A 72089-nucleotide genomic window follows, 5' to 3' on the forward strand; every position below is an offset into this window, starting at 1 on the left:
TAGATATATCTTTAAATTTGTAAAATTTAATTTAAACCATGAAATAGATTTATGTCAAATAGAGAAAATCTTAATACTAAGCGGTGCAATGAGATGAGCTATGCAATTATGGTAAGGTTAGTCTTTGTTCTTCTTAAAGATATTAAGGCACAATTCTAGTTAAGTCACTAAGGCTCCGCTTGGGAGTTCATAAGGGAATGGAATGGAATGAAATGGTAATAAGGGAATGGAAAGGAATGGAATGGAATGAAATGTATTTAAGTAAGGGAAAAGAATGGAAAAGAATGGAATGAAATGGAATTTAGTAACCTTGATTGGATGTTTTAAAATAAAGGAATGGAAAGGAATGAAAATGAATGGAATGTAAGTAATCATGTTTGGGAGCAACATAGAGAGAATGGAATGGAATCATTTTATGACAATATTACTATTAGACCCCTATTTTAAAATAAATGGTTGAATATATAGGGGTATTTTGGGAGTTTTAGTAAAAAAATCATTAAAGCTAATTCCATTCCCTCCCATTCCTCCCAATTTCAGGGGGAATGAAAATTTGAGGTTTTAAGGAAATAGAGAGGAATGAGTGTTCCCTCATACCCATTCCATTCCCTCTCACTTAAACTCCCAAACAAGGGAATGGACTTTCCATTCCCTCCATTAAAACTCCCAAACAAGAGAAGGGAAGAATATTCTAAAATTATTCTTTTTATTCCTTTCCATTCCATTCCATTCCCTCCTCCCAAGCGGAGCCTCCTAATCCTACTTAAATTCCAAGTCTTATAACTCTAGTTAGTCTAAGATTTAGTCTAATATAAAAAGCCTATTATGAATCATTGTAAAATATAGTAAGGATATCCATCAAGTGTTTTTGGCTTTTGATATAGATCGTCAGGCTGAATACATTAATTCTTTCGCTCTTTTATTTTCTATTCTACCTAATATTAGAGTTATATTTCTTTTTTCTCTCTTCCATTTTGTTTCTCTCTCTCTCTATATATATATGATTTTTTTTTTCTTTCTATTTTCTCATGATGTTTGAAATATGTTTTATCATTTCTAACAATTCCTTCTCATGTTAAATCCAAATCTGAACAAGTTTGTTTGTGTGATGTGGAGCTCTCGTTACCATATTTATAGCAAGACACAAGTAATATGAAGCCAATTGTTGTTGCTTGGTTGGTGTTCGATTATAGCATATGATGGCACCCCTTATGTGGGTTTGTATCCCCTTTTTAGGTCCACCACTTTGACAAAAGGCAATTAGCTTCATTCTTTTATCCTTAATTCGTTGTTAGTATAACTAGTAACTCATAACAGTTTACTCTCTCTCCCTACTTTTTATAACTCCAAACGTTAAAACTCACTCAAATAAGAAAAATGTGGGGGGGGCGTGGAATATGATGATGATCCCCTCCATTTCAGTTGACATCGAAATAATTTATTTATTTTAATTAAAATTTTATTTTTTGGATCTAATTGTGTAAAGACTACAATGTCATTTCAAGTGGAGAAGATCATTTTCCAATAAACAATTGAATATTAGGGAAAGGAGTATAGACAGCCACACCTCTCCTTCGCTCTAGATTAGTAGATTAATAATAAACAAATTTGTGATTAATAATAGAGAGCGAGACTTCCTTTCCAACCAATCAAATAGTAAGAGATCCTCTTCTGGCTAAGAGAGACTAAAATAAAAGACTTCCTCTTTCCTTGCATTTATGACCGAAGAGGTTGAATAACTACGCACAACTGGGAAGAACATGGTCAGCAGTTTATGATAGCCTATTAATGAAGATGACTTAAATCACTGCAAGTGTAAAACCATTTCAGACCATGAAGCAAGTGATTGTTAAAAGTGGTTCAACATGTTCAATACCTTATCTTCAGCAGCTCCTCCGAACATCTCCAAAAAGTTGGACTAGTAACTAAGTAATGGTACAAACAACATTTTTTACAATATTTTTCTTATCAATAGAGTTAGCAAGTTTTAACTGGTTCTCATTTGAGCCCAACACTAATATCATATTTTTATTTACAATAACAATTTTACACCTCAGCAGTTGTGAAATTCCATGTCTCTAGACATATTGTTAGTAACTAGTCCAAAATTGAGATATAAACCATTTCTTGGGAGGAGAAGAAGGATTATCATGGCCTATTACCAAGATAATTTATTTGGAGTAACAGTACTTTCCGACATCACCTTCTCCCCTAGCTGCTATTATTCCTAAAAGTCAATTCTATAAGCTTGCAGAGAAGAATTCCAAAAAAAAAAAAAAAAACTTGAATTAGGAAGAAGAAGAAAACATTTTCCATCGATGAAAGATGATCAGAGATTACAAAAACTAAATTTCCATGTCAGTTGTCAGACATGTTGCCTCAACTGTTAGCTTTATTTGTCCCAACCCGTCTCAACTTTAATAATAAAAAATGCATGAAATTTCCAGAGATGACAATAGCAGCACAAGGTAATGTCAATCTTGTAATCAACTCTGGTTTAGATGCATGGCACCCCTTCACCAGTTCCATTTATCAGAGACAGACAAAACCTCAAGCATTCTTTGAAAAGCTCCTGTGGTAAAACAAAACACAACAGAATGGACAGGCGATAACAAAATCTTAAGAAGCAATTACTGTGAGCCACCTTTTTCAAGCTTCTCGATTTCTTCACGGTGCTTCCTTTCTGCCTCCTGAAGTTCTCTTTCAGCATCCTCCTCTTCTTCAATTTGATCAAGATCATCAAACTCCTTGGTTGCTGCCATTGCTTTCACTACAGGATCTCTTAGCTCAGATATTAGCCCGCCCCCAACCTTGTACTCTTCCTCATCTCCAATCAGGAATAATCGCTGGTCAGGTCCTGATGCCATGGGAATGTCAACTGCCAATAGCTTCATATCATACTGAAAGAAAGATGACACCAAATACTTAAATAAGCATAACCAGACCAATTAAACAAAATAAAATTGACCACTCCAAGTTCTAGGTTCTATATCAGAAGAAAAGACTAAAGATCCTAGTGATTCTAAGTTCCGTATTAAAGGGATTCTGTAGAAAATGAGTAATTAAGTTTACATTTGTTTTTTTTTTTTTAAAGATATGATAGTGTATCAAACCTATAGCATCCATTTTATAATGATTTTTCTTTATCATCAAGCCAAGAAATCAATTGATTTTGGTGTAGGCTGGAGATTGAAACACAAATCTCTTATTTGACAACAAGAGACTTTATTAATTGAGCTAACTAAATCCCACGTTAAGATCAATTTTCTATATATATAGTAAAGTGGAATTTAGTGAACCCTCATCTCTCTCTCTCTCTCTCTCTGTGATTGATGGACTATATGTGTGAGCATGTGTTCATGTATGTGTGTGTGTGTGTGTGCGCCTGTGGATGCATGCATTAACCTGGTTATCAACTGTATGAGCTGTCAGATAACTTCTAATTAACTAAAGTAGCAGTAATATGCAAATTAGGGGTTGTGAGAAGGCATTCAGTCTCACCACTTGACAAGAGCTAAAGATAAAATTATGGAGCAATTGATGGTGCTGGTTAATTCAAATAGTAATTCTCTGGCCATCATGCCAAATGCTCGGAATAGAATATCACATTCCTGAGGACAGGGGTTTAAAGGGAGAGCGCTATCTCCCATTCTATAGCCCATAAGCTTAATGAACCTCCAACTGACCCAAAAAACCTAACTCTAGCAACATAACATGAAATCATTCTTGCAGTCTACATATCTCGACAACATGGAGCAGGAAGAATGTGCACATAAATATTGAACTTCAAGAGACAGTCCCATTCAATGTTACAAAGGACGCTGAGGCAGAGCAATAAAGAGACTTATACAACCACATACAGAAAGTTTCATTGCCTCATCTGATGGGAGGAATACAGGGAAAGTGGCTGGAATAGAAACAAACCTGGCCTTTTTTATTCTTGACTTCAACACTGACAAGACCCTTTCGCTCAGAACCTCGTATTGGGAAGATGAGAAAACACCTTTTGGTCCTAAGACTAGGCTTGAAGTTCTTCAGTGTAAGCCCTCCTCCTGACATAACATAGGCTCTCAATTCTGTTCCAGAAAGAGGGGCACCCATAACCTCAAGGATCCCAGCAGACGTATTAAGCCTCCTCATGGCCATTCTATAAACTTTATCAGGATTGATTGTTAATCTTGAGCGGATATAAAGGCCCTTCATGTACGAAAAAAACAAAATACAAAACCTGTGATCTATAAATTATCATAGCATTTCTCAATGCAAATAATACTAGCTAAGATTGTATTAAACAAAATTATTCACAACTTGCAAATTAGCAGTTTTTGATCAATTAAATTGCAAGTAGACTTTTTTTGATAGCTCAATAGTGACAATGGGGAAGGGGGGTTTTGACCCTGGAAGGCTGGATGTCTCCATTGGAAACGCTAGGAGGTGGCAGTTGAGCTACAAGGGTCTTGGCTAAATTGAAAGTAGACTCTCTTCAACAGGAAATCAGAAACAATTTAACGAGACAATTTAGATCGATTTTCACTATCTCAAATAGAAAAATAGTCCACAAATATCTCCTAATATGTAGTATGTGAAGTGAGATTATAGAAAGCCTTACATAACAAAATGAATCAAAGCAGAGAGAGATAATGAAAAAACAAAAGACAGACAGGAAAGAAGAAGTTGGTTTGAAGCATAAACATAATGCAAGGGGATCCCAGGCAGGTCGGCAATCTATGAATATTGATTTGATATCTCTAGAGTCTAGTGTAGAGGTAGAGATTTAAAAGAAAAAGAAAAAGGAACTTACAGCAAAAGCGACGATAGCAGAAGAGAGGGCGAGAAAGCCATACTTGGCCATGCCTTCGGAGAGGCCAACGAAGGTATTAGCTATGCCGAACATAATCCTCCAGAGCAAAGCACAGAGTAAAACGGCAGTGGCCCCAAAGAGAAAGAGAGAGTTTCTCTTAAAGAAAGCCTCAAATTGCAAACCAATGGCCTGGCGGTAGCGAGAGAAAGCGGAAGAGAGAGCTGTGGCGGGCTTGTCGAAGACCTTTCTGGCGAAGTTAGCATTGTTGACAGAAGAGAAGAACCTAAACCCAGTTGATGTGAAAGAGAGATTGGGGTTATGAGGTGGTTTGAAAGTGAAAGTGAAAGTGTTGTTTGAGAAAGAGGGTTTTGGTTTAGAATGTTGAAATTGAGATTGGGAGATCAAGGAGGTTCTGGTTTCGGAAGACGAGAAATTACGAATAGCAGAGTAAGAAGGGACATTCGGAATAGTAGATGTACAACTAGAAAAGGAGCGATTTGGCTGAGCGATTTGGAGCCTCCTCAGAAGAAGACCTCGGATCAGTCTGGCGGAGGTGGAAGAAGAAGAAGAGGATTTTGACATTTTTTTTTTTTTTTTTTTTAATAATTTTATGTACCCAAATCCAATACTGCTTCTACTTCTTCTTTTTCTTCTTCTATTATTATACTGTAAAGAAAAAATATGGAATTGGATTCACCTACACTACACACAAACCAAACTCCCCGCCTGTAAGAAAAAGAAGAAATCGGCTTCCTTCTTTCTTTCTTTCTTTCTTTTTACACAGTCTAGAATATTAATCGGGGTCGGGGGGTCATCTCCAACTCCAATACATTTACATCTATTTCGTTTCCTTCTCTTCTTTCCGTCAACTATACTTGAAATGGGTCCTATTTCCTTGTTTTTCACTTTTCATTTATTTCCCCCCCTTTATAAATTCACTATAGTTTCTTAATTTACACTATAATTGTTTGGAATTAATCGCCAATTTTAAATTTCTTCATCTCTCACTTTCTTCAAGTCTTCAAGAGGGAAACATACAGGCATTATGTTAGAGTAAAATTTTTATAATATAAAAAAAAATAATAATAATAATAATAATAATAAGCCTATTTACTCATAGATCTCTTTAAATCAATTAGCAAATAAACTTCTTTTCTTTTTTTAAATAATACTCATCAAACAACAATACCTATTAAATGGTGCATCTCATAAATGTTTTCAATTCAAATTTTAATTAAAAAAAAAATATGTTTAAACAACCTTATAATTAAATTTTAACACACCCCCCCCCCCCTTTTTTCCTTTTCTTCAACTATATCTTTGATTATTTATAGTTTTGTGCTTTTAGAAATTACATTTTAAACACTATATTTCAGGGAAATTTTCATAACTAAACTTACACTTTTTAAATAACCTTGAACTTGAAGTTTAAGATGATTACACTTTACAAATAAAGTCAACAGTTTTATTAGTTTCAAATCAAATACTTATGTAAATCCTTAATCAAATCTCCTCGTCATACTATACTTTATAAGTTAGGGTTTTATTTATGTGATTTAAAATATCTAGAGTTTAATTTATAACCACCTTAAAACTTCATGGCTATAGTCCATGGACAATTTCCATCGTTTGGAGAAAAATTTATTCCACAACCCTTCTGTGATGTGTATTTTTGGTAACTGGAACCATAATAATGAATTAAAAGAGATTATGAGAACGAGAGAGTATTCGTGTCAATCATACTCTGATCAAATAGAGCAACGCATTCTAATTGAGCAATTCAAACGATTGCTAAAATTAACCAATCCAACTACCAAGGCTAGTTTTAGCCTAATTTGATCAAGCTTATAACAAGTTTCACAAAATAGGCATGTTTTAAGGGGATGGCTGTCCCTCCCATTAAAGAACTACAAAACCACAGACACGTCATATATTAAACTGCAAAATAAATAACTAGGTTACCATGGTGTTTTTGGGGGAGAGAGAGAGAGAGATAATGTTTGTGAACTTCCACAGACGGAGAACACAAGATAATAGAGTCGCTTGACAAAAGTTTGATAAACACAATAAATTGTTCAGCATAAAATTCAAAAATAGAAGTTGTCTTCTCAGGCGACAAATTGTCTTAAGCAGTTTCAGGCAGAAAAGCTCTTCCTGGTTTACGCAATGCCAAAGATCCATGACATCCAAGAAGCTGCAGAATTCATAACAAAAACATGTTAAATTAACATTTAAATCACCATGCCTGCCCCAATCTAGGATACAGTATTAGGAGACGAGTCAACTTCAAATCCACTATATGTTAAATGTGGAGGAATGACTAATGAGGGGAAAAAAGAAATCAAGTTTGATAATGAGGGGCAGACCGCTACAACCCACAGTTCTACTCCACCTTGCTGCTAGCACTTATCTTTAATCAATCAAATATTCCTATCTAACTTGGGATGGAATTGAGAGATTGTAAACAATGTAATTATGAAGCAATTTAGAGTAGGAACAGTTTCTCATATTAAGGTGGATTTTAACTCACAATATATAGTGCCTGTGTACATGCATGTGCAGTGCATATATCTGCAGTTTTAGTACTACCTTAGCATTGACACCATCTGGGGAAATCTTGTTCTCTGCCTTGTACTTCAGATAATCAGCACGGCTGAATTTGGTAAATCCCCTGAAAGGTAATCATTACAAACATAAGAAACATTCCAATGCTAAATTCTAGAAAATCAGATACATTTATATGTCACACAAATTTCAAAATAGAGGTTAAACCCTCGAAGACATCAAAAAATATACAATCATGTCAACAGGAAGGCGATGGAGACAAAAGCAACAGAACTATATATGTCAACCTGATATAAGTTCTGTACACGTTTTTGAACTACAGTAACTCTAAGACTCACCCATGGGTGACCCCTCCAACCCAACACACACAAGAAAGTTTTGAAGGTCTCCTGCAAACAGGATCTCTAACCTAGGTGCTGTGGTCAACAGTTTCATATGCACATTATATTTAACATTCATAAATCACAAGGTGCATTAATTAAATGTCAAGGAAAAATAAGAAAAACCATACCACTTCCTGCTAACAATAATCTTTTGACGACCAGGAAACTTGAATTTCGCTCGGCGGAGGGCTTCCTGGGCATGCTGGCTGTTGCTGTCCTTACAGCGCACAGAAAGGAGGACCTGACCAATGCTTACTCTTGCACATACCCCTTGTGGCTTGCCAAAAGCACCCCTCATCCCAGTCTGGAGCCTATCAGCCCCAGCACATGAGAGCATCTTGTTGATCCGCAAAACATGGAATGGGTGCACCCTCACTCTCAAATGGAATGCATCCTTACCAGCAAATTTGGCCATGTACTTGTTGCAGGCAATTCTAGCTGCTTCCAATGCCTCACTTGTAACATTTTCCTTTTCCCAGCTCACAAGATGGACACAAAACGGAAACTCATCAACACCTTTCTTCTTCATTCCAACATCATATATTCTGATCTTGGGATCGGGGACACCACGACAATATCGTGATTTTGGGTAGGGTTTGTTTTTGATTTGACGATAACACCTTGCAGGTCCTACAAAAGTGTAGGCATGCATTCATCAAAAATAAGAACAGCAGCATGCAACAAATTACAAACAAGCCACCACATCAAAAATGTGAAATTCAAAAATAGCACAAATAAAATATGCACATTATCCCACAATCAACATAAAAGGCAAGATAAGAGTTTTATATAAACTAAATGCTAAAAAACTTGTACATTCGTTTCTAGAGCTATTTATCAATTTTCTTTTATCATATCATATATAAAATAGTATTTGACAGTTGCTCATCATTGTCAAGCCAAGACACCAATTGATTTTTGGTTTAAGTGGGGATTGAACCCTAGATCTCCTATTCGAGGATAAGTAGTTATAACAGGAACTCACTTTGCTATCCATCATTTGATGTCTTTTTTTTTTTTTTCCAACAAACAATCCATCTTTCTAATATTTCTTGGATTATTATCTTTGATTATAATTTTTTGTTCTTACTTAATGTCACAGTAGATTTTCCTCAGTTTTAATGCCTGAAGTATTTAAAGACAATTGTTGTTGCCAATTTGTAATGTTATTTAATAAAGATCTAAACATTTGCAGTACTATAAATTTTTGTTTCAAAAGATAAACCAAATACTTAGATGGGTATTAGCAAATACAAACGTTGTATGGTTTAATAAGTTGTAAAATAATTATAGCACAAAAAATAATTGTAAAAAGTAGATCCGAGAATGTACAAAACAAAGGCTCAAACACCAACAACCAAAATCTTTCAATAGCCAAAAACAGTATCATAAGTTAAAAAATAAAATGTTCGACATCTACATCTACATCTACATCTACATCAACATATACAATTCAGGAATATAACAAATCAAACGAATTATATCTTCAAAGACGTTCATATGCAATATGTAAATAGGTTTTAAAAAAAAAAAAAATTAAAGCAAGAAGAGGACAGGAAGACAGAGAATAGGAAATTTCGAATCGAAACAGAAGAACAAAAAGAAATGAATTTGTGTACTCACTCCTCCCCATGGCGGCGAATGGCGATCTTGAGCGTCGTGTTATTTCCTGTGCTGAGAAGAGACGAGACGAGGCACACACAAACCCTAAACCGATACTTTCATATATATAGTCATAGTCTTAGATATTGAAACTGCGGTTCGCGGATCCCTACAAGGTTCCGGCCCATTCCAATGTAAAATGACTCGCGCATCATCATCCACAAACTTCGTCCTGGCCCAATCTCTTTTTCTTTAAATAATATACGACCCTAACTTTTTGAAGCCCATTATTTTTTCTTCTTTTTTGATTAGTGAAGCCCATTTTTTGTTCACGCCTTTGTTAGGAAAAAGTACATTGTGTATCATATGCGGTAGAATCTCTATGTTGGCCTACACGATGAGAGAGATATTATATGCATCTAACAAAAGATCATTTGTTAAATCAGAGGTGATGAGTTCATAATATTTTTACAACAAATTACAAGTGGTTAGTTGTTATTGGTTCTAATTTGAATCTATCACTAAAATTACTTTCTTGTCCCACCAATATCAACTCATAACAACCTATTATATAAGGTTTGTTGTGGATATTACATTTCTCTTTTTTAAGTTACTACAAGATTTAAAATCATCAAGCCAAAACATTATTGATTTTTAACGTAAATAAGATATAAATTCAAATATATTATTCAATAATAAAAAACTTTATTATTTGAGATAATTGAAATCCCTCTATGTTCATATTCATTGTCCATTAAAAGATTTTCTCATTCACTTTAATCTCATTTCTCAAATTATGGGACGGTTTTGGGGTCTTAATGCTTGTTTGTTTTCTTGAGAACAGTGGAACCACAACAAGGATTTCTGATAAGGCCAAGCACATACGACTCAAACCGTTGAATTGACATTTTGTTGAGATAGAAGGCATTTACTATAACAAGGGTGGTTTAGGCCCATACAGACCCCGGGCCCTGGTACAGTGCGGTGATCCCAGGCCCATACAATGCTTCGTACGCCATTGTTTTAACAAACAGGTGTGTATTAAGAACAAAGTGGAACCACAACAGACGGTGCTGCCGAGCATTATCGGTCCAGATGGAATCAAGTTCCAAGATCATAAATGCAGCACCGCCCTCTCACCTAAACATCCACTTAAATCAAATGATATTGGACCTTCAATGGCACAAACGGTGGCTGTAATCATGATCTTCCCACTAACCTTGGCATTTTGTGAAAGAGTGAACATCAAACTGGGCGTTGCTTTGAGTCTCTGCCGAGAACGACCCATAGTAGGAAATCTTCAAGCCCACTACAAATAGATTGTGAGCCCATAATAATCCAAGGCCCATAGGCCTCGTACTTGGTTCTCACAGAACCCATGGAAACTGACTTCGGATAGTCTGTTGGTTAAATTAGAACAGGAGATTAAGGGTAATAATGATGGAGTAATAATATTTGAAAATTGCATTTCTCTTTCAGTGGGGGTCATAGGGTACTTATAATGTGATTGTTCTATAAAGAGAGACTTGGATTTTGTTGGAATTATCCCCTAAATCCATTTTTTTGTCTTATAATGTGATTGTTCTCTTTCATTAGTTGAGAGGACATATGCCAAGAAATCACCCCCAAATTTGTCAGCTAGTGTGGACTTCAAGGTATCAGGTATGCAACCGAATTTAACTTATAAAAGGCCTTCCTATTCTTCCATTTTTTTCATTTCTACTTTTTTTGCCTGTGCAATACCTACTCCTTGTATTAGTTTTTTTTGCTTTTGCTTCAAACACCCTCAAAGTTATATAAGATTTATTTATAAATTAATAGGTAAGATGATGTTTTTTAAGTTTATGAATATGCAGTTTTGGGTTAGCTAAGGATGATCCTAATTTGATTTTGAATGTTGAGTAACTAAATTGGAGAAATCTAATAAGGTATTTATTTTTTATTTTCATAAATCAGTGCTTAAAAAATAATAAGGGAGAAATAATTTGAACCTTGAGAGTGGAGAATTCCATTGAGTAATGAGGTTTCCCTTAGCTAATTTATGAGACTTTTGCTGAGACAACTAATAATTGAAAGATCAAATTAAACTCTGTTTAATAATTAGAGAATTAAATTAATAATTTAAATATATTCATTGTTAAATATAAGCCTACATTTTTAGTGTGCGTTTGGGATGAACTGAATTTTTCAGCTTATCTTCACTTTCAATTTTTTTTTGCTACTATTCATAGTTCCCATTGCACTTTTTGATACTATTCATAGGTTTCATTGTATTATTTAGCTTTTTTAAAAACATTTTTTTTACACTTTTAACAAAAAGTTTTTAGTTTCAGCTAAATAAACTGTTTCAAACGGACACTTAATGTAACAAGGTAGTGTCTTATGTAGTAACGAAGCTAGGATTTCAGTCGAGGGGTTTCAAGATTAAAATAGTATTAAAAGGACATTAAGTATTTTTTTTTTCTAATAATTATGTGTTACTTATAGGGACCACTAATTGAATTGTCATAAAAAAAAATGGGATAAGCAAGATTTTCACAATACTTTCACAAATAAATCATAAATGATAAGTTGTTACTAGTTCACATTTCAACTCACCATTAAAATTACTTTTTTGCTCACCAATAACAACCAATTACAATTTGTTACTTAAGATTTGTTGTGAAAGTGTTGTTAAAATGTTGTGGATATAGAATTTCTCAAAACTAAAATGACTATAAATTATACTATAAAAAGCTCACAAACTAATGTGACAAGAATGTATGACACTTAAACAATATAATAAATAAATGTTTGAATGAATTTTTTTTATGATTGATAACACATCAATTTGTAAAATTTGTAGTATTCATAGCATTGCTCCACTAAAAATAATGATCGATTAAAAAAAAGGAATAATTAAATGGGTGATGACGTATGTGGTGAGATAAAACTAATAAGAATAGTAAATTTCATGAAAAAGTGATATGATTTGGTATTTTTTTTTAGAGAGTTTCAACCTACGGTGTCTGCTCCTGATGATACCTCTTTATTATTAGATCAAGACACCAATCAATTTTTTGTGTAGACGGAGATTAAACCTTAGATCTCTTATACAACTATCAGAGACTTTATCAGTTGAGATAACTAGAGAAGATTTGTTTTCCTACTTTCTTGGTGTTAAGGGTTTGTACATGTATTAAAGTGAGAGTCTTTTTTTTTTTTTTTTTTTTTTTTTTGTTAGGGTAAAGTACCAAAGAATAGTTCATAATATATCTACTTCAAGGATTTTTTTCAAAGAGTCAGGGGCGCAACTCCCCCCTATTGGGGATATTACACAAAGTAATAATGGAAGAACAAGATTAACATAAAAGACAAACAGAAAATAGATAACTTGGAGGTACTATATCATTTTCCTTAGATGATATTTGCCCCCCACACTTTTGTTGCTAAAGGGTTATCGCAAATTTGTCTCCAAGATACAACCAAAATGTTGGGTTCTACAGATAGAAATTCTGGAGAATGACCACAGGATTTTTTATGTTTCTCTCAAACTTACTCTTTTGTGGAGTTAGATTTTTAAAAGAACATAAGCCTCTATTTATACTCATAGAGTTATGTTTTATGAAAATGCACATATGGAGAGTTAGTTATTTTTCAAGTGAATATAAGCCTGTTTCATGAAAAGGCACATATGAAGAGTTAGTTATTTTTTAAGTGAACATAATCCTGTTTCATGAAAAGGCATGTATGGAGAGTTAGTTATTTTTTCATAAAATGGTTAACAAAGATTGAAACATCTTCAACCTTTTTGAATAGTCACCAGAAAATTCTAGAAAACTCCTGAAAATTCAGACTTTTTGAATTTTCACTTAGAAAATTTCAGAACTTGAATTTTTACTTTATGAAACCATATTCTCCAAACTCAAACATCATTATTACAATTTATCCTTGTATATACCTGTACGGGGATGGGCCATAGGCCTCATAGGTCTCGGGCCCAAGCCTCACGACACATTATATGACCCTGTCCCCATTCTTGGACCTTTAGCCTTGACTCGGACATCTCAGGGCCCAATTTAGGCCCAAGAGTTGAAATAAGACTGCGCTAGCTTGAATACCTCTAGCAAACCCCCCCCCCCCAGATCATTTCTAACCTGATCGGGAGCGTTATTGCTCGGAGACACCCTGTACTCGGCTGCCCTGTAGTGCCTTTGAGAACATCATTGCTGAGCGGGCTTCTGAAGGTGGGAATTAATTCTAATGCCACTTCCACCTTTCTCGACGGAGCATTCACTTTGAGATGATGGAATTGGACCCCCATTCACACTAGTAAAGGGGAGTAATCATAACACCTCCACTTATCCTAACCTATAAATAGAAGAAGAGAATGAGGAATGGGGGGATAGTAATTTTGGAGAGAACACTGAGAGAAGAGAGCAACCACTCTAAGAGAGAAAAGTAGCAACACTATGAGATAAAGAGAAGGGTTAGAGGAAACAGGAGTGTACTCGGGTATCTGAGAATAGGACTACCCATAATAAGAAACCCAAAACCCATAATACAAATAAATTGTGAGCCCAAGTAGAGGCTGAGTTCAATAGCCATATTTTGGGTACGCACAATACCTATATATACAACACCCCCTCGGGGCTCCGCTCCTGGTCTTATGTAACTGAAGGAGTATATAATTTTGCTTATTTATAAATAATTCAATGGGTACACTTACAATAATGACAATGTGTATCTAGTCTCGTAAGTAGTGTGTCACCATACGCGACATCCGCGGATATCTTCTTGACACACAACCAGTCAACCACACTACAGGCCACACCCTTCTTTTGTTGGAGTGGTCTGGTCTGCAGGCCATATTATTTGTGATCCATGTAGCTATGTATTAGAATTGGATTGGGTCGGAGAAGGAGGTATATCGGTTGGGCCGGGCTTGGTTGGTACTTTTGTCACTTTGATCCGTTGGCTGCCACGTCTTTTTTTTCTTGTCTGTGACTGCGTTTGGAGAGTAGAAAGCAGAAGAAGCAGAAGAAAAGATCGTAGCGGTTGTTGGAGGAGCAGAGAGAGAGAGATGAAAGTATACCACGTTCCTTGCTTGGAGGACAACTACTCCTACCTGTAAGTTAATCCTCTTTCCTTTGAATTTCGATGAGAAATTTGGTTATTATTAATTAGGGCGATTGATTTGTTGCAAATTGCGCAGCATAATCGATGAGAGGTCAAAAGAAGCGGCAGTAGTGGATCCAGTAGAGGCTGAGAAGGTAGTACAATTTGCCAAACAACACGGCGTCCTTCTCAAGTTCGTTCTCACCACACACCATCACTGGTATGTATGTATGGTATTCCAATTATTTATTTTTTTTTTTTTAGTACTTTCTTCTGGTTCTGGTGATATTAATAGTAAATAATAAATTAGGGATCACGCTGGTGGAAATGAGAAAATAAAGGAGCTGGTACCGGGGATTAAGGTTTATGGTGGTTCGTTAGATAATGTGAAGGGTTGCACTGATAAACTGGAAAACGGTGATAACATCACTCTTGGTGCTCATCTCAATATACTCTCTCTTCACACTCCTTCGTATGCTCCTTCTTCTTCTTCTTCTTAATCACTTTCCCCCTTCTTTCTTGTTTTTACTATAGATATATATATATATATATATATATATGTCTGCTGCTACAGGCTCCAGCATAATTAGCTCAATAAGCATGATTTGATTTTTATTTATTTTTTTACTTCCAACATTAATGCATCTCATATTTAATCTTCTGAGCTATTTCCTTCTATTTTTATGTCAACTCAGGACTTAACCCCCTGTTTTTGGGGGTGGGGGTGGTATATTTTTCTGTACTTTGTTCACAAAACACCACCTTGTCTCTCTATTTAATTTCTATGATCATGCTGGAAAATCTAAACCTGCCAGTAGAAAGAACCTAACCCTGCACTCCACCATACTATGTCTATGAATATGATGCTCTCACCAGGTTCTTACATACCCACCAATGGCTCTTGACCTCACCTTCCATCCCATTATTATGAAAAAAGAACCAAGTGCCATTTGAGCTAAAGCTTATTGCCAATTTATTTATCTGAGACATATTGGTTTTAGCGTTTTGCACAGGTATGCCTTACATCTTTATTTTTTTTTAACTTTATCTGTGTGTCTTTGACTTGCTCTAATCAGCCACACCAATGGTCACATTAGTTATTATGTGACTAGCAAAGAGGAAGAAGACCCAGCTGTTTTCACTGGAGACACATTGGTAAGTTGATGGGGGGCCTCTTTTATTATATATGCGTGCATGGGTGTGTGCGTGCGCGCGTGGGCGTGTGTGATCAGTTTTCTTTAAAAAATGCCACATGATTAGATGGCAGAAGCCTTTTTCCCTGGTCTGCCATTTTTCTTTTGTTGGGGGAAGGTGGATGATAGAAGAAAAAAAAAATGAGGGAAACAATGTGACCAATTTAGCTTGGCAATAAGAATGCACTCACAACAAATCTTTTTTTCCCCCCTTCTTTAATTAGAATGGTGGCCAATTTCATCACCTTCATTTGCTGAGAAGGGAGGAAAAAAAGAGTTAAATCCTAAGGGGGAATGCCCTGAATTAGTGGGGTCAGGAAATCTATTTGTGAAGACTCCATGTTTATTGTCTTGTATTATGAAGTGAATATTGTATCTGTGAATATGAAACAACATAAGATTGTTTGAAGAAGTTATTCCCTAAATTATGTCCTTTTCTTGGCAAGCTCTTGGCTAGTGACAATTTGTCTTCATTTTTTGACTAAATTTGTAGCTTTCTTTTTTAATTTTATGGTATTAGGTAACTAATAGCGGTCACTCTCTCTCTTTTTTTATTTTTTTTATTTTTATTTTTATTTTTTTAATGTATTAATTAATTTTTTATTGTTTGTGTGTGTAGTTTATTGCTGGTTGTGGGAAATTTTTTGAGGGAACAGCAGAGCAGATGTATCAATCGCTATGTGTAACATTGGGTTCATTGCCAAAGCCAACTCGAGTATACTGTGGCCATGAGGTAATGGTATTTTGTTACTATCCTTTCTTTGGGTTGATTTTGAGTTCATAAGGATAAATTAATTTTGTACAAGGAGTTGGGGTTGCTTTTATTGTGTCCATGTGTGTAGATTTTTCTACTGTTGATGTATACTTATTGCATAATATTCCATCTGGCGTAATTACTATCAATAATCACTGGTTTGTATCTATAACCACCTCAAAATCTCTTTACTTATATTACATAAAAGGCCCCAGGTATATACCTTGTTTCATATTTCTTATTCTGGCCGGTAATGGATTAGAGAAAAATATAAAACCATATAACATTTTGTGATTTACCTAGGTAACTAGTTTCAATTCTCTGGCAATCACTTTCTCTCTCTATTGTCTTTGTTTAATGGTTACCAAATTAATTTATGAACAAGGCCTAAATGAAGCATAGAATTTAATCAATGATTTCCTGCTTTTCTCTCCTCCATTACTACCTAGAATAACAATAGCAAATTACAAAGATGGACATAGGCTTCAAATTGAAAGTATTTTTTAAATTTAGGACTTCAATTGGCAAAGTAAAAAACTTGTGACCTAATCTGTATAAAGGTATAGACTTCTAGGTCTTTTTATGTAATTTCCACAAATAAGAAACCACCTCAAAATCTCAAGCATTTTTTGAACAATAATGTTTCTGATAAAAATATTAGAAATCAAGTAGTTAGTATTTGTGATATTTTCTGGAGCCTAAATGGAAATGGTTGCTAAATGGTTATAGCTGTATCACATGCATGTGTAAAAGAATAATGGGAATACATGAATTGTGTGGGCCTGATTTATTATTGTATCTTTTGTTGAGTGTCGGATTGTGTTTCTATGGTCATTTCAATAGCAGTATAGTTAGAGAGATATGGTTTAGATCAAGATACCTTCATTGGGTAATGGTTTATCAACATAGGTTCACAATGAGTTCTCCACTTTTCATCTTCCATCATGTTAGTGAGTGATACTGTGATAGTATGGTAGTCATGGACTTGTAAACATGAGTTGGTTATCAAAATTTGCTGATTCCAAAATTTCTAACAAATAGTGTTCATGTGATTAGAAGTATGATACAACCTCCACTGTCATAATGCTGTGCCTTTTCTCCCACATGGGGACTATGGTGACAAAAGAGAGAATACTGGGGACGCAAGTAAATGTTAAAGAGGAGATTATTTGGTTATGCTTTGAGGGGGTAATCAGGGATCTCCTAAAAAGAGTTCCATTTTTTCTAAAATGTGACCATATGAGAGTGAGGACATATATAACATGTGCAAGTGAGCATTAGTGTATCGTAAGATGAAAAATTTAGAAGGTTTCTACCTTGAAAGGAGAAAGGGAATATGTCCTTAATTGCATTTATTGAAGTTAATTGTGTTACAATCTCTATTGACAGCTTAACTCTTTGTTACACTTGTGCCCCCTGTCAGATTTTCCTTTGTTTGAAATTTCAAAGTTCTGGTTATATTTTTCTACAGTACACGGTGAAAAACTTGCAGTTTGCTCTGACAGTTGAACCAGATAATGTTAAGATGCAACAAAAGTTAACATGGGCCCAGCATCAGCGGCAGGCAGGCCTTGCCACTATTCCCTCAACCATTGAGGAAGAATTAGAAACAAATCCATTCATGCGGGTTGATCTACCTGAAATCCAGGTTACTTTTCTCCTCTAAGAATTACCTTTTTCTTCATGTTGGACAAAATTAACTAGTGATATATCGTAAAGGGACTAGAATGTGTATGGTTACTGTATGTAGAGTCTAGATGTATCGCTACTTACTGTGTTCTTTTCATTTTGTCTTCATCAACCATGGCGTATCTGCTAGAGAGAGCTTTCTAATATATCTACTTGTGCCATACAATTTATGTAGACGTTGCTTATATTTTACAGGCGAGGGTTGGTTGTGGTTCGCCTGTTGAAGCTATCCAGGAGATAAGAAAGCGGAAGGACAACTGGAGGGGCTAATAGATGATCTGCATAATGCTTTTTCCCTTTTTACCATGTGTGTGTGTTAATAAAGTCACGAGTTTGTGAAATATTACACCCCTTCCAGAGAGATCTCTGTGTGCTTCGGTTGGCAGGGTCTTAGATTACTATTTTCTTGGCATGTGTGGCAGAATTACCGAGTCTTTGTGGTGATGAATGTCTCTTTAACTATATTACTAGTTTTATGTCTGGGAGAATATATATATATATATATATATTGATTGTGGTAATTTAATAGTCTTATTGAAATTGAATAAATATAATAGATAAAAAATAAAAGAATAAAATTTGATAAAAGTTAGTTTAAAACGAGTCTTTATCTATACTATGAAAAAGTTTTTATTCAAACTAAAAATTGTAAAAGATTATTGAACTCTCCTGTCAAGAAGAACACAGAGAGAAGAGTAAATAAGACAGACTAGCTCACTGATGGTAGAACGTGATGGTAGAGAGAGAAAGACCACGAAGCTCTGAAGAAGAAGACACGTTAGAAAGAAGCATCAAGAAGTTCAAGGACGTCCACCACGAGATAGAAACTCCCTCTGAGTTCCTGGGTAATGGAGATAAGATCAAAAGCTATAAAGACAAGCTAGTTGGATCGATACCAGGCACATATGAGCAAGCTTTTGGATTTGACTCTGGCATGGAGGAGGAGGTGAACTCTGATGACGAGGATGATGAACTTTGCGAAGGTATGGTTTCCCTTAAATTTTCGAAAGATGAAAAAACAAGGATTCATGCTTCTTGGGGAAAGGCTATCATTGTTAAGATTTTTGGTCATAGTCTTGGGTATTCATTCTTGGTGGAGAGACTGAGGTCCATGTGGAAACCTGTTGGTAAGGTGGACTGTGTCAATGTGGGTCACGATTTTTTCCTTATCAAATTTGAACTTCAGTCTGACTTGGATGAGGTGATCAAGGGGGGGCCCTGGTTTGTTGGTCAGCAATTCATATCTATCCGCCAATGGGAACTTGAGTTCAAGGCATCACTTGCTTTGTGTTTGACTATTACAGTGTGGGTTAGATTGGCTGAACTTCCTATAGAGTTCTATGAACCACCCATGCTCAAGAAAATTGGAAAGACCATTGGTCCAGTCCTTAGAATTGATTCTTATACTTTGAACGGGGAGAAAGGACGTTTCGTGAGGATTTGCGTTCAGATAGATGTCAATAAACCCCTTGTTAGATCTATAAAGATTAGACGGATGATACAGCCAGTACAATATGAGGGTCTTAATTCTTTATGCTTTGCCTATGGGCGTTTGGGTCATAGGAAGGATCACTGCCCAACTGTGATTAAGAAGCTAGAATCACCTATGGAAAACTCAGGGAGTCAGACCTCAGATTCTCCTACACGTAGAGAAGAGCAGGTGGATGGGGGCAATAATGAGCATAGCGTGTATAGGGAGTGGATGATGGTAAAGAGGAAGAAGAAGAAGCCAACTGTCAAAGCCTAAGTCCCACGTAGAGATGACACCATTTCGGGGGCCATGCGCAAGGAAAATGCGTTAGTGGGATGGAGTGTTCACCATACACCTCGAGACTCAAACACTGACATTGGGGAAGATATGAAAAGAAAGGTGAGACCCTCGAGAGGATCTGATGGGACCAATTCGGTTAGTCCCCAACTAAACTTGGGTTTGGGAGACCAAATTAGCCCTTTTGTAAGTAAAAACAAGAATGTTCTAGTTAGAAACCATGGTAGGGCCCCTAAATCCCCACAAAACCATGGTTTGAATTCTAATTCCTTGGGCTGGGAAAGTAGACCATGGCCTTCAAAACCCAGTGTGTATGCCCAAACTCAAAGCCTCCCTCTCCCTGCCTCTGGTTTTCATTTTGGTGCGAGCTCAAGTGTAGATGGAGTAGGTAGTTGTGAAGTGGGCAATCTTTCTTAGAGGAAAGGTAATTCCAATTGGAGACAAAACGATAGAAGGCATCCAGAGAGATCCAACAGATATAATGGGGTGGTACGATGTGGAAGCAATGGAAGCTTGGAAGAACCTCTTTCCACTCACAGAGGTGAGTGCTCATCTGGGCTTTCTTCCAATGGAGGACGAAACTTGGATTTTGACCCCAAATCCATTCTGGCACTTCCTCATGGATAAGCCAAAGTTCCCGCCTCTGATTGTAACTCCCTCGCATTTACAAGAATGTCCCTCATGGAAGCCCCTTTGTGAAAAATCTCTAAGTGTCCTGGAGGGGATTCATCTGAAACCGGTCATATCTCAGAGGAAGGTTTTGCTGGACAGACCCATAGAACTAGCGCTAATGGGGAATTTATTCATGGTGAAACTATTGCAGTTCTCGATGACTCCCATAGCATGCACACTGAACATACGCAGCAACTAGGCATAGTTTGGGATTTTGAAGCACGTAGTGAACCTGTTTCTAGAGATTATTCGGGAGAAGAACTTGCTGAGGCAAGCATGGACATTGAGGGAGATAGGGGAGAAGCCATCTCCTACGTGGTTTGACTTACGCACTACCCCTACTCCAATTATGAATATACTCATCTGGAATTATAGAGGGGCTATGAAGCCCACCTTTAAGAAGACTGTCTTGGATTTGGTTGAATGGCATCAACCCATTATTTTCGTGATTATTGAAGCCTACTTAACCGAGACTATTGGCTATGTTGGCGGGATTTGGCTTCTGTGGCGCTCGGACTTTATTTCTATGGACATCCTTTCTGCCACTGAGCAGGAGATCCATGGTATTGTTCAGGTTAGATCCCTTTCCCAACCTTGGCTTTTAAGTGCAATTTATGGTAGTCCTCGCTTTAGAGAAAGGTGTATTCTCTAGAACAACCTTAGAGTTTTATTTGTGAGGCACAATCTCCCTTAGGTTGTTATGGGGGATTTTAACGATGCCATTAAGGGAGAGGAGAAAAAAAAGGGGGAAATGGGATTTGCAGGAGGCAGGTGTATGAATACACTGATTTTATGGATTTTTGTAACTTACTGGACCTTGTATTCTCTAGGTCAATTTTTACTTGAACCAATAAAAGGGACATTTCAGGGTTAATTCAGCAGAGATTAGATAGGGTTTGGGCTAATTCGGATTGGAAAGCTTGCTTCCCTGAGGCAATGGTTAAGCATTTAGTGCGGATTAATTCTGATCATTGCCCTCTCCTTCTCTCCTTTATCCCTAACCTGTGCCGTTGTGGGGATAGACCCTTCCGCTTCTAGCCCATTTGGCTTAGCCACGAGGGTTTCCCCTCCATTGTTAAGGATGCTTGGGAAGGAAACCATCCGAACATTAATAATGCTATTCTTTCGTTTATCTAGAAAGAAAAAGCTTGGAACATGGATGTATTTGGGAATATTTTCTGGAAGAAAAAGAATCTGATTGCGAAAATTCTTGGTGCGGAAAAGGCCTTAGGCCGTTTTTCCTCTTAAAGATTGATTAATCTTCATATGTCCTTGTCTGAGGATTTGGGGCATTTCTTGGGTCTGGAAGAACTTTGGGGTATTAAAGCCAGAACTAATTGGCTTATACAAGGTGAACGAAATACGAAATTATTTCATATGTCCACCCTTATCCGTAGAAGTGGCAATCGTATTCATCGCATCCAGGATTCTGTTGGGAATTGGGAAGAAGATCCTAAGAGAGTTCAAAGGATTTTTCTAAATGGTTTTGCTAATCTTTACCAAACTGAACAAGTTTAATGCCCCCTGGAGCCTACCACTATTCCTATTTGGGGCAATCGACTATTTGATTCAGAAGCTCTTAATTTGGTTACCCCCCTTCTGATGTTGAGATTCTATTTACACTTAACTCCATGAAACCCTTTAAAGCTCTTAGACCTGATGGCCTCCATGCTGGGTTCTTTCAAAAGTTCTGGATGGTTGTGGGGAATTCTGTGAAGTTTGGCGTCAAGCATATGTTTAGAACCAAAAAAATTCCTCAGCACCTTAACAAAACTCTCATTGTCCTCATATCGAAGCAGTTTGGGCCTGAAACAATCAACCACTTTCAGCCCATCAGTTTGTGTAACACCATCTACAAGATTGTCACAAAAATCCTAGTTCAAAGAATGAAGCATCTCATGCCCATTCTCGTTTCGCCCTCCCAAACAGCCTTCATCTCGAGTAGGAGAGGTACAGACAATGTTATTATGGCACAGGAGCTTATGTACACCCTCGAGAAAAAGAAAGGGCATCAAGGCTACATGATTATAAAGATTGACTTGGAAAAGGCATTTGACCGCATGGAATGGAGTTTTGTGAGAAGCATATTTTTTAGTATGGGGTTTCACCAAGACACTATAGACCTGATCCTTAGTTGTATATCGTCCACTGATGTGTCTCTACTCTTTAATGGCTCTTAGTTGGAGGAATTTCAGCCTTCTCGGGGACTGAGACAAGGGGACCCTGTTTCCCCTTATATTTTCATTTTATGCATGGAATTCCTAAGTACCTTAATTCAAAGGAAATGTAAGGAAGGTGACTGGACTAGAGTCAAAGCTTTTCAGAGTGGACTTGGTTTTTCCCACATGTTTTTTGTGGATGACCTCTTATTATTTGCTAGTACAAGCCAAAGAAACACTGAGGCTGTTAGTGAAGTTTTGGATGAGTGTTGCAGTCTCACGGGGCAGAAGATTAGCCTAGCTAAGTCCAAAATATTCTTTTCTGCCAATACCTCAAAGGAGGATAAGGAAAGGGTTGTCCAACATCTTGGCATTGTTGAAACCTCCAATCTTGGAATATACCTTGGATTCCCCATACTTCATAATGGAAGGAGAAGAAATGATTTTCAATTTGTGGTGGAAAGGGTCCAATCAAAGCTTGCGGGTTGGCAATCAAAGTGCCTCTCTCCTGCAGGCAGACTTGTTCTCTTAAAAGCGGCGGTATCTCCCATACCAGAGTATTTTATGCAATGCTGTAAACTTCTTGCTAGAGTCTGTGATGATGTGGACAGACTTGTAAGGGACTTCCTATGGGGGTCAACTTTAAATAAAAAGAAAATTCACCTGGTGGGATGGAGTAAAATAACTAACCCGAAGGAGTTGGGGGGTCTGGGGATCTTCCAAGCAAAGGCTCGGAATTCTACTCTGTTAGCTAAACTTTGTTGGAGAATTGCCTTTAGTTCTGATAAGCCTTGGGCCCAAATGCTAATCAGCAAGTATCTTACCCCTGCTAGACTCGGTGAAGGTGGAAGAAAGCTTCCTGCTTCTGGCATCTGGGCTGCTTGCAAGGCTGGTGGGGTTATTTTCTTTTGGGAATGAGGATAATGTGGGTGTAATTAATTTTGTGCAACATGTACCTCGAAGATAAAACTGACAATACTGCTTCAATGACATCATCACCAACAATATTCCAATACTTTCGAAAAAAGAAAGGAGACATACCATCTGGACCCGGTGATTTTGATGGATGCATTTAGAAGAGTGCTTGTTGGACCTCTTCTAGGCGGTATGGTTGTAGGAGTGAGTGGTTCATATCTAGTGTGACAACCCGATCCACTTTATCAAGTACTAAATCCATTTGGGTGGGGTTTGTAGTACTAAATCCATTTGGGTGGCCTTTGGAAATACCTTTTGACTACTCCCTCTATTTCAGCATCTGATGTACACCATCTCCCCCCCATCATCCAAAAGGCCATCAATATTATTTTTTCGACGGCATTGACTAGCCCTTTGATGAAAGAACTTGGTGTTCTTGTCGCCAGCAGGTAGCCAAATGGATCTAGAACGTTGTCTCCAAGCCAATTCTTCTTGATACAAGAGCTTATTGATATCATCCCTTACTTTTTGTATCAACTCCAAATTTGCTGGATCATTTTGTGCTCTAAGGGTTTGGAGTTGTTGTTTTTTCTCCTCAATCCGTGTTCCAGTGCTTCCCATATTCCGACTCCAAGCTACAAAGGCCATACGACAATCCCTTATTTTTGAGAATAATCGAAATATAGGGTTGCCCCTTGGTGGTTCCTTACTCCATACCTCTTGGATAATGGCTTCGCATTCGGGATGTGTCGCCCATTTTTCCTCAAACCTTTTCGGGATTTTCTTTCTTTTTGTATTGCCTACACTACCATTGATGATTATAAAAATTGGGTCATGGTCCGAATATGATACCTGTAAATGGTTCACCACTGCATGAGGAAACCTTTCTCTCCAATCCAGTGTAGCACATGCCTTATCCAGACACTCTTGAACAAAAGCATCTCCAGGCCTTCCATTTTGCCATGTAAAAATATTACCCCGGTACCCCAGATCTATCAGTCCACAGTGCAATAATGCATTACGAAAAGCCTGCATAAGTCGGTGGGGTTTGGGGAGCCTGCCTTGCTTCTCTGCTGAGTTCAGAATTTCGTTGAAATCTCCCAAGCATACCCACGACAGTGAGTCTCTAGTGTGTAGATGTCTCAGATAACTCCATGATTCATGTCGGCGATGTTCTTCCGGTCTCCCATAAAAACCGGTAAGTCTCCAAGGATTGGCTGGGTCAATCATGATATAGGCATTGATGTGATATTGAGAGTAGATCTGAATGTGTAAAGTGATCTCCTCCTTCCAGAGCATAGCTAGGCCACTTGCCCTATGGATGCAAGGAATAGCGAGCATATTATCGTACCTCAATTCTGCTTGTATTGTTTTCATCTCATCCACCGTCCGTTTCGTCTCCATTAGAAATAGGACCTTGGGAACTTTCTCCCTCACCAAATGAGAAAGGACTGCGCCTGCTAGGGGGTTCCCAAGCCCCTTGCAGTTCCAGCTTAACACGTTCATTGCGCTCGGCGGGGCTGGCTGTCGGCCTTCGCCGCTGTGTATGGTGAGTAAGTTTTCTGTGTCTTGCTTCGCTTCCTTCCCCCCGTGCTACCTTCATCCTTGCTAGATATTCTCTGTAGTTTCAGCCCAACTTCTTGTTGTCCGTCAATCTCAGTCTGTATTAGTTTTGGTCTTGTTTCGGTATCGTCTCGGCGCTTTTGCTTTTTCCACCTATGTGTTTCAGATGGAGGCTTCTTTTTGGCGTCACATGGAGAGGCACGTGCCTTATTATTAATCATGTCAGCTAGGGTTTCCTCACATGGGTCGGTGGTATTAACTCTCTCATCCGTTTCCACATACGTGACTGGCAGCGTTTTTAGGTTCTTCCTTAGAATATCGGGTTGCATGATTTTAGGGATATTAGTTTGCATTGCGCATTGATGTTGGGGTTGCTCATTGCTCACTGCTCACCGAATTACTCTCCTCCAATAATTCCGTAGTTAATGTCTGCCGTTTCTCTCTGTCAGTAAAGGTTGGCCAGGTTTGCCGTCGCTGAGCTCGTGCTGTGCTGTCGTGGTGTTTGCAATGGCCAATGGGTCCTTAGCTTGATCACCGGTACCATCGCTGCCACCTGACTGTGCTCTGGAATTCCTGCCACCCGATTTAGTTTGACGTCAGACCCCCACCTTGAGCCACTCCCCATACAGCCTTTCACCCATTGTAGCAGAGACTTTACTCAGGCATTCCTTTGCTTCATGTCCGAGCTTACCACAACTAAAATACAGCCCCACCAATCTTTCATATTGGAAAGCTATTTGCACCCTCACACCTTTCGGGCTAAGCACTAGAGCGCCCCTCTGGATTGGTTTATCCAATGGCAATTCAACTCTAATCTGAAGGAAGCAAGCTTGGTCAGCAGCAATTGCCTTGCAGTCCATTTCCAAGACTCTCCCAATGCCACCACCAATATCTTTTCTTGCTTTTTCATTAATGAGATCAAAAGGTAGCCCCCAAACCTGAACCCATATTGGTACAATGTTGAATTCCACAATAAACGTCGTCATTCCCTCCTCCCATCGTTTCAATAACAATAAGTGATTATCAAAGCTCCACGGTCCATTATTCAAGACCCACTTCAGTTGGCTCTCCATGGAGAATTTGAATTGCATTAGCCCCTCACCAATATCTGTAATCTTCAGATCATGGCCAAGTTTCCACACCGACCTCCGTAGATTTTTGGCAGCCCAAAAATTGATTGGTTTTGTCGTATGAAAACGACCCATTAGACTTAATGAAAACTCCTCCAATATCTTTGCACGATTCTCTGATCGAACCTTTCTAACTTCACCCTCCTCCTCCGTCAAGTGAATACTCTGAAGTCTTTCAATAAAATTTGTATCCATTTGGACTGAAGAAGTATACTCCCTTTGATTGGTAACTTCGTACTATGGCTCTGATTCACTAGTTGTAAGAAAACAAGTATCTCAGTGGAAGCAAAATCTTCCCCACACCACTTAAGTTAAGATGGGGGAAAACCAGCCCCTACCCGAAAGTAGAAGAAAAAAGCTCACCCTAGATGAGAGGAAAGACTCCTACAGAGAGGAGAAAAAAAAAAAAGAAGTCAGACTTTTTGGGGTTATTTTCAATAAAGGGTTAAAGTGGTCAATTGCAAATGGGGAAATGGTTAATGCTTGGGAGGACTTCTGGCTGCCTTCTGGACCTCTCAGACACCAAATTAAAGGGCCATTGACTGAAAGGGAGGATAACATCTCTGTCAAATTGTTTTTGGGCAACCAGGCTAGCATTTCTTTTAACCTCTCTGATACCATCGTTCAAGAAATTCAAGGCATCCCAACTACTATGAACCCGAATCAAAAGGTTATTCTTGTGTGGGCATTCTCCAAGGACAGATCCTTCTCTCCTAACTCAGCCTACCTCTTAGCTAAAGGTTTAAACCTTTTGAACCCTGTGACTACTCTTGGGCAATGGGTGTGGAAATCCAGCACAACACCAAGAATAACATTTTTTCTGTGGCTTTGTGTTCATCGTAGCATCCCAACCCGAGAAGTCCTTGGTTCAAGAGGTTTTAACTTGAACACTTCTTGTGAATTGTATGGCTCGACCTTTGAATCTATTCTCCATACCCTATGGGACTGTGTGAGGGCAAGAAGTATTTGGAATGACCTTGGTATTGAAGAAACAAACATGGAGTTTTTAATCTTCCCTTAGCTGATTGGTTAGAGAAATACTGTGGCTTAGTTGAATTTTTCCCTAGACCCCACACCCCTTGGAAAATTCTGTTTCCCCAAACCCTCTGGAATATTTGGCTTCAACGGAACAAGGCCATATTCCAGGATAGAAATGTTGAGAAAGGGTTGAGTGCTCTTTGTATCAAGAGAAGTGCTGAATTCTATGCTATAGTGCCAAACAGCCCCAGCAAGCCGAGTAAAATCCAAGGCCAAGTGAAGTGGAGTAAGCCCCAACCCGGGTGGGTGAAGTTGAATACAGATGGCTCAGTGTTTGGGGATCCAAAGAAGGCTGGTGGTGGAGGAATTATTCAGAACAGTGATGGGGACTGGGTTGCTGGGTTTGTGAAGAAGTTTGGGAACGTTTCCAGTAACACCGCGGAGCTTTGGGTGCTAACGGAAGGGCTCCTGATGGCCAAACAATTGGGCTTTGATAATTTATGTGTTGAATTAGATGCTACTTTTCTTGTATATCTTATCACTAACCCAACTGTTGCCAATCTTAACTTGGAACTACTGCTGTCCGATTGCAGGAACTTGACGAAGTCGTTCCCTAACTGCCTAATGGAACATGTTTATAGAGAAGCCAACAACTGCGCTGACAGACTATCAAAGATGGGGGTTGACCTCTATACTGACCATCTTTTTTTGTATAACCCACCATCTATGGTGGTTGATTTGCTAGAATTAGACAAAGTTGGCCACATTCGTAACAGACTTGTTGTTCCTTAGTTAATATTATGCGATGTTTAACCAAAAAAAAAAAAAGAAGAAGAGTAAATAAATTAATAAGTATTTGGTTTGATTTTCAAATTGATGGAAGAATATAAAGAAGAGAAATAGTTTTTTTTTTTTTTTTTTTTTTTTTTTTTTTATTATTATTATTACTTATTTTTGTTGTCATCCTTTCACTACTTTCTCAGCCACCATACAAAACCAAAGATTTTAGTCCACACTAAAAAGGAAGAAGAAGAAGAAGAAATCTTTTTATTAGGTTGAGAAAATTTGCAAACCAACTAAGCATTGACGTGGCCTAGGTAGAGGGTCTCTACTTTGATTGGTTAGTGGTAGAGGTTAAAGGGGGAAAAGAGGATGCAACAATGTTAAATGGTGTTTTTAAGGGAGGAGGTGAGGCATAAGTCTATCTAGTTGTTGGAGTGGGATTTGGAGAGAGTGGTTCGAAAGGGTTTGGGCTGCATACTAATGGAGATCTTTCTTGGGGTCTATTCGAAGAGAAAGTGAGTGAAGTGAAAGAGGGACAATGGAGAAATTTGCTAGGAGGAATGGGAGGAGTAGCATAAGACTGTCTGGTTCTGGGTTTTGGGGAGTTGCTCTTTTCTACAGGGGAACTCATCTTCCTTGCAGGAATTCATGAGTTAGAAAATCAGGAATCGAATTAGTTTATCCTTTAATATATTCAATATCAAAATCAAAAACACTTAAAATAGCTTGCCATCTAGCAAAACTTTGTTTGGAAACAAGATTTTGAACATCTTTTTGTAAAACTTCTTTGGCACTTTTACAATCAACCCTAATTAAAAACTTTTGATTAAAAAGATCATTTTGGAATTTTGCAACACAGAATATGATAGATAAAATTTCTTTTTTAATAGTGCTGTAATTCTGTTGGGTAGCTGTCTAGGAGCTAGAATGGAATCTAACAATTTGTTCTTTAGCATCATCTTTTGCTACCTGTTTTAGGATTCCACCATAGCCTATATCAGAAGCATCTGTCTCAACAATCTTGAAAGCATGGGGTGGAGGAATAACAATACAAGGGAGTTGTTTAACATATTTTTTAATCTGTCGAACTATCATAGTATGTTTGTCTGTCCATGCAGGAGGATTCTTTTCTAACCTTTTATATAAGGGTCTACATATTTTTCTCAATCCTTGAAAATAGTCTGAAACATAATTTAGGCTGCCAAGAAATCTTTGTAACTGATTCTTATCTTTTATTTCATCTAGAAATTTATCTTCAAATTGAATGGCTCTGTCAATAGGACTTAAGGTTCCCTTATAAATATTATGTCCTAAAAATCAGATTTTATCTTTGAACAAATTTATTTTAGTGGCTGATACAACTAATCCATTATGTTTAATTACATTAACAAATATATCTAAATGTTTCCAATGGTCATCAATTGATTTGGAAAATATTAAGACATCATCTATATAAACAATTGAAAATTTTGTAAAGGGTGTAAATATATCATTCATTATATTTTGAAACTCACTAGGTGCATTTTTTTAATCCAAAAGGTATAACATTCCATTCATAATGACCAAAAGGAACTGTAAAAGCAGTTTTATATCTGTCCTTCTCATCTATTTGTATCTGCCAAAATTTACTTTTCATATCAAATTTAGAAAATATGGTTGTTTCATGAAGTCTGTCAAGTAAATCTTTCTTATTGGGAATAGAATATCTTATCCATTGTAAAGTTTTATTTAAAGGTTTATAATTTATAACTAATCTTGGAATTCCTCGTTCTAGTTCTGCCTATTTATTAACATAAAAAGCAGCACAGCTCCAAGGAGACTTGCTTTTTCTAATTAAACCTTTATTTAAAAGATCTTCAATTTCTTTTTTACAGTGTTCTAATAATTTATTATTCATTTGTATTGATCTAGCCTTAGTAGGTATCTGTCTTTCATTAAAGTCTTTTTCATAAGGTAATTGTACGATATGCCGACGCCTATGCCAAAAAGCAGTAGGAAGATTAGAGCAAATTTCTATCTCAATCTGTTGTCTAAATACTTCTATTTTATAATTTAATATAAGATCTGTCAATTGATCAGCAATTCTTTCATATATTATTTCTGACTTTAAGGATAACAAATGTCTATTTTTTCTGTAAATTCTTTCTTTATCAATTTCTTTTATTATGGAAATATTATCTAGTGAATAGATTTCTTTCGGGATAGGTGGTAAAATGAATTTAAAAAGTATGTATTTTCCTAACACATTAGTTTTAATTCCTTCAGCTGTTGTTAAGAAGGGATAAAGTAAGACCATAAAGGGATTCCCTAAAATAATTTTAGAAGAAAGGTCTTTAATTAAAACAAAAATAGTTTCAAAGCATACTCCGTCATTACATATATGAACATTAGGTATTTTGTAATTAATTATGAGATTTTCTCCATTAGCCTGAGTTAATCTTTTAGATGATTTTTCATAATACTTTAAAGGTATTAGTCCTTCTTGTATACAATTCATGTCAGCACCTGAGTCTATCAAAGCAATTTCTATCAAAGAAAACTCTTTATTAATTACTAAAGTAATTTCTGTATGCCATTTTTGAAAAATTACTCTGTCAATTAAACTCAAGAAATTTTGTCTATTCCTATTATTAATATCTATAACTTCTTCATCTGTAGGAGGATCAGGGGGATCTGTCATAGGATTAGAGAATTCTTTTAAATTCATTATTTCTGCAATATTCTGTTCATCTATGTTTAAGGAATTATCTTCTTTAATTTCTTGTTTTACTATTTTTATTTCTGTCATTAAGTCTTGTAAAGTTATTGGTTTTATTTTTGTTCCATCTTGTTTGATTTTCTTCTTTTCTTTGTTGGCTTTTTCTTCTTTTCTACAATCAGTAACATGGTGTCCATATTTCCTACACCTAATACAAGTCATAGGTATGTCTATAGAATCTTTCAAACTTAGTAAATATTCTTTTTTATCTTTTTGGTGATTGGGTAGATTATCTACTAATTTCATTATTATGTCTTTTTGTTTCCTTTTTCTTTTATTAATTTTAAGTGGGTTTGTTGATTTTAATTCTTCTTTTTTCATTACTTGATCTATCTCTTTTTGCTTTACATTAAATATTTCCATCAATTCATTTATTATGTCTTTCTCAAATTCTAATTTATAGATTTGTTTAACAATTTTATTATGTCAGTCACATTATTTTTTTAGTATGCCCATATTCTTTACATTTATGACAAATAATATTTTTAATATGTCTATCAGATTTCTCATTGTCTGATAGCTCAGTAATCTTTAAAATTGTTATGTCCTTTTTCATTTCTTTTATCTCTATTGGTGAATTTAAAATTTCTATCTTTTTAGCTAATTCTACTAGACTATTGTCTCGGGTATAATCCATAGTTCTTTCAATTGATTTTAGTCTTTCATCAATTTCTTCTTTAAAACTATTACTCTTTTTGGAACTATCATTATTCCTAAGACTATTATTTGTCCTTTCTTTGACTAGACCATCATCTTCTTTCTCTTTCCTTATCATGTTTCTTTCTTTTCCTATCCCTTTTTCTATATCTATTTCTTTACGTAGAGTTCCATCTTTTGAATTGGTTATAATACTATTACCTTGTTGTCTTTCTATTCTTTAACATCTCTTTTACTATGCCTTTCTGTATTATTCCTTTTTCTTTGTCTCCATCTAGCTTCTTCTTTTGTATTGTTTCTATTATGTCATCTTTTCTATTATCATTTTCTTGTCTTTCTTTAGAACTATTTTGTTTCTTTTCTGTCAGAATTGTTTTTATGCCTTCTCTCTTCAAGTCATCTTTTCCACATGTAATATTTATGAGTCTGTCGGTGCTTACTAAGCTACTATTTTTTCTATCATGCCAATTATCTGTCACTAAAGATGATCTTTGATGGGGTTCAAAGTTTCTTTCTGGTTCTGAATTTAAAGCTTTAATTTTTTCATAAAGGTCCAAAAAACTGTCTACTCTATTATCTCTATCATTTTCTCTTTCTATAGTGGTGGATCTTTCAATAGCTTCTAAAAATTCCAATTTTTTATTAATTTTATCTAAGAAACTATTATTATGTCTATTAGTCTGTTGGTTGATTTTATCTCCTATTAATGTATTCCAATTATTTGTGCTATTATTATAGTTATAATTATAATCATCAGTATCACTGTCAAAATCAGAATCTGTTTCATAATCCATATTATCATTTAACCAACTATTGTCTATATCTCTCATGCTATAACCTTCATCATAATCTATATCATCATAGTCCATGTTTCTAATTAGTGTGTGCCTATCCTAAGTGTAAACAAGCAAACAGATGATGAACTGATAAACGTATTTATTCTATTTCCAAGCAATTAATAATTAGTGGTGGAACTATTACTAACCACTGGTATCCTTGTTATCGGGACCACCTCCTCGGGAAACTCCATTGCGGGACCACCTAAACACATGCCTGTCCATCGGCTAACAAAAAACGAGCTGACCAATGCGAAACTATGGTTTGCCAACGAGTCTTGAGGCTAACCAATGCTAACAAGGAGCAAGTAGTGGCTATGCAGTAATAAGATTCCTAGTAACTTCTTAATTGTAAAGAAATAAAACTCATACATCTACCATCCATGGCTCTGATACCAATGACTACCTAGGAGAGAGCACAACAGTAATATGAAAGCATAAACAATGATAAAATAGATGATAAAGAAGAAAATAGCAAAATAGATATATTCAAAATAAGGTTAAAACAGAATATAGAATATGAAAACTGAAACAAGTAATATCTTACTTGAATAAATCTTCTGTCTTTGATAAACTTGAAAATAAATTACTAGTTTGATACAAGCTTGAAAATAAAACACTATATGAAAAGTTACAAGATTACAAAATAAAACTGTCTGAAGAGAAATGTTACAAGATTACAAAAGGGGAATAAAGTACAAAAGTCTTTCAGAGAGAGGGAGAGGGAGAGGGAAGGCTATTACAAAGGCTTTCTCTAAAACTTGGAATATGAAAAACTTTAAAAACTTGGAATCTTAGAAACTTAGAAGCTTGTCTTCTGGCTTCATAGTCCGTCTCTTTTATAGATGTAGTAAACCATGGTTGATTAACCTGAGTAGGTAAAGTTAACTCAAGTTAAATTGTCGGTAGGAACCATATATTCTGAGAATCGGAATCTGTTAGGATACTTTCTGTCTCATGCAAGTGAATAGTGTTCTGTCAGGAATATCTATATGATCTTTTTGGATCTATCTGTGTTAAGTTCTAAAGACTTAAGATTTTATGTATTTAGAACTCGAATGAGTATTGTTGGCAAACCATAATCAAAACAATATGTTTAGTCGTGTTTAGACTTGCTCAAAGTTGATTCATTTATATAAAGTTGGAATAAGCTGATGCAGAATTTATTTATGCTTCTCAGCTTGGTTCGATCGATTGACGCTTAGGCTCGATCAATCGAAAATCGAGTCAAATGCGTTTTCTGCAGAATTCCAACTCAGCCCTAGTTTTGTTTTAAAACTTTTAGGGTTTTCTAATTTGCCCTAGGTATAAAAGGCAAACCCTAGCCACGTTTTTGTGTTGCTCATATTGCTGTTTATGTAAATCTCTTGTGAGATCTGTGAGTAGCTTTTCTTTACACAAGCTTAGGATTATCAAGAAGGAGATTTCTTCAAGAGCTTGATGATCATTCAGTTGCTGCTATAAGAACTTAAAGAAACACAAGCGGGTGTGCTTGTACTTGCTGGAGAATCCAAGAAAGAAGGAGTCTGTGGTTTCGGAGCTTGCATGTGGTCGTGTCAATAAGTTTCTACTGGTGGGTAGCAATAGGATGTTAGCGGTCTAAGTCCTGTTGAACAACTTCGATTCTTTCATAGTGGATTCATGTTTACCTGGAGGATAGCTAGGTTAAATCCTCCCCAGGTTTTTACCGGTTTGGTTTCCTGGGTGATCATATCATTGTCTTATTTATCTTTCCGCTGCTTTGCATGATATGATTGTTTTGATTGTGATAACCTAGATTTGTTAATTTGGACTAAGTAACAACTTGGCTAATTACCTAGGTTAATCAAATTGTGGTTTTCAGGGGTCTAAAAAATATCAATTTGGATTCTCTGTCTGTCACGTGCAAGTGAATAGTGACTCATTAGGAATATTTGTCTGGATCTGTCTTGAATAGTAGTTTGTCATAATTGTCCTTGAAGGGTTTGTCTGAGTGGGCCGTCATTCTGTTTTTGTTTGTCATATATCATAGGGATCTTGAGAATCTTGAAATGTTTTTGGATGAGTCTTGTAATTTGGAGAGGAGGATTCCATTATTGTGTCATCTTCATCATCAGAAATTTGTGATGCAGCTTCAAGGAGATGTTTCTTAAGTTGTTTTCTATCTGAAATGGAGGCAAGTTGACACTGAACTTGGCTTTTTTCTAGAAGGAAATTAGAATTTTCTGTCTGGGAAGAAGAGGTCTTTTTCTATAATTCTTGGCAAATATGATCAAAATTAAACTTATTCCACCATTTTAATTTAAACTTTCTAGTGAGCATGGGAAAAGGATATTGGGGATGCTTCTCTATCTTGTATTCTCATCTAATGATCCATGGGAGATCTAGAAACCTGTAAAAGAACTGCAAAAGATGTGGGAAATTCTTAAGATGCGGTATGTCCGACTCTTTCTTGAAAGTCTCATAAGCTTTTAAGAGATTAGGAGGGAGAATTATAGCTTCAGGACCATAGGAATTCCACCAGTCAATAAACCATATAAAATACATATTAAACAAACCTCACTTCAGCAAAATGATCAAATTTAATAGAGCCTCACTTATATCAATTTCCATCAAAGACCAAATTGTCAAATAGTAATGTGCCATTGATTCCACCCATGTCCACTATAGACATTTATCAATGTGTCCATATACAAATCACTTAATTGTCATTGTTTTAAATTCGCATAGAAAATCAAAATAGAGCGTATATGAATTGTAAGTGAGTCACTTGTATTGCCATAACATGATCAAAGTTGGTGGCAAACTTGCTAACTCGGCCAATTGTTCTTACCTCGGAGAAGATGTCTATTAACATTCTAGGTTATGAATTTCAAATGGCTATAGGAAGTTATCAGATTGTATTAGTTGCTATGTCCCAAAAATAGCAATTGCTTCTGCCTTCATTGGAACACATCAGCTATATCATATTGTGTTTAATAAGGAAAGAAATAGTAAAATCCAAAAGAAATAGTATTGTTAAGATTTGTCTAAAACTCATGCACATAGTATTCTAGATATTCAAGAAGAGAAAATTCTAAAAAGAAATTCAAGTTGTTGAAAAAATAGCATAATTCAAAATCTAAAACTAAAAACCCAATTATTGTCCATGTACACAGTATTATAGATAGGTATTCAAAAATCAAGAACCAATTAATTCTTCTATCCATACAACAGTTAGCATAAAGCTAGGTACTAATGGAATTTAAAAATAACTCAATTCTTTGAATTTCCTCACTCCTAAAATACCAAAAAATTTCTCATAAGCTAAATAATACCCAAAGTTGTTTGTCAACCAAACAGGCCAACTAAGGTCCCAAACAAAAAAAATTCTAGCCACAACACAACAATCTACTTAAATTGATATGCTTTGAAGAATTAGAGTTTCCTTTAAAAGATTAAGATAAAAATTTTAAGCTGTTACATCCCAAGTTCCATACACAAAAAAATTTAAGATTCAAACTATACTCTCTTTTATCTTCCATTTTCCCACAATTTCTGGGACACCAAATAGTCAAATTAAACAATAAACAACAAATTATTAGTATAAGGAAATGAAAATCTAATATAGCTGATGTGCATTGAACCATAAAAGCAAATTATCAAGCACCACCCAAGAAAAGCAACAAATTTATTCATCTTTCCTTCAAAAGGTTCTAAGAAGAAAATGGTTACCAATTGATTAGTATGACCTTCAATAGATTAAAAAGCCTCCAGTGATTGCGAGTCTTGATCATTGACATGATATTCAGCAAGTTACTCAGTTGGATTGAGCAGATTCTACCTTTTTCATTCTTGTTGCTCCTTCTCTTCATTCCTCAGCATCTACAAGGTAACTACTACTCCTTTCTTTCTAATGTTTCTATTTCTTGCTTGAACCAACCACTCTTTCCATTGCTCTATATACCCCATAATTCTGCATTCTGCTGTTATTTGTTCCAGCCAATCCAATCCAATCAGTAAATCACATTTAATTTAAGGACCAACATTCTACTGTAATGCATCTTTCTGAATACTGAATAGCATTCTTGTTTTTTTTAATTATTATTATTATTATTTTTAAATTTTAAAGCCATGGCTTTCACATTGATAACCAACTCATCTCTGGATTTCAATACCTAATATGAAAACCCACATTCTGCAATTTGGAAACGTCAATCACTGTATAATTTGGAGCTGTTTGTTTTCTATTCATTATTTGATTGAGGGCTTCAGGGTGGGTTAGGTAGCATAACTGGATGTTTGTGGTTCATGAATCATATCTTTGTCATTGTTGGAGAGATTGTAAGAAATGTTTGTTTCTATTTAAATTTCACTCAAATATCTGCATAAATGAAGACTGTCTATCTAGTGATACAGTGATGGACTGGGTTGGAATATGTATGTAATATGTATGCATGTAAATATTTATTATTACAGTGTAATTCTGTTCACATGCAATATGCTGATGCTTTCATTTACCTGGAGATCATTGCTGAAATCTGTCAGTGTTTAATAAAACATTGGTGAGTTGAAGAAAGATTGTAAAAGGATTAGAATTATAAAGTTGCCTTTAGCTGTAATTTTTAATTCTCTCAATTTTTTTTTTCCCGGATTTGGCGGGGGGGGGGGGGGGGGGAGGGATTTGTATTAGCTTGGGAAGTGATACTTTTTTTTTTGGGATGATTTGTTAGTTAGGGGAGGGAGATTTGAATGCTAGACATCTTTGTTCGAAACACCAGGAGGTGCCAGTTAAGATAAGGGCCTTGTATGTTTTCCGAATTAGTAGCATAGTTTTTATCCAGAGAAACAGCTTCAGTACAATGGAAGAGTTTAGTTGATCTTTTCATTGTTGCCTCATTGTTGTAATTACCATTACTATTATTATTCTTCCTGGTAAGAAGGTTTGATCATTGTTGGCTGTCCTTTTATAATGAAGCTTTTGCTTATCATGAATGGTGGGAAAAGAGGGAAAAAAAAGGTGTTTTTGGTATTTTGATAATTTTATGCTTATTGAGTTCTATGATTTCTATCTCCCTGTAAAATTGTGTGGAGTTGCTTTGTGAATATGGTTTCAGTTTGCTCATGCCCTAGACATATTATTCTTCTAACATTGTTTAGTTGGTGATAATTTCTCTCTTTGAGAACTTTCAGTTTTTTTATTTATTTATTTATTTATTACAATTTGGATTTCGGCTGTGATGTTTAAGACTTTAAGTCAAACGATATCGTTCAGGAAACAGACAGCATTAGAGGTTCTATAATGTGTCTTCATTTAAAGAATTAAAATTATGATTCATCCAACTGCTTTAAAAGCCACTGTAATCAAATAAAGAGGCTTGATAATTGTTGGTTTCTATAGGGAGAGAGGAAAATCTCTTTTCTTGTTGGCATCTCTATGCTTCACTTGATAGGTGTTAATTGATGGTGTCGTAATGAAGATCTTTTGTACCCATTGATCATGCTTCCTCCACAAGCATCACCACCAATTTGGCATGGTGTATTCATCACCTTGGTAAATGGTATGGACTTAAATAGTCTTTATTGTGATTAGCTTGGCTTTGGTTGATGTATGGTAGAGACTTGTTGATCTCTTGCGACCTGCATTTAAGCATCCAACATATATGATTAGATGAAATTTTAAGAGGGAATAAAGATCCTTTTTATTAGGAAACCTATGAAAAGTGAACTGGATATCCCCTGCTTCAGAAGTTGGATTGTTTATTATCCCAATTCAAAAAAGTTCTACTATTGTTCAAAGGGGGCTGGTAGTGTTTTGATTCTGGATGATTTTAGTTATTGTGAGGCCATTATTGTTTCCTTGTCTTTGTGAGCTTCAACCTTAATACCTTATGCATTTTGTTAACGCGGGGTTGATCAAGTTGTATAAAATTTGTGCTTTTATCCTTGTTTTGGTTGTTCATTCTGCCTTTTATATTGCATTTCATATTTTGTATTCCTTATCTGATTATCATGCCCTCTATCTTGCACTTGTAGATAAAAGTAATTGCATATGTTGGTGATTCTGGGACATTTAAAATAAATTTCGTTACTTTCAGATACAACGGTGAAGCAGGCAGCGATGGCTTTCAAGTTCTTACTCCTTACGTATTATGCATAGTTACCTCTTTTAAATTGTCAGAACTCTGACAGTTGTTTTTTGTATCTAAAGGGTCAAATGTTGACTCTGGTTGAGTATATGCAGCTGTTGTACCGTGCTTTGTTACCTACTCCTGCCTGGTATTGATTTTTCTTGAACAAAGACTATGGAAGCCTCTTTTCATCGCTGACTAACATCCATTGTTGAGAAAGTATGGGTTTAATTCTTCTATATATATGTTTTTCTGTGCTCTTTCTGCACTCTCTCTTGAAGAGATGATATACTTCTTGCACTGAAATTAGTTGGATGTGCTCACTTTAGATTTTAATGTTGCTTATTAGGTCCAATCCTTCTTTGCTGCCTTAAAAGTGTTATCATGGAAGGAAGTCCATTATGGGTCTTATGCCACATCAGAAAAGGTAAGTGCCTTTCTATAAATGCCTTAAGATGACTTTTGAAGCTGGATTAACATAGTTGAGAAAAGTTCCTTTCACTCATTTTACGACATCTTGCTATTGTTTTATACATAAAGAGAAACTTTGGCCAATGGAGAACCACTCCATCTCTTTATTTTTTAATTCAGTATCTCATGTAGCTTACCTAAATGATTTTTGTATCAGTCACCTTCTCCCCAAAAAAATGAGGGTAAGACTGCCTACAAATTTACCTCACCTGGAACCCATTTACCTCACCTGGAACCTGCAAAAAGTAGGAGCTTTGTGCATAGGATACAACATTTTTTTTAATCTGATTTTGATAGACTTATTTGAAGATCTTGTCTTGGGCTTGATGCTAAAAATATTCCAATGGAAAAAACAAATGTCTTTTATGGTTCACCAACCTTGGAACTATTATATCCTCTTTCTGTCTTCTTGGTATTGGATCTCTCTGATTCTTTAAAATAATTTGAACTGAGCTATCTACCAGTCAGTTTCCCTTCATGTATGATCACTCTCAACATATTAAGGTGATAAGGGTTGTATTTATTTTTAAGCTGTTTGCAAATAGCAGTGCATTAACCCGCTGTCTGGGAGAACTTTTATGAGGGCGTTGGGGCTTCTTTTTGTGATACTTTCACTAGATTAACCTAGCAAGTGCTTGTTATCTCTTTTCATATAAGATATTCAACATATAGGAAGTACGATTTTTCATGTCAACCCGGCTAGGGATACAATTTTTTCACGTGGTTTTAATGAAGTGAATCTGTCATTATCACTGCACAAAAAAAAAAAAAAAAAAAAAAAAAAAAAAAAACCCTTCACTCTGTTTGAATTGTATTGAAAATGTGGGAAAGGAGAGAGAATGGTTACAGTGCTTAGGAAAAGAAATTAATTCTTAACCAATTTAATGGACCTTTGGAATGTGTCTCCATGGTGAGATACCAAAAATTATTCTTGTGTTTTTTGATTCCAGAAGTTTCTTTACTTTCAGTCCACTAATACAGGTTCATTCTTGAATGAGATAGTTGATTTCACTAATGTCAGAACAGGTTCGTAGATGTTCCACATCCCTTATCTGTGACTGTTCTTGTAGTCTATTACCTTGTGTGTACAGTGTTTATGTCACATTGGAATTGCATGGTTAGGGTGGGGAAAACTAAATCTCCCCCATAAGTTTTCACTACAAAGATTAACAAGTTTAGAGATATTTGAGTGCATGATAGAAACTATTATTTATAACTAGTCGCAAATCCGTGCGTTGCGCGTGATTATTTTTTATGGTGGTCTCATTATTATTTTGTAATTTGAACTAATTTAATGAAAAGTAATGCATTTCATAATCATATTTATCAAAAATAATTTTTTATTATTGTAGAATTTTTTTATTTAAAATTTGAAACCTTAATTCTACCATAGTCGGTTGACTAATTTTTACATCTCTAAGTTAATTAAACACGTTTTGCATGCTACATGTAAACCTTCTTTTCCATAAGGGTTGAAATAATGTGGGTAATATTTTTTTCTATGAAAGTTAAAAAGAACAAAATTCACCTTGTCATGATGTTTTCTAAAAATTAAATTTGCAGATTCTCTTTCAATAATTGCGAAAATTCCAAGCAATAATTCAGAAGATAATACATGTTACATGTTCATGCTTTAATTGTGTAATTGTATGATTAATTTGGGTTGTAATTTATAAGTTGAATATGATGGTTGTGGGGGTAACAGACCGGGGAGCCCACACCAATATACACGTTGGGCCAAGGGCCCAGTCCAAGGGAGAACCCCTCCTCGGCCATGGGAATGACCCTTCCTCGGCCAGGTGTGGCCGAGGACAAAGGGAGTGGCCTATCACTGAGAGTGGCACTTCGGGTCATTCCATGGAATAGGAAAAGTACTAAGACAGAAAAGGATGACGGAAAGAATAGAAATATCTAAGGGAAAGCTGCCATTATTGCATTCAGTGCTCTGTACCTGACAGAGCCATGCTTTTCTGCCTTTACAACCACTCCCAACAACTTTAAGGAGGGGCTGATGGAACAAGTATCAGTACTATGAATCTAAATCGTGAGGAAGGAAACTAATATAAAAGGGGGTGAAGTGAGGCAATGAGGGGGACTCTGGAACCCCTGCCACTCAACATATACTAGAAAAAAGCTCCTTGGATTGTGCTGAGGACCAACCTTCCTTGATAAACTTAGTTCATCTTTGCTTGACTGTGATGAACACCATATTAACTGTTACCCATGCACTAAGGCCTAGCTCTTCGACCCACTCTCTACAAATTTATTGTACCAGGCTCACAGGTCCAAGATCCCATACATCTTGGGTTTGGGCTGCAAAACGTGACCCTACAATTGGCGCTGTCTATGGGGAGAGCTTGTGTGTTAGTAAGTACAACAATTAAGCATGGTAGGATCAGACCCTTATCAAGCAGACTCGCATCAACCCGGAACGGCTAGATCCCAACAACAGGGTAACTTTCCTAACCCCGAACGTGATCGAAATGAAGAGAATGGAAGGTTTCGAGAGGGAAATGTAAACACCACTCAAACCAGCAAAAGCTACTTTCGTGTGGGCAGTCACGTGCTCCAGAGACAAAATAACAACCGGGCCCTGCAACCAGAAGAAGTTAGGAGCCATGTATCTCAGAAACAGAACGATAAGCGGGCCATGCAGCGAGAGATAGACGATTTGAAAAGAAAGCTGCTACATGCACAACAAAGGCAATCTTGTTCTAGGCCTGACGTACCCTCCGATGATGAAAGTGACGGTGACTATAGACAAAGATCGAGGACTCCCCCAAGTGAGACATTTTCTCACGAAGAAGTGCACTACCGGAGGCATAGGCGCAAAAGCCCATCTCCTAGGGGCTTGGGAAACGATGCCATGAGCAGGGCATTGGATCAACTCTCCCAGTCGCCTTTCACGCATCACATAGAAGGGGCTACACTTCCTCGATGGTTCCAGCAGCCAACCTTCGCCATTTACAACGGTAAAACAGACCCTGTGGAGCATGTGAGTCAGTTCAACCAAAGGATGACTGTCCATTCTAAAAACGAGACGCTGATGTGCAAGATTTTCCCATCTAGCTTGGGACCAGTGGCAATAAGGTAGTTTAATGGCCTAAAGACGAATTCCATAGATTCGTATAGGCAGTTGACCCAAGCTTTTGGCTCCCGCTTCGTTACAAACAGTAGAGCTCCTCGGCCTTTGAGTGCTTTGTTGTCGCTATCCATGCATGATGGAGAAACTCTAAAGGCCTACTCAAACAGATATTGGGAGACATATAATGAAATGGAAGACAATTTTGACAATGTTGCCATTATCACCTTCAAAAATAGTCTCCCAGTCAATCACGACTTGAGGAAGTCTCTGATTGGCAAGCCCGCCACCAGTATGCACCAACTGATGGATCAGATCGATAAGTATAAACGAGTGGAGGAAGACCAGTTGCAGGGTAGAGGAAGAGAGAAGGTTATCCCTTAGGAGAGGAGGGATTTCAGGTCAGATCGATATAACAGCAACTGCCTGAAGAGAGATTTCGTAGGGCAACCTGGAATAACTAACGCATAGACTGTCAATACTATATTCTGAGAACCAGTACATCGGATGTTGGAGAAAATCAAGAATGAGCCATACTTTAGGTGGCCGAATAAGATGGCGGGAGAATCCATGAGGCGCGATCAAAACCTTTATTGCCAAAACCACCAGGACCATGGACATACCACAGAAAACTATAGGAACCTCTGGAACTACCTAGACCAGCTAGTCCGGGAAGGAAAGCTGAAGCACCTTCTACATCATTCCAGTAGTCATCAAGGCCAGACTCATTAGGAAGCCTGGAAGGATACTGCCCTAAGGCCACCCGCAGGGACGATCAACGTGATCGTGGCCGCACTAGGAAGAACAGGCACGCGCCTTTCACGAGTGTTATCGGTGGCTCAATTGCCTGCCGAGGAGTCCCAGCCAGGGCCAAAAAGGGCCAAAATGAACTTTCATCCCGTCTTGAGTTTTTCAGAATCGAGGACTACGATGTGAAAAGAGTGATGGTGGATGGCGGCAGTGCGGCCGAGGTTATATACCTTGACCTCTACAAGGGGCTGGGGTTAAAATCGGAGGACTTGATGCCCTATAGCTCTCCCCTAATGAGCTTCAACAGGAAGCTGGTCACTTCAAAGGGCATGATTAGGTTACCCATCCAGATCGGCCCAGAGATAGTGGAGGTGAACTTTATCGTGGTGGACACCTACTCCCCCTATACAGCCATCGTTTGTAGACCCTGGCTCCATACCTTAAGGGCTGTTGCTTCCTCATTGCATCGGAAGGTGAAATTCCCATCAGGGGACCAAGTTCTCGAAATCCGTGGTTGCCAATCCACGGCAAGGCAGTGTGTGGTGGTCGCTGTCTCACATCGGCTTGATGCGGAATCCTCGGCCTCTACTGAAAAGAATTTATAGCAATCAAGGGCCCCAGTTTCGCCCCCCAATACGACTGCCGAGGAGGCGAAATGCGAAGATCTGGAGAAGGTGATTATTGGTGGCGACTCGGAGAAGTTCTTTCGGGTAGGAGCTTAGCTGCCTCTTCAGGAGAAGGAGGAGTTGATTGAGTTTCTCAAAAGAAATATTGACATGTTTGCATGAGATGCCTGCGAAGCTCCCGGGATCGACCCAGCCTTCATTTGTCACCATCTCAATGTTAACCAGGCCATCACTCCCAAGAAGCAACCATCTTGTCGCCCATCAAGAGAGCACGCCGATGCGATTAGGGACGAAGTAATGAAGCTCAAGCGTGCAGGGGCTATCAAAGAGGTTTTTTACCTCGAATGGTTGGCTAACACCGTGGTGGTCAAGAAGAAAAGCGGAAAATGGCGGGTTTGTGTGGCCTTTACGGACCTAAATAAAGCATGCCCAAAAAGACCCGTTCCCCATGCCTCGGATAGACCAGCTGGTGGATGCAACGACAGGCCATCCTCGGATGAGCTTTTTAGATGGCTTTCAAGGCTATCATCAAATACCACAGGCACCGGAGGATCAGGAGAAGACAGCCTTCGTGACACCCACTGGGAACTACCACTACAAGGTGATGCCGTTCGGTCTGAAGAACGTAGGATCCACTTATCAAAGGATGATGACAAGAATGTTCGAGCCACAGTTGGGAAAGAGCATCGAAATCTATATCGTTGATATGGTGGTGAAGAGTAAAGTGGTGTCCGAGCATTTAGGAGACCTCGGTAGCACCTTTGGTGTCTTAAGGAAACATAAGCTGCGCCTAAATGCTTCCAAATGTTCATTTGGCGTGGGATCAGGCAAGTTTTTGGGTTATATGGTTACTCATAGGGGAATTGAGGTTAACCTCGACTAGATCAAGGCTATAAATGATCTAAAACCACCGCAAAATGCAAAGGAGGTCCAAAAGCTTACTGGGCTGATCACAGCCCTTAACCAATTCATTTTCAGGTCGGCAGATAGATGTAGACCGTTCTATCTCTTGATCAACAAGTGGAAAGGGTTTGAGTGGTCCGAGGACTGTATTGTGGCCTTCCAACAACTCAAGGAATACCTATCCCGGCCACCTATCATGTCTAGTCCCGAGGCCGATGAAGTCCTATACGCATATATTGTTATGGCCCCCCATGCCGTGAGCTTAGTGCTAATATGGGACGACAACGGCCTTCAAAAGCCAGTCTATTACGTGAGTAAGTCGCTACATGAAGCTGAGATCAGATACTTACCCCTAGAGAAGGCCATATTAGTCGTGGTCTATGCTACGCGAAAGCTTCCCCATTATTTCCAGGCCCACACAGTGGTTGTTCTAACGCAACTACCCTTGAAGTCCGTACTTCAGACCGCTAATTACACTGGAAGGATTGCCATATGGAACATAATTTTGGGAGCTTTTGACATCAAGTACATGCCTCGGACCTCCATAAAGGGCCAGGTCCTAGCTGACTTGGTGGCCGAATTGGTGAACCACCAGTAGAGATAGTAGCAAAGGAGTGGAACATGGATGGAAAATCGGTTGGAGTAATCTCTACCCCAGGACCCCCTTGCTGGAAGGTGTACGTTGATGGCGCAGCAAATCAAAGGGGGTTTGGAGTGGGGCTAGTCCTAATATCTCCTGAGAAGACTATCATAGAGAAATCCTTGAGACTTGGGTTCTCGGCCACAAACAACGAAGCCGAGTATGAGGCCTTGCTACGAGGAATTGCCATGGTGCAGAAAATGGGAGGAAAAGCAATGGAGGTGTTCTCGGACTCGAGGCTAGTAGTGGGACAGGTAAAGGAGAGTTAGAAGCCAGGGACGTAAGGATGCAAGAGTACTTAAGGCAGGTCAAACGCTTGCAGTCAGACTTCGATCTTTTCAGCCTGTCGCACGTCTCCAAAAGTGAAAACATACATGCAGATTCACTAGCCACGCTTGCTACCTCCTCGGCAGGGGGACTGCCTCGAATTATTCTTGTTGAGCATCTGGATAGAGCAAATGAAGTAGCCAAAGGAATGGTCCATGTCCATGAGGTTAGAGTGGGTCCTAGTTGGATGGACCCCATAGTGAGGTTCCTCAAAGATGATGTCCTGCCCGAGGAGAAATTAGAGGCTGAAAAAATACAAAGGAAAGCCCTTCAGTTCTAGTTGTCCGAGGATCACAAATTGTATAGAAGTTCCTATTCTGGGCCATATTTACTATGCATTCACCCAGAAGCATTAGAGTTACTGCTCAAAGAGCTGCACGAAGGGATTTGTGAGAGTTACACAGGAGGAAGATCTCTGTCGCACCAAGCCATTACCCGGGGAAGTGTGACCAGTGCCAAAGGTTTGCCCCAAACATTCATTAGCTAGGGGGGGTCCTCAACCCTTTGACTAGTCCATGGCCGTTCGCCTAGTGGGGCTTGGATATTGTAGGTCATTTTCCAAAGGCAGCAGGAAATAAGAGATATCTGCTGGTCGACACAGATTACTTCAACAAATGGGTCGAAGCTGAGCCATTGGCGAATATCAAAGATATGGCTGCTAAGAAATTCATTTGGAGAAACATTGTTACCCGATTCGGGGTCCCTCGTACCCTCATTTCAGATAATGGACTTAAATTTGACAGCAAGGCTTTTAGAAGATACTGCTGCGAACTAGGGATCACTAACAGGTACTCAACTCTAGCTTACCCTCAGGGAAATGGGCAGGCCGAGGTTGTCAACAAGGTCATAGTCAGTGGGCTTAAGAAGAGACTGGATGACGCCAAAGGAAGATTGGTGGAAGAGCTGCCGCATGTCTTATGAACTTATCGGACTACACCACGACGATCAACAGGGGAGACACCTTTTGCCATGACTTATGGGGCCGAGGCTGTTATCCCTCTAGAGGCAAACTTCCCAACGCTGAGGACGAACTCCTTCACCCTGAACAGCAATAATGAACTATTGGGGAAGAACCTAGACCTGATCGATGAACGAAGAGAAAAGGCAATGATCCAGTTGGCCTATTACCACTAGAAGCTCAAGTAGGGACATGATGCCAATGTAAAGCTTAGACCGTTAGCGCCAGGGGACTTAGTGCTGAGGAAAGTTGTGGGTGCTGCCAAGAACCCATCCTAGGGAAAGCTTGGACCCAATTGGGAAGGACCATACCGAATTACTTCAGTAGCGGGAATAGGAGCATACTACTTAGAAGACTTAGATGAAAAAGCTATACGTCATCCATGGAATGTAAATAACCTGAGAAGGTATTATTATTAATAGAAGCATTTCTCTAACTCAAATCTTAAGTCTATCATGGGTGTATGTCTTGCATTTTGGCAACCGTCTTAGTACTAGACAGAACCAAGGTCTTGCATGGTCCTTGGACTCAAACCTATGGGGAAACTAGCTACTTCAAGAAAAATCTAAGTACTAGACAGAACCAAGGTCTTGCATGGTTCTCAGACTCAAACCTATGGGGAAACTAGTTACTTCAAGAAAAATCTAAGTGTTAGACAGAACCAAAGTCTTGTATGGTCCTCGGACTCAAACTTATGAGGAAACTAGCTACTTTGAGAAAGGTCTAAGTACTAGACAAAACCAAGGTCTTGCATGGTCCTCGGACCCGAACTTGTGGGGAAACTAGTTACTTCAAGATTCGTAAAAGTTGTGAATATGGCCTAAGTACACGCTCGGTACCTCGGATCATAAACTCGGTCCCTGCCCCCTAAAAATGTGGGTAGACACAAACTAAGCGTCCTCGTAATGCCGGTGAGTTAGAATTTAAAGTTTTGATTTCAAATATGGTACGTACACCCGGCGGCAATAGTGTATATATAGAGCTTAAAGTTGAAATTAGTAGAATCATTTCCTTCGATTTAAAGTTCACCTTCTCTCATACCCTTTGTCAAGCAATTCATGGATGGATGGTGACGTTTTATTACCAAATGCTTAGTTCAATTTTTTAATAATTGGGATTGTAAAGCTGTTCATGAACAAAGCCATTCTTACCCATTAGGATAACTAATTCATGAGACACAAGGTTCACAGTAATAGCAGTAGCAGTGATGACAATAAACACATAGTGTAAAGAAAAAGGGAAGAAGAGAAAAGGAAGAAAGGAATTTCATACATATAGTCAAAAAATTTAACTACAACAATTCCAAGGTCCTTAAAAAAGAAAAGAAAAAAGAACTAACTAAAAAACTAAAGTAGAACTAATACAAAGGCTAGCCGGGTACTTCTTCAACTTTATCTTGACCCCTTCCTTGGGGAGCTGAGCAGGAGTGACCTTAAGACCCTTGGATCAACTGGGGGAACGGTCTGAAGGGGCTGAACTAAAAGAGCTGGCTCTTTGGCATGAGAGGCCTGAGCACCGGCAGTAGACTCAGCAGCTTCCTGGGGCGCTTCAGGATTCAAACTTCCATGCGTTTCTGTCACCCCAGGAAGCTCACCCCCCTCGGCTGGCTCATTAGGAGTGGTAACGGCCAGAGTAGCCTCAGGTCGAGCAGTCTCAGCCTCCTCTGGAGTACTCTCAGCCTCAGAGCTGGCAGGGGCGGTCTCACGGATGGTAGGAGGGTAGTATAACATCTCCACCTTCCACAGATCGGATGAAGCCTCAACCCTTGCTTGTTTGAGGGCTTCGTTCCAGACCTGGAAGCAGTAGAGCCTGCATACTCCAGGGATTTGAGCCTTGAGGGTGGCCTGGGTCTCAGCCACCCCCAAGTCATAAGCCTTCTCCTCGGCTTTCTCCTTGGAGCTCCTGACCTCCATCCTGGCGAATTCCGCCTCTGTCTTAGCCCTCAAGGTTTCGTCCTTGGCCCATTCCGCGATGCCCTTGGCCCCCTCCGCCTCAGACAGTTTCTTCTTTAAATCATTGATCTGCTCCTTGGTAACCTTCAACTATTCCTTGGCTTCGAGTAAGCGCCTTGTCTAGTCCTCAGCCTGTTTTTGGGTACCAGCCAGGCCTGCTTCAGTGCTGTCCCTGGCCTTGGTCATCTCCTTTATCTCCTTCCTGGCGTTCGAGAGATCAGCCTTGGAGTTTTTGAGGGTTCACGCAGCATCCAAACACTTGTCACACTCGAGCGCTAGGGACCTGCTCTGCTCCTTAGCATCTTCCTCTAGCCTATAAGTGGCCTAGACGACCTTCCAATTGGAACAAACACATGATAAGTGGGAAATTAAGGAACAAAAATCAACGGAGTCACAAGTGTTAGAAGTCTTACCATGCCCAAATACCTTTTAATGCTGAGGAAGACCTCCTACCTCCTCAGCTTCCCCAACTCGGCCATATCAATGGGGAGCAGCAGGGACCTCTCCAACGCGTCGGCCACGTAAATGCCTTCATCGCCTCGGAAGTCCCTTAGGGAGGTGTCGTCCATCGATGGCTCCCCATGAAGCATTGGGGCAGGAAGCCAAGCCTGGGGCGCGGGTTGAGCATTGACCTCTTTTTCCTGGCCTTGATGCCCAATCTTTAATTGCTTTGAAGCCCGCGGGGCTTCATTTTCCTCCCGAGAGGAGCGAGATTTCCCTCCATCCACGGGGTCCTTGCCTTTGGCAGCCCTCTTCCTTTTTGGATCGGTGGGCTCGGGCCGAGGAGGTATAGTCGATTGGGGGGGAGGAGGAAGCTTGGATCGAGGAGATGATGGTTGTAGTTAGACGGAAGACGACCTGGTCTGGGTAGGCTGAGGCTAGGGTGGAGGAGGAGGAAGCTTGGATTATAGCTTCCCGGGTGCATCCTTCCCCGGCTGGCCCTCAATCAGGTCGAACAGGCTGGTTGGGGGTTTTCTTTTAAAGCCCATTTCAGCTTGAGAAGACGTCCCTACTGACAGAAAATCCGCTACGGTCAAATCAGGGTCGCCCAAATCACCAGAGGGATCCTCGGATAGATCGACTTGATCAAATGCACCAAAGTCTTCCTCGGACGGACCCAAATCACCCTCGGCCTCCGTTGCTGGTGGGATGAAGAAGGGCCTGCCAATGGGACGCCTTCCGAGATGGGAGATCCTTCGGGAAACACAAACTCGTGTTCTGCTACGGTGATTTGTTGAAGCCGAGGGTCGTTAGCTCTGATCACGTGTTTCGGAGTGGGGAACGATTTCTGAATGGGATCGTACCCTAGGATCTTGTGAGTGGCCCTGACTTGGTTGTCAGCCTCGTTTACAAAAATCGCTGCTTTGAGAATAGTCTCCAAATCTCCCCGGTTGACCAGGTGAAAGTGCCGTTTAAAGGCATGTGGATCTACAAAAAGAAAACACATTCACATTAGTAACGGAATGACGCAAATTATGATGGCATGAAAGATTAGGCCTCTCCTACTCTCGCTACCCCACCTGGCTCCCCCTCCTCTGTTAGGCAATGAAGGTCGTTGTGCCACTCCTCGGACACAATGAGGAAGTCCTTATTCAACCCTTTGCTGGTCACGGGAAGGCACTAAATAAGCCGAACCTTATCATCCCTTGTCTTCATATAGAAGGATTTACCCCTCAGGTTTTGGAGGTTGTAGCATTAGTTTACATCGTAATGGGTTAACCTCAATCCCATTTTCTCGTTTAAAGCATCCATACAACCCAAGATCCTAAACACGTTGGCAGCGCATTGGGTGGGAGCTAGCCGGAAATGCCTAAGGTAATCCCTCATCACTGGCCCCATAGGGATTCTCACACCCCCTTCTATAAAGGCGATTAGGGGAATCACCACTTCGCCCTCATTTCTCCTAAAATGCCACTCCCCTTCCTCACAATATCTCAAACCTACATTAGGGGGTATCCTATAATCGTCGATGAATTTTTCTATCGCCTCTTCGGTCTCAACCAACTTTTTTAATTTACCCATCCCTAGAAACGGCTAAAAAGACTCAGGGAAGGACGGAGGAGGGAGAGGAGTAAGAGGAACAGAAACTTAGAAGAGAGAAAACGCAAGTTAAGGAGAGAAGAAAACTTATAGAAATAAGGAAAAGCTACTCGGACAGACTTTTTATGCTGGAAAGAGACTTGAGTTTGGCTGGAGGTTTGACTGAACTCAAGATATGTGTGCAAGAACTCTTGAGTGCAAAAGTAAAGAGGCGAATCGGTTTAAATGGGTATTTATACCTCCCATTAAAAGTAACTGTGTGGGTTTTCCTGCCCATAAAGTTAAGGAAATCCCCACCGTTAGATTACCATCGCACAGTTGAACGTGGGGAGCAGAAAGCCGCCAGAATTTAATGAAGACGTGCTTCGTATACCAAGGCGCCAGGAACGTGTCTTAGACAAGCGAAGAGGCTCTGGCATTGATGGAGGACAAGACTTGACAAGTCAGGATAAAGGCCCGAGGACACCAAAACCCTCATCTCCGTCCGAGGAGCCGAACAGTAGGGTTTTAAGGGGCTATTGTGGGGCCAGAGAATTTGGCAACCCCAGCCCACTTCATACTAAGCCCAAGGCCCACGCCGAGGAGGGAGAAATGGTCGAGGACGAATAAAGAAAGCCCAAATAGCCTAGAAACGTTGCCGAGGACAATCCTGTTCTCGGCATCCCAAATCCCAGGAGGAAAGAACGGCACGCCGACAAAGGCAGCTTCCCAGAGCGCCCCTAGAAAAAGGACAAGTACAGTAGGATACCCATGAGAGTGTGGTATAAGAACAATTCAAGGAGAAATTGTCACCTCCGCATTGAATGCACCCAACTAACGTTCTGGTCGCATTAATGAGGAAATGACCCCTGAATAGTGCGGTCTTGGTTGCCGCAACTCACAGAGGGTTTGGAAAGGTGGCTGATGAAACGAGCACTCGAGTAATGACCTGCATGATCAACAAATGGAGGGTCAAGATCGACTAGAAAGAAATATATAATGTGAGAGATCCTCCAAGAATGGGGGATTGAGAAAAAGAGGTGAAAGAAAATAAGAAAAGGAGAAGACAGTAGCAATTTGCATGATTTAGGAAACCTCTATAGCCTAGTATTGAAGGAAGAAGAAGAACACTAAGTTCCTCGGACAAAGTGCGCGAGGACAAAGTTTCATGCTTTAGTCTATATCCTTGTTATTCAATCCATACATAATCGTGTCTAGTTGTTGTAATCCAAACTAAGACCTAGTTCTTAAACCCATTCTCTACAAATTTATTGTATTGGGCTAGTTGGGCTTGAGACCACTCATCCAACAGAAGAAATGCTCGAACCTAGTCCCTACAGTGGTGTATATTCAAAATGGCCTAACTATGTTGTTTAGGATATTGAATATAGTGTTGTGGGTGATTTATAGAGTAGCGACGGTTGTAGTAATTAAAAATTGGTTTTTCATTGCCTTTTAAGATAATAAAAACCTTACATATACTTTTTTTTTTCAAAAAACCTTTATATATTTTTTTAACGTGAATCTTTACATATACCTTAATAAGTAAACCCTATACATTTCATTTTCTTAGATGCATAAAAAAAGACATTTATTCCATAATAATAGTGGCTAATTAGTTTTTTCATGTTCTCATTTATAACGTTTCTTACTATTATCATATTTTACTGGCTGTTGATTTTCATAATAGAGGCATTAAATGAGAGTTAAATTCTTAGAACCTTTCATTAGATTTTAAAAGTCATGGTGTGTGAAGAATATAAGCATTTAAAGACTTGTTTATATTTTATTATTTATAAATAATGTTAAATGAAATGTCAAAAAAAAAAAAGATTTTGAAAATTTTCATCTTTATTTCCTATATATTTCTATTATTACTAAAGAACGTCTTCCTTTTAGTTTTGATAATAAATATGATTTTCTAGATTGGAGTTTGATTAGTTTCAAGTTTAAATTTTGTATGATTTTATTTAATTGTTGATTATATGATTTAATTAAGTGAATTTAACGATTTATTTATTTGCATTGTAAAGTTTATAATAATATTCGTAAGGTCATCTTTAATTAATTTTTTACTCCTTTAGCCGTCAGTCTCTTTGTTTTCCAATTAACAGTTATTAATTAATTTATTTAATTGACGTTTGATTTCTTTTACTAATCTCTTTCTCTGCCTCTTTGTTAACATCCTATTGTTTTCCCAAATTTGCTGATAATTCTAACGTACTAAATATGCATATTGTAATTTTTATTTTTATTTTTATTTTATTCCATTTTGCTGCCATGAAGTTAGTACATCCATAACTATTAGTTTATTTTATGATATGTTTGGTTTGATATTATTATTATAAATTTAGTGTTTCTAAAATAGCATGTGTTTTGTATTCTATTTTTCTATTAATGCATTGTAACGTTTTATGGGAATACTTTATAAGAAAATTGTTTATTCTTTTTTTTTTTTTTTTAATTGAGTGTTTCTAAATTGATATTTTTTTGTATTTCATTTTTCCATTGATGCATTGTAACATTGATGCATGGGAAGACTTTATAAGAACAATTTTTATTTATTGAATAAAATATTATATGTTTAATTTTAAAAAAATGAGACAAAATATAAATAATTATTATGGGAGGGTTTCATAGTCTCAGCCCCCAATTAGCAGGTATTGTCCACTTTAGACTCGATTTGTTCGTGGCCTTCACGGTTTTGCTCAATCCCACATCGGGGAGAGACGCCTTCCACATGTGCCTTATAAGCTTGAGCCCAAGACACATGTGTACCACTACTGTGTGGCCACGAACAAATCGAGTCTAAAGTGGACAATACCTGCTAATTGAGGGCTGAGACTATGAAACCCTCCCACAATTATGATATGGAGGATATTGCTAAATTTAAATGTTGAATAAAATAAGATGAGAAGAAACTAATAAAAATGAAATGTATAGCAATAAACACCATACTATTTTAGTTATGCTATGTAATAAAATAAAATAATATTTTTATATACTATCTTTATAATGCAATAATATAACATTTAACAACCAATGAGAATAAAAAAGATAACAACATAAAACATAAAACTAAATTGTATCAAGCTGGATTACCTGTTAATTCCAATTTTAGAAAACTGATTGACTTCTAGTAGTCTAAAATTGATTTCTGTGATGCATTTGGTGAAACTTTCAATACTGCATTAGTATGTTTTGATGGTCAATCTGTTACACTAAAATTAAAAATATATACCAAAAATTGAAGGAAAAAAAAAAATATATATATATATATATATATAGAGAGAGAGAGAGAGAGAGAGAGAGAGAGAGAGGCTTTTGTGTGTGGAAAAATAGAAATTATGCAAGGAATAAGAGGGGGAGAATGACAATTTTATAGTATGAGGATAAGAATAAGAAGAGTAAAAAATAAAGGAAGATAAAAAGATAGAATAATATTAATATTGAGAGTAGTGGGGATATGAAAAGTTAAAATGGAATTGAAAATTTTATAATAAATAAGAATAATTAAAAATAAGATAAATTAAATATGATATTTTGATTGTAATATAATAGAGTTTTTAATTCACTTTAAATGTTAAAAAATTGTATAAAAAAATTGGGAAAAAATTGATAATGACATGGTTGCTGACGTGGCTCAACAGGAGCGTAGCAATATTAAATGTTACACTTCAGTTTTAGCTTTTAGTATTATATAGATTTGAGCATTTTTTGGCTAGAGAATGGGTAAAAGAGTACTTTTAGAATGCACCCAAGAGGTACTTGCTTCTATTCCTAGCCATAGCTATGTAGTCTTTTTCTTGTGGTATACATTGGAATTTCATTATCTGGAATCAAGTTTTCAACCATAAACCAAGCAAGAGCCTGTTAGTGTAACTCTCTCTCTCTCTCTCTCTCTCTCTCTCTCTCTCTTAATGGTAAGTTACACACCTGGTGGATATTGAGTTCATGATCTCACTCTCCATCTTGTTCTTATAAGGGGAGAGAGTGCCACTTGAGCAAGAGCTCATTGGCTCTTGTTGGCTTGACGCTGCACCTCTGTTATCAATTGAGAGTACCTATTCTAAATCCAAATTTAATTTTAAAAAAAATATAAATCTCAAATTCGTAATATCTAAAATCTTAAGTATAGTATTTATTATTGCTACATTTTTGTTGAGTCACATTAATGTAGTATTTCAATCCAATTCGATCTAGCTAAATTAATTTAAGTAAAAGTCTTTCTAAACCTTAAGGCTATGAGTATATGAATCTAATCTTTATGGCAGTTACTCATTTGTTTTAATGTCAATACTTTTAAATGAATTGCATGAGGTTGATTACACCTTCAAGCAAAATAAATAAATAAATAAATAAATATGTATGTATGTATGATTTTTATTTAAATAAATTCTTTAAGTATATATTTTTAAAGATTGTTTTCCTAATGGCCTGCAGATTACGTACTGGCGTAAGTGGCATGCTTATCGCACAATTGATGAATTTTTTAAGCCAACCAACGATCCATTAAAGTTCGTATCTTAAAAAATTGGTGCTCGAATAGTTAGCCTGCGGTCCTCAACAGTGACGCACTGCTCAACACTGCATCGTCGCATACAATTGTTGTGCTCCTTACTCCACTATTTTTTAAAGTGTTGTGCTTAGGTTTCTTCTTTATCCATGTGATACATACTCTCTAAAACAAAGTCAAACACTACTAATAAATCTACATAATACGTTGGGTCACGATTATCAAACTGCCTTTGTGGTTCAAAAATATTCTGGCTGTTGCTTCATGTCATAGAATAGAAGGTTGCGGAATCTAGTTGAATGATTGTGTTTCTTACATCTAACAATGTTTTTTTCTCAAATAAAATAAACAAGAACGAACAATTTGCATGTTCTACCAAAATTAATATTCTTACGAAGCTTTTCTATGAGTTGACAAAATATAAGAACATTAATAATATTTAGGAATTTTAATATGCATTTAATTATGTTTATTTTTAAATGTATTTATGTATATGCATGAGATTACAAGTTAATATATACTACAATAGAACATGCATATAGAAGTTTCTCTAACGAGTCCAACATGAATGCGTGCAAAACTCGAATCCATCTAGCATTTTGAAATGTCCTTGCTTCTTAGATTGCAAATGGATGGTCCCAAGAGTTAGTGCTCTAATGAGAATGAATACTCTGCACAAGTCTGAGGCTACCAAAAATTATCATTTCATCATATGCTGTGTCGTGTCCATGATTCCATATCAGTGTTCAATAATAGACTCAATTATTACCTTCTAGACGCAAAGATTTCACTTTTGTGAAAATTTTTGTGACTCTTGTTTCTTGGGTGTATGTCACTCATCGATTCTATTGTATGGACATCTTGATTCTTGAATACTTTAGCTCACTTGCTTGATCCAGACAAAGACATACCGATTAAATATTTACTTTTACATGACCTTGCCTTTCTATATTACTTATACAAATTACAAACTGATGTACGATTTCTGTAAACTTGCTTGTATTTTACTTAAGAGAGAAAGAAAGAAAAAAAAAAAAAAAATTCAAACATGTTGGAGTCTCTCAAACCCATCAGCTTTAATTTCAACAGGATTTTTTTCAAAATAACACCCATTTTCAAACAATTTTGTTAGTTAACATTATTTCCAAACTATTTAAGAAACTAACATCTTGAGCATGTAAGGGTCGAGTTCACTGTAGCAACTTGAGTAGCATAGACTCGATTTATATCAAAATTCAAGGGAAATCAAGTCTTATAGACTCGAGTTCGTCAAAACCCAAAAATCAAAACTTACAAGGCCCAAAGTGATAAATCAAGACCTAGAACTTACAAGATCCAGAGTGATAGATCAAGACCCAAAGAGAAAATCAACAACAAGAATGAAAAAACCCACCCAAAGACTCTGAGAGCTTGATTTCAATCGCCGCTGCCATCACCTGGTTTTGATCTCTCTAGTTTGCTGTTTTTGTCTTCGTGGTTTGGGTTTCTTTAGAAAGATCTCTTTGGTTTTTGTCTTCATGGGTTTTTGGGTTCCTCTTTCTTTGTTTTTTGTCTTTGTGTTTTGGGTTTCTGTTTGATCTCTCTGCTTTTTTGTCTTCGTTGGTTTTGTGGGTTTCTGTTTGTCTTTGTTGATCTTTGTTTTTTGCTTGTTTGCTTGTGTACAGTGTTTTATGATTTCTGGGTTTTGTTGCGGAACTCAAGTCTCACAGACTCGATTTCCACGGAATTTTCATATAAATCGAGTCTGTGTACTCGATTTACTATAGTGAACTTGACTCTCAAGTGTTCGAGATATTAGTTTCCTAAATAGTTTAGAAATGATACTAACTAACAAAATTGTTTGCATATTAATGTTATTTTGAAAAGAAAAAAACAATTTCAACCAATATTCATGGTCCAACCAGCTAGTCCTGCTCTGCTATCAAGATTAAATATTGCTACTTCATCTTACTGATGTACCACAAAAATCTCATTGAAACGGTCTGGCGCCAACAGCGCAATCATTGTACTAGAGCACAGTATTGGTGGTTTTCTTAACAAAGTTTTCATGTATACCAGCACACAGAATATAATGATGGCAAATAAGACTAGGAGTTGCACGGATACAAGCGGTGGTCTCCACAGAGCCACTGTCTATGATGCAGAAGGCAGATGAGTACTAATATTCCTAGCATTCTCATCCTGTACTTTAAAGTTTAAAATAGAGTTTAAGCTTATAGAGGGTATTCTATCAAGAAAAAAAGAGAACGAAAAAAACCACACATATCTTCCATTCATACATGTAGTTTTTGACAGTTTATTTGCTAAAAATATAAGAAAAAAAAAGATAGTTTTGATAGCTTTTATGTTAAATATGTAATAAATAGATAAAAATAAAAATATTTTTTATTTTATAAAAAGCTTTTTTTTTTTTAATATAGCTGAGGAAAAAAAAAAAAAACCTTAAAGCTTTTTGCCCTTTTTATTTTTTATTTTTTTTATTTTATTTTTTTTAATTTTAACAAAAGCTACTTTATGGTCTTCTAAATAGAAGACCATCGTAGCTCTTGTATACATTAGAACTTCATATTTTATTGGATCAGTCTCTCTTCTTCCCATTAAAATAAGATTTCTCACTGTTCTTTCTATCACCAAGGTCACATCGAGGTGGACTTGACGCCGAGGTGGTCGGGTTGAGGTGTGGTGGCTATTAGTCTTTGGCATATGGGTTGTGAAGGAATGCAAGATCTAATGAGAATTTGATTTTGTGTGGTGGTGTTTTTTTGTTTTTAATTTTTAATCTTTTTATTTTAGTAAAGAATTTGTTGGTAGGTAATTTGAAATATTGTAATATGTTGTGTTATAAAATGAAGAATGAGATGTAGAGTTTATTGTTAATGGTTATATAAAATAGAAAAAATAACATTTTGATAGTCTAAAGTAGAGAATCTATGTAAAATCATATGTGGATGCCCTAAAAAAGTAATATATAGCCATTTTGAAGAGTAATTATATAAAAAAGTTGTACTTCATCCTCTCACATAATAGTGTCATATTTCTAAAAGAAAAAAAAGGTAATAGTGTCATATTAATTAAAATCTTATTTATCCATTTTGAAATAAATGAATTTAATTTTAAATTTAATTAATATGACACTATTACATTTTTTTAATTAAATTCATTTATTTCAAAATGGATAGATAAGATTTTAAGAACTCTCTAGAATATCCTAATCCCAATTTGAATATAGTCCATAAGCCGTACCCTAAGAACTTGATATGTGTATGTATTTTGTATTTAGTCTTTTTACTGTCGTATATAACTTTCCATGCTTGCAGTTTTTCACTTGCATGTAATATCGTATCATTTGATGCTTCTTTTAGGTAATAAAATTTGCAAGAATGTCTACACTAATCTAGGCTCAGTCTTGACATCATAGAACAATGTATGATACGACTTTAAAGGGATGGAAGGATTGCAAAGAATGAAAGAATAAAGGAGAGATGAGAATTGGGGAAGGGGATGACATAACAATTTTCGAAGGGAAAAAAAAAAAAGAAAAAAAAAAAAGAAGAAGCTAAAATTAGTATAAATTACTATAAAAAAAGCTTACAAACTAAAGTTTTTATAAATATGGTTGATTGAATGGTGTTACTTCAATAACTAATAAATAAATATTTAAGTTACCTTTTTGTGATTCATGACGACAGATAAATTTGTAAAGTTTATGTTGTGAAATTTATATAATTTATGATATTACTTTTTAAAGGCCGCAATTTTTGTAGCTCAATTAGTTGCCATATCTTGGTATTTTTAAAGAAAACATCCAAGATTCAAATCTCTGCTTCCCAACTATCGAATCATTAAAAATGAAAAATCACTCCTTAAAGAATGCTAGCCTCATCGCACGCACAGTTTTTTTTTTTTTTTGTTAGTGTCATAATTTTCCTTTTTATTTTTATTTTTATATATATATAAATTTTGGATAAGCTTGTTTTGAAGACATGAATTAGTAGAAGAGTGTCCTCTTTTGTATGCATTTTAAGTGGAGTTAGAGATATATTTTTACTGGATTGTTCTCAAGTTTTTTCCTCGTTAAATGTAAGATTTATGGATATTTTTAAACCATATGAAAGTCCAGTCCAAAGAGGGAAATCCTCTTATAGATAGTTTAGATATGTAAGAATAAACGTTAAAGGGAAATGCTAAAATTATTGTCACTTTTGTTTTAAAATCTTACAAATTAATATGACAACAATGTGATTAGTGCCACATTAACAACATAATAAATAATTTTTTTAATTACTTTATTTTTTAATTTATGCTTAGAATTGACACATTATTTTTCAAGACTTATGTTATAAACTATGTATGTTTAGCACCACTCAACATTAAAATTGATATTCTAAATTAATTCTTATTTACTTTAGTAAATTTATGCGATGACAAACCATATTTACCTTTTTTTGAAACATTTACCAAGATTTTTATAATTAAAAACAGTTATATTTATGACTAATTATACAATACTCTAGGAGTATAATAATTTAATACTTCATTTTCTTACATAATAGTAGGTCTCACTTATTAAATTCATGTTAGAACCTACTATTCATGTGAGAAGGAGAACGTATTGTATCCATAAAATATTGTGTGGAGAGAGAGAGAGAGAGAGAGAGAGAGAGAGAGAGGATCCATGGTCAAGCCTTACGAGGGCAAGATTAAAAATAAATAAAAGAAAAGATGAAAATAAAATTTATGTAAAAAATGTTAATTAATATAAGTTGTAAAATAATTAAAATTCAAAACAAAATTTTCATTTTCATTTTTCACATGTTAAGTATATAAATTGTAATGTATTTTCAAATATAGTATCAATTTAAAGATACTAACAAAAATAATCAATATATATTCATGAATAGAATAACTCAAATGGTAGTACAAGCATTAAAAATTTGACAATATACGTATAAATTTTCAAAATAATTCTATATGCACTTTGATTTATTTAAGAGTTTGTTACTTTTTTCTATCCCAACCAAGTCTCTAACTTTCATTGCCAAATATTATAAAAATGTATGAAAGCTCTAAAAATAATTGCAACAATTTAAAAAAGAAAAAGAAATATAAGACCAAAAAAAAAAAAACCAATTTTGAAAAAAAAAAAAAAACTTAATTGGGAAAGAGAAATAGAAATGTAAAATGGATTTTTTTATTAGGGGTAGGAATCTAGTACGTGTCTAATATTCTTAGATTTTGATACAAATTCCCGAGAAAAGTGGAACTGATGTTACTGAATACTCATGAGAAGTCGAGAACAGTGTAGGAGGTGTAGAATTTTGTAAAGAACACCATCTCTGTCCATTTAATTATATAAGAAGATTATCCTATCTAAACAGAGTCTATATTCATGCTAAGCATTTGATCCTTGTTGATAGGTTTTTATGGCCGTCATATAAATGGGCACTGATATTTGTCATTTTTTCTTTTTTTGGGGTAAGCACTATAAAAAAAGGTTTTTTTTTTTTTTTGAGTGAAAGTTTTAACTTATAACGTTCGCTCCTGATAATAACATTTTATCATCAGACCAAAAAATCAATTTGTTTTTGGTTTAAGCAAAGATAAAATTCCAAATCTCTTATTCATTCATCAAATATTTTACCCGTTAAGATCAAAAAGATTAATTTAGTTGGCATAACAATCAAGGTATTGATTTTCACCCATATGAAACTAATCTACCCCTATCAAATAAGTGTGTGAATTGTAATTGTTTTTTTAATCCAAAAAAAAAAGTGTGTGATTGATATAAGCTTATTTTGGTGAGATAAAAATAAATTGAGTGGGACAATATTATAACTAAAAAAAAAAAGACTTTAAAAAATTATACCTAAACAAATAAGTGGACTTCCTAATTTATAACTCAAGTAGAAATTAGAAAGCATTAAAAAGACATTTATTAGCACACCCATGAGTTTATGTTCTCTACTAATCCTTACTCATTTACCAGAAAGAACATTTATTAATGGTCAAAGTTAACTTAACCCACACCACATAGCTAGCACATCCAACATTATTTACCTTCTGTGTCAGCTGGTGTGAAAGTGAGAACCGCTGTTAGTGTTTCCCAGTCTCATTTTTCTTTGCATCGTCATCATCTGCTGACACAAAAGCAAAACCTCCATCTCTGTCCCCACGCCACACTCTCTCTCTTTCTCTCTCTCCCCCCTTTGTTAGATTTGCTGAGATCTCAGAGTCGTTTTCTCTCTCTGATTCTCATGGCAACAATGACTCATCAATCTTCCTCTCCATAACCCAAAAGAAAAGAAAAAAAAAAAGAAAAAGAAAAGTCCCTCTCCCTCCCTCATTCTGTGCAAGTACCTTTGCTTCTTTACTAATATCAAATCGTATTTTTCTTCCACACGTCGGTTCTTTCCGTTTCACAGGGCAATGAAGTGATTGTTAGGGTTTAAACAAGAGATTTAGGGTTTTAAGTTATACATGGAGGAGGCACCGGATCGCTTGTAGTACATATGAATCTTTGCAAGTTTGCAGCTAAGTTGAATCATCATTCTTTCTATATATATATATATATATATTTCTTCCAATTATTTATGTTGGGTGGGGAGCCAGGGGAATTCACGGATATTTTCCTCTTTTTTTTCCTTTTTAATATTTTATTTATTTATTACTTGTTGGATATCTTCTTCCTGATGTAATTGATTGATCTGGGTTCAACAGAAAATGGGTGGGTTTCTATATTTGTTAAAGAATCACAAACTCCCTCCCCCCCCCTCTAATATTGTTTTCTCCTTTTTCTTCGGATATTTGAACCAGTAGGTGCTTAGAGAGATTAGTATTCTTTGGATTTTTTTTTTTTTTTTTTTTTTTTTTTTGAGAAAGTTCTTTGGATGTTTTAATTATAGTGCCTGTTGAGGTTAGTATCTTATAATAGATACATAGATAAAGAAGATTTTGTGGATGTTTGAATTTTCTATGCTTAAATTAATTAAGATTTTAATCTCTCTGCCGATTATTATAAATAAATTGAAAAATTATTTTAACCTAAGAATTTACCATCGAAAAATAAAATGTTGATATTGTGTGTCTGTTGAGCTATTCTGATGTAATAAACAAGTTATTAATTTAAAAATATTCTATTTTCTAGTCGGTCTAAGATTTGTAACATGTAATAACTCTAACACTAAGTTCTATTATTAGTTTCTAATTAAGTAAATGCAATTGATTATGACGAAATCTTTTGAAAATGATTAGGTTCCATAGGTACGGCTCAACCTGGATGAGGATCATATATTTACAATAATTTTTCCTTTCTTTTCTTAATTTTCTGTGTGTGTGTTTACAATGCAAGAGTAGTTATTTTTCTCAGTCTGAACTAATTCTCAAGAAACTTTTAGATAGTCAAAAGCTTCAATTAACGAAATGTAGCTAATAATTTAATATCTTTTTTCAATGAAAATTTGAAAATTTACTTTGGTTTTGGCAGTTTATTTGTAGGGGACTGGTGGCCTGCAGTTGAATGAGTGCGTGGATATGATAATGATATTGTTGTTAGAATTAGAAAGAGCTTCAATTAGTATTACTACTCCTAGTCCTAGTCCTATATATAAAAATATGCATGGAGAAAGTGAGCGAGAAGGAGCTTCCTTCAGCCCACTCATGGATGGGATTAAGGGGTCGTTAAAATAACTGCCGTCTCATTCATTCAAACACTCAGTAGAAAAAAAGCTCGATTTGTGTTTCTACTGTGATTGCGTGAATGATGCGGGAGATATTTTGAATCCCTCCTTCTCTGTGCTTGGACTGAAGGGAGCTCCTTTTCCTCCATTTATTTATGTTACACAAAGCAATATCCTTTACTGTATAATAATATTGGTCTACTTGCTTTTTTTGGACATAATAATGTTTGTCGTAGTAATTATAAGTATACAGCTGCATAATATTGTAAGTATTAAAGAGACATCTACTTTTTCAGTTTCATGTCATCATCAACTTCCTCAGGTTTTTTCTCAAGGGTCAACTTCCTCAGGGGTTTAGCCATATTAATATTATTGTTATTGTTGTATAGTAGTATTAACTGAATAACTCTTTGCCACTTGACTTTCAATGGATGAGCTAGTACTTTCATCTTTGACATGCATGTGTACTTGCTTGCTGGTTACCCTCTTGGTACTTTTTGCTTCATAGGAAATTAAAAACATAAAATCGAACATGGTGTATGGGCATTGGAAAATTTCTCTCATCCATGATAAAAAATATCTGACAATGTCATTTTACATTTGCTGCGTTTTTAATTAAAAAAAAAAATGGTGAACCTTTTATGCAGCAGTTGATAATGACGGTGGAGGGGGTTCTCATCGAGTGAATGCTTCTCTCTCTGGAATCTGGATTGTCCCGTTCAGTCTTTGACAGGCTCTCCTTCTCTTTTACCTAACAAGGAAAAGTAAAGTAGCAAACTGTTTGACAGGCAGGCTCTCCCTCTCCTTTCATTTTACCTGACAGGGAAAAGTAAAACTCTTTGATTATGATAGCTAGCTAGGTCCCTGTCCTCTTATTTTACCTGATAAATAAGCAAAAGTGAACTTTGTATTGGGCTTCCGCATTTTATGCAGTTCTTCTAAGTCATCTCTTTAACTTTCTTTCTCAGTCTTAGTTTTCTTTTCGAAATAAGCTTTTTCTCTGATGCGAGTATTACTAACACTAAAAACTACAAATAAGTACAGAGTTACTGCCTGCATTTTGAACGCATACCCCGTGTGTTTTAGCGTTTTCTTATTGCTTAATAACATTGCAATTTATTTGCCACACTATTTTTTATACACCCAAAAAAGTAGTGTTTTGCATATCCCATAATCCATATATTGCAATAAGGATGCAGCATATTAATTAATTTAAGCACCATGCATATATACGCCATGCCCATGCACCTAGCTTAGCTAGCTAGGTCCAAGTTTGATAGAATGGTGCATAAACGTAGTAGTGTTATTGGTGGACTCAAGCGAGAATGACATTGTTTTATTCATAACTTTTATTATCATTGTGAAAAATGTTTTTGTCCCTCTACTATTGTTCATATTTTAAAATGAAAGTACAGTGAGGAGAGTGACAGCAGGGAGGTGCTCGTTATATATTAGACTGCCACTCATGTCATCGATCACCGCCGATCCCCTTTTTGAGATGAACATATATATCTATATATATATATATATATATATATATGAAGGAGCAGATGTAGTGTTATTAAACAACAGCAAAGTATAACACTACTTAAGCATAGGGCTGCTAACAAACAACTCAACGACACTCACTCTCCACCTATATTTTCTAATTTTAAATTTTCTGTTCTTGATACGGTAAAATTGCTGCTAACTACTTTTAAAATGAAGTACTTGCAACTTGCAACCTGCAACATGTGTGAGTATATATATGTCTGCTAGTACACGTACATGTGTGCTTTATAATGTTTATTTTTAGATCTCGCATCCTTTTTGTGTTCATCAAGAGAGCGAGTACGGTTGAGTACATATTTTATTTCATTTGGAAATTGTGCCAATTGACTGATTAAAAAATTTCACTTAATTGATAAACTCATAAAAGTTCTCGTTCCCTTTGAACTTGATAATAAATTATCTTTATCACACTATCATGGTACAGGTATGTGTTGAACCTTTGAAACTGGGCGGTGAGGGTGGTTGGTGTTATTAATTGGTCATGCTAAATATAGGAAGAGGGGACCTCCTCCTCCTCCTCGGTTGAGTTTTCCTGTTTTGGAAATAAGGATAAATTGTTTGAATAATTGAATGAATGGAGAAGAAAGAAAGAAACAAGAAACTATAGGGGACTGTGACTGTGACTGTGACTGTATGCTCAAAATTATATGGGACTGGGATCTTAATTTCCTTGGTATGCTATCTATCTATATATGCACTGTGGTCCCCTTTGGAAACCAGATCAAATGACGCCAGTTGCTGTTATTTGTTTATCCACATCACACACTACATTGAGTTTTCTCCTACAATAACTACTAGCTTTGATTGTGTCAAATGGACAGTACTCTTTGTTTTTGTTTGTTTGTTTTTTTATTTTTATAAAATATTTATACACTCTTTTCGTTTTTTCTCTTTTCATCACATGACACCTTATAAGAACATTAAAATTATTAATTGAAGATGGTAAGATTTAGTCTGGTGGGCCTATCTTAATGGGCCTGACGGATAGGTACTGTTTGGTCTGTGTAAAGCGGGACCCACGCTCCCTAAAGGCCCATCATGGACAGACATAGTAAGGGCCCATAGCCCGAAATCTCTATTGCCTGGAAAAGCCTTAAGATCCAATAAGGGAAATGGTATCAGAGTCCCACATTGGAAAGATCTGGAGGTCAAGAAGAAAAGCCACCTCTCCACTGCTATAAAAGGAGTAACTTTCACGCAAATCAAGGTAAGATTAATTGACCCTCTCTAACGCCTTTAAAAAATAACTCAAGGGACGAATTCTAACTTGACCTTCGGAGAACTTTTGGCCGGCACCACACCGGTGCTCTCTAAGGGTTTTTCTCCCGTTCGTTCTTGTTGTGCAGGTTCGTTGACTCGCGAGTACAGTGCGACTCATTGGTGACAATTCTCAACGTCATCAGTTGGCGCCGTCTGTGGGAAAGAACGAGAGACGTATAGTACTTCGTAGATTCCCAGACAAAAGAGTTACATGGTACTCACTCGCTCAATGGCAACCACGAATGACGTTCAGGAAGAAGCCCCTACGACGGCCCTTGAGAGACAGGTCAGGACGCTCGCCGCAGCCGTAGAGCGCCTCACCAAGCAAAACCACGACCTACAAGAGCAGCTGAACCAAAAGAATGCCGCGGTCAGTAACCAAGGAGCGGATCAAGAGGGGAACAGCGCCGAAAGGAGAAATCAGGACGGACCACAGGGGAGTAACGCCCCGAGCAAACCAGTAAGACGGGACATAAGCATCCCTTCCCCGACGGACACTGCCCCACAATCCATCATCGCGGAGATGCAGGCGATGAAGGAGCAGATGGATGTGATGATGAGCGCTCTCAAGGGGCGAGTGTCAAGTGATCTTGACGACCTTGTCAACCGGACTGACTCACCATTCACAGCAGCTGTTAACTCCTTCCCCCTGCCAAATAAGTTCCGTATGCCAAGTATGGATAGTTACGACGGAGTCAAGGACCCTCTAGATCACCTAGAGACCTTCAAGACCCTGATGCACCTTCAGGGAGTGGCAGACGCGATTATGTGCAGGGCCTTTCCTACAACCCTGAAGGGCGCAGCAAGGATTTGGTTCAGCCGGATAGCGCCCAACTCCATCAGCACCTTCAAGGAGCTAAGCGCTCAATTTACTACGCATTTCATCGGAGGACATCGGTACAAGAAATCCACGGCTTGTTTGATGAATATCAAGCAACGGGAAGAGGAGACGTTAAGGGCCTACATATCACGCTTCAACAAAGAAGCACTCTCGATCGACGAAGCCGACGACAAGATATTGGTAGCAGCATTCACAAACGGACTAAAGGGGGGTAAGTTTTTGTTCTCCCTATACAAAAACGACCCCAAGACCATGTCGGAGGTCCTTTACAGGGCCACCAAATATATGAACGCTGAAGACGCACTATTATCGCGAGAAGATAGGCCCAAGAAAAGAGACCGACAGGAGGATTCTCGACAAGACCAGGGGCGGAAGAAAGGAAGGATGGGAGACCGAAGGGAGGACAGACGTCCAAAACCCATGGGCGGAAGGTTCGCGAGTTTCACCCCTCTAAACGCGCCGATTGACCAAGTCCTAATGCAGATTAAGGACGAAGGATCCCTGACGTTCCCAGGAAAGCTGAAGAGTGACCCCAGCAAAAGGCCTAGAGACAAATATTGCCGCTTTCATCGTGACCACGGCCACGACACGGCCGATTGCTACGACTTGAAGCAGCAAATCGAAGCACTTATCCGACAAGGGAAGCTGCAGAAGTTCGTCAACAAGGGGAGAACGGATCAACCCCCACAGGAACAACACCTCCGTCGAGAAAACGAGCGACCAAGACCCCCAATTGGAGACATAAGAATGATAGTCGGAGGGACTGCTGCGGCCGGATCGTCAAAGAAGGCTCGCAAAACATACCTTCGGACGGTACAGAATGTCCAGTTGACGAGCAGACTGCCAAGGATAGCAAACGGAGAAGAACCTATTGTTGGGTTCACGGAAGAGGATGCACGGCGCCTACACCATCCACACGACGATGCCCTCGTCGTCAGCGTGCGGACAGGAGACTACAACGTCCACCGAGTGTTGATCGACAACGGCAGTTCGGCCGACATATTGTACTATCCGGCATTCCAGCAGATGAGGATTGATAGGGACCTGCTAATACCGACAGACGCCCCGCTCGTTGGTTTTGGAGGGAGTAAGGTATTCCCTCTGGGCTCAGTAACGTTACGGGTGACAGTAGGAGATTACCCCCAACAAATCACCAGGAACGTGACATTCTTGGTGGTCGATTGCTCGTCCGCCTACAATGCCATTCTTGGACGACCTACGCTCAACACGTGGAAGGCATCAACATCAACTTACGCCCTAATGGTCAGGTTCCCAACGGAGTATGGGGTAGGAGAGCTACGCGGAAGCCAAGTTGCCGCACGAGAATGCTACGTCGCTATGATGGAGATGCAAGACCAAATCCAGGCCTTGAACATAGAAGAGCACCGAACGGTGGCGGAACCGACAGAGAAGCTGGAGGAGATAACTCTTGACAGTTCCAATCCGGACAGAACAACCAAGATCGGAACGCTTGCCAAACCCGGAATCCGTCAAAAGCTAGTAGCTTTCCTGAGGAGCAATAAGGATGTGTTCGCCTGGAGCCATGACGATATGCCGGGAATCGATCCCTCCGTCATGGTACACAAATTGAATGTATTACCCTCGTTTCCACCCGTCCGACAAAAGAAGAGAGTGTTCGCAACGGAACGGGACCAAGCAATAGCGGAGGAGGTCCGCAAACTCCAAGAGGCAAGCCTCATCAGGGAAGTCTACTATCCCGATTGGCTGGCGAATGTGGTAATGGTAAAGAAAGCGAGCGGCAAGTGGCGCATGTGCGTGGATTTCACCGATCTTAACAAAGCGTGCCCTAAAGATAGCTATCCCCTTCCAAGAGTCGACGTCCTAGTAGACTCGACGGCTCAACACCAGTTACTAAGCTTCATGGACGCTTTCTCGGGTTACAATCAGATCCGCATGCACGAGGCCGATCAGGAAAAGACTTCGTTCGTAACCAGCCAAGGACTATTCTGCTACAAAGTAATGCCATTCGGCCTGAAGAATGCGGGGGCAACATACCAAAGGCTAATGAACAAGATGTTCGCGCAGCAGATCGGGAGGAATGTTCAAGTCTATGTCGACGACATGCTTGTGAAGAGCCGGAAGGAGGAAGACCACCTCGAAGATCTTAAGGAAACGTTCGGTACGCTACGATCCTACAACATGAAACTCAATCCGGGAAAATGCGCATTCGGCGTAACGGCAGGCAAATTCCTAGGCTTCATGGTATCCCAGAGAGGGATTGAGGCTAACCCGGACAAAATCCGAGCCATATTAGAAATGGCACCCCCGCGAAATGTGAAGGAGATACAAAGCCTTAACGGCAAGATAGCGGCGTTAAATAGATTCGTGTCGAGAGCCACGGACAAGTGCCTGCCCTTTTTTCGCACATTAAAGAAATCCTTCGAGTGGACGGACGAGTGTCAGAGAGCGTTCGAGGAGTTAAAGGCATACCTATCTTCACCACCCCTATTGAGTCCATCGCAACCTGGCGAAGAACTTTTCCTCTACTTGGCAGTCTCATCTGTCGCCGTCAGCGCTGCTTTAATTAGAGAAGAGGATAATGCACAGAAGCCTGTATACTACGCCAGCCGGGCGCTCCGCGGCGCCGAAGAAAGATACCAACCTATGGAGAAACTCGCTTTCGCATTGATAACGGCGGCTCGCAAGCTGAAACCTTACTTTCAAGCCCATACCATGAATGTAATGACCGACAAGCCCTTGCGAAGGGCACTGAGTAATCCCGAAGCCGCGGGTCGACTGACGTTGTGGGCAATAGAATTGAGTGAGTTTGACATCAAGTACCGTCCGCGTGTAGCCATCAAAGGACAAGCTGTAGCCGACTTCATAGCAGAGTTTACGCGAGACGAGGACAAGGGGGCAGAAGAACCCCCCAAATGGAGCATCTACACCGACGGGTCCTCCAATCGGCGAATTGGAGGGGCCGGCATAGTGTTGCTGTCACCAGAAGGAGACAAGATCGAATGTATGGTCCGTCTCGACTTTCCCATTACCAACAATGAAGCAGAGTACGAAGCAGTGGCGGCAGGACTCGACCTGGCAAAAGCCGCCGGAGCGGAAAGTGTAGCCGTTCATTGCGACTCGCAGGTCGTAACCAATCAAGTAAACGGAGAGTATGAATGTAAGGGGGAAAGGCTAAAGAGATATCTTGATCAAGTGAAGGCGAGAATCAACGGGCTAAAAGCGACGGTCGTCCAAATCCCCAGAGGAGAGAATGAGCTCGCCGATCGCCTAGCCAAAGCCGCTTCAGCAGAACATGTGACGACACCGGGTAATGTACTTTCCTTTGTTCAAGTCTTCCCACTAATAGACCCCGACAATATGCAGGAGATACGCTCCGAAAGAAACTGGACTACACAGATAACTTCATACTTGAAGGACGGGTTACTGCCCCAAGAGAAGGAGGCAGCGAGGAAATTAAAAGTCCAAGCGGCGAGATTCGTCTTGATAAAAGACATTCTTTACAAGAGGGGTTTCTCCCGTCCTTACCTAAGATGCCTCGGGGTTGAAGAGGCAGACTACGTAATGAGGGAAGTACACGAAGGGATATGCGGGAACCATTCTGGGTCGCGGTCGTTAGTGCACAAACTGGTACGAGCTGGGTACTACTGGCCGACCATGCAGAAGGATGCCGAGTCTTACGTTAAAAGCTGCGACAAATGCCAGCGGTTCAGCAATTTTATCGGACAGCCGGCTGAGGAGCTCACACCCATGACGGCTCCATGGCCGTTCGCTCAATGGGGACTGGATATCATGGGGCCTTTCCCAACGGCGGTAAGGCAGCTCAAGTTCTTGGTAGTGGGTATTGACTACTTCACAAAATGGGTAGAAGCGGAAGCCTTGGCCACCATCACAGAAAAGAACATTAGAAGTTTTGTCTGGCGGTCCATCGTATGCAGGTTTGGTATTCCTAGAGTCCTTGTCTCGGACAACGGGAGGCAGTTCGACAACGGCCACTTCAGGGATTTCTGCACACAGCTAGGAATAAAAAACCACTACTCATCACCCGCCCATCCTCAGGCCAATGGCCAGGTTGAAGTCACGAACCGATCCCTGCTAAAGATTATCAAGACTCGGCTCGAGGGGGCAAAGGGGATATGGCCCGAAGAATTACCGAGCATACTTTGGGCGTACAGGACGACGGCTAGGACTCCGACAGGAGAGACGCCATTCCGACTGACATACGGGAATGAGGCGGTCATCCCCGCAGAAGTTGGCCTCACAAGTTACAGGGTTCATAACCATGATGAAGGCAGGAACGACGAATCAATGAGGCTACAGCTGGACCTGATAGATGAGGTAAGGTCGGCCGCGGAGCAAAGGATCGCAAGATACCAGGAACGCATGGCCAGACATTACAACTCCAGGGTCCGACACAGAGACTTCCAAGTGGGAGACCTGGTACTCAGAAGGGTCATGGGCGCAGCTAGAGACCCTACACAGGGAAAGCTCGGCCCCAACTGGGAAGGACCTTACCGAGTCACGGCATGGAAAAGGAAAGGAACATACCACCTGGAGACTACAGAGGGGGAGAAGCTACTACATCCATGGAATGCGGAGCATTTGAGGAAATACTACCAGTGATAGTAACACGGCGAACGGCAACCAATTTTCCATTTGGCTTTTTATTAACTATTTATAAGTTTTCTTTAACATGTGTTTCTTTGCTACAATCCAGTCGTGCCTTTTTTAAGCCCAAGGGGGCAGGCACTTTTCCTTTACGCAATTAGAAACAAGTATGATTTTCTGTCTACTTTGATGTCACTACAATTGTCCTCAAATTGAACGGATGCTAGTTAAAAGTCCACAAAGTGGACGGATCACCTAAACAGGTGTATAATTCTACATGTCCGTAAAAGTGGACGGTTAATACGCCACTAAGTGGACGGATCACCTAAACAGGTGAATAATTCTACATGTCCGTCAAAGTGGACGGTTAATACGCCACTAAGTGGACGGATCACCTAAACAGGTGTATAATTCTACATGTCCGTCAAAGTGGACGGTTAATACGCCACTAAGTGGACGGATCACCTAAACAGGTGAATAATTCTACATGTCCGTCAAAGTGGACGGTTAATACGCCACTAAGTGGACGGATCACCTAAACAGGTGAATAATTCTACATGTCCGGTCACTAAGTGGACGGTTAATACGCCACTAAGTGGACGGATCACCTAAACAGGTGAATAATTCTACATGTCCGTAAAAGTGGACGGGTCACTAAGTGGACGGATCACCTAAAAACGGTGAATAATTCTACGCGTCCGTAAAAGTAGACGGTCTATACGCCACAATGTGGACGGGTAACCTAAAACGGTAAATAATTCTACATGTCCACGAAATGGACGGATCATCAAAACGGTGAGTATTTAAACAAGTCCACAAGTTGGACGGTATGGCCTCCACAAAGTGGACGGACCTACGTAATTCAATACTTCCTTAAGTTCGAGGTATTTAGCCACTAAGTGGACGGATCATCTAAAACGGTGAATAATTCTACATGTCCATAAATTGGACGGTTCAGCCAAAACGGTGGGAAAATTACATACATAAATAAAGCGGACGGCTCCAGAACGCCCACGAGGTGGACGGACGACATGACTATATAAGTCAGCAACAGCTTTTAAAATGGACGGATCAACAGATTAGCTTGTGCAAATCAACACTTAAAATCAAACATTGTTCAATACAAAATCAAACTTTAAACAAACCGTCTACAAATAATTAACTGTATATAAAAGGGAGACGGATCCTCCTAAACGATTACATGGGTTACTCTGCTTTCTTGGGGTCGGCAACAGCGACCTCATTCGGCGGAGCGGACTCTCCGTCACCCTGAGCTGCTTCTTCCCCAAAGAGGTCCTCCGTATTTTCGGAGGCGACGGGCAGGGCAGAAGTCTGATCTTGATCAGTAAGTGTTATCATAGACACGTCCAGATCTGGGTAGGTCTTTTTTATCTGACGGAGCGCATCGTCAAAGCCTTGAAGGAACGATCCTCCAAGCTCCTTCAACAAGGACTCGGAGTTGCGATATTCGCTGACGGCGTCGTCCTTTGCATGACGGAGCTTTTTCTTCAGATCTTTCACCTCGTCCGCTCTGCTCT

General features: G+C 38.1%; 6 protein-coding genes and 1 pseudogene across 7 annotated transcripts in view; 3 read left to right on the top strand and 4 right to left on the bottom strand.

Annotated features, from left to right (window-relative positions):
* Positions 1-2288: 2288 nt before the first annotated feature.
* Positions 2289-5762, bottom strand: LOC115957921. Its single transcript, XM_031076261.1, has 3 exons — positions 4802-5762; positions 3925-4197; positions 2289-2900 (listed from the first exon to the last, which is right to left on the bottom strand). The coding sequence occupies exons 1-3, from the start codon at positions 5381-5383 to the stop codon at positions 2631-2633; spliced, it is 1125 nt and encodes a 374-aa protein (XP_030932121.1). The 5' UTR covers positions 5384-5762; the 3' UTR covers positions 2289-2630.
* An 848-nt stretch (positions 5763-6610) lies between these two features.
* On the bottom strand, positions 6611-9478 carry LOC115955185 (60S ribosomal protein L10). Its single transcript, XM_031073241.1, has 4 exons — positions 9373-9478; positions 7878-8379; positions 7391-7472; positions 6611-6995 (listed from the first exon to the last, which is right to left on the bottom strand). The coding sequence occupies exons 1-4, from the start codon at positions 9380-9382 to the stop codon at positions 6927-6929; spliced, it is 663 nt and encodes a 220-aa protein (XP_030929101.1). The 5' UTR covers positions 9383-9478; the 3' UTR covers positions 6611-6926.
* Positions 9479-14174: 4696 nt separating this feature from the next.
* On the top strand, positions 14175-18605 carry LOC115955186 (hydroxyacylglutathione hydrolase cytoplasmic). Its single transcript, XM_031073243.1, has 7 exons — positions 14175-14460; positions 14546-14668; positions 14759-14920; positions 15525-15603; positions 16261-16374; positions 17867-18043; positions 18280-18605. Exons 1-7 carry the CDS (start codon positions 14414-14416, stop codon positions 18352-18354), a joined length of 777 nt encoding a protein of 258 aa, XP_030929103.1. The 5' UTR covers positions 14175-14413; the 3' UTR covers positions 18355-18605.
* Positions 18606-18817: 212 nt separating this feature from the next.
* LOC115957243 lies at positions 18818-19831 on the top strand. The gene has a single exon (XM_031075440.1). It carries the CDS (start codon positions 18818-18820, stop codon positions 19829-19831), a length of 1014 nt encoding a protein of 337 aa, XP_030931300.1.
* Positions 19832-25757: 5926 nt separating this feature from the next.
* LOC115957244 (uncharacterized protein At4g02000-like) lies at positions 25758-26486 on the bottom strand. The gene has a single exon (XM_031075442.1). The coding sequence runs from the start codon at positions 26484-26486 to the stop codon at positions 25758-25760; it is 729 nt and encodes a 242-aa protein (XP_030931302.1).
* Positions 26487-36062: 9576 nt separating this feature from the next.
* Positions 36063-40500, top strand: LOC115957245 (annotated as a pseudogene).
* Positions 40501-71504: 31004 nt separating this feature from the next.
* LOC115954634 overlaps positions 71505-72089 on the bottom strand; it is a 3051-nt gene continuing 2466 nt past the window's right edge. For both annotated transcript variants that reach the window (XM_031072545.1, XM_031072544.1), the window contains one exon: positions 71505-72089. This exon is cut by the window's right edge and continues 205 nt beyond it. In XM_031072545.1, coding sequence (XP_030928405.1) covers positions 71758-72089 — 332 coding nt within the window. In that variant the 3' untranslated portion in view covers positions 71505-71757.

This window comes from Quercus lobata, chromosome 8, assembly GCF_001633185.2.
Source record: "Quercus lobata isolate SW786 chromosome 8, ValleyOak3.0 Primary Assembly, whole genome shotgun sequence".
Taxonomy (NCBI): domain Eukaryota; kingdom Viridiplantae; phylum Streptophyta; class Magnoliopsida; order Fagales; family Fagaceae; genus Quercus; species Quercus lobata.

Bases quoted from the DNA above. Each gene is read 5' to 3' on its own strand.
- LOC115955186 (XM_031073243.1), top strand. From the start codon at position 14,414: ATGAAAGTATACCACGTTCCTTGCTTGGAGGACAACTACTCCTACCT. The intron at 15,604-16,260 runs GTAAGTTGATGG...TTGTGTGTGTAG, and splicing joins TTTTCACTGGAGACACATTG to TTTATTGCTGGTTGTGGGAA. The intron at 18,044-18,279 runs GTTACTTTTCTC...TATATTTTACAG, and splicing joins TTGATCTACCTGAAATCCAG to GCGAGGGTTGGTTGTGGTTC.
- LOC115957244 (XM_031075442.1), bottom strand. From the start codon at position 26,486: ATGGATACAAATTTTATTGAAAGACTTCAGAGTATTCACTTGACGGAG.
- LOC115957243 (XM_031075440.1), top strand. From the start codon at position 18,818: ATGGTAGAGAGAGAAAGACCACGAAGCTCTGAAGAAGAAGACACGTTA.
- LOC115955185 (XM_031073241.1), bottom strand. The intron at 7,473-7,877 runs GTATGGTTTTTC...ATTACCTTTCAG, and splicing joins ATTATTGTTAGCAGGAAGTG to GGGATTTACCAAATTCAGCC. The intron at 6,996-7,390 runs GTAGTACTAAAA...TGAATTCTGCAG, and splicing joins CAGATGGTGTCAATGCTAAG to CTTCTTGGATGTCATGGATC.
- LOC115957921 (XM_031076261.1), bottom strand. From the start codon at position 5,383: ATGTCAAAATCCTCTTCTTCTTCTTCCACCTCCGCCAGACTGATCCGA. The intron at 4,198-4,801 runs GTAAGTTCCTTT...TCGTACATGAAG, and splicing joins CTGCTATCGTCGCTTTTGCT to GGCCTTTATATCCGCTCAAG. The intron at 2,901-3,924 runs GTTTGTTTCTAT...TCTTTCTTTCAG, and splicing joins TCAAGAATAAAAAAGGCCAG to TATGATATGAAGCTATTGGC.